This window comes from Athene noctua, unplaced genomic scaffold, assembly GCF_965140245.1.
Source record: "Athene noctua unplaced genomic scaffold, bAthNoc1.hap1.1 HAP1_HAP1_scaffold_45, whole genome shotgun sequence".
Classification (NCBI taxonomy): Eukaryota; Metazoa; Chordata; class Aves; order Strigiformes; family Strigidae; genus Athene; species Athene noctua.
Window position 1 is genome coordinate 783029 of NW_027437541.1, and position 66807 is coordinate 849835.

Genomic DNA, 66807 nt, shown 5'->3' on the forward strand with positions numbered 1-66807 from the left:
TCCCCAAGCCCAGCCTAGAGCCGAGGCGAGCCGAGTCCAGAGCCGAACCCAGAGCGGATCCCCGAGCCCAGCCGAGCCCCGAGCCCAGATCCGAGCCTCGAGACGAGCCCCGAGACAATCCCCAAGCCCAGCCTAGAGCCGAGGCGATCCGAGTCCAGAGCCGAACCGAGATCCGAGCCCCGAGCCCAGCCTAATGCCGAGACGAGTCCAGAGCCGAGCCCAGAGTCGGGCGCGATCTGAGCCTCGAGCCGAGCCAAGATCAGAGCCGATCCCTGAGCCCAGCCCAAAGCCGAGAGCAGACAAGCCCAGAGCCGAGCCTCGAGCCCAGCCTAGAGCCGAGTCCAGAGCCGAGCCCAGAGCCGAGCCTCGAGCCGAGCCCCGAGCCCAGCCTAGAGCCGAGCCGAGCCCGGAGCCCAGCCTAGAGCCGAGCCCTGAGCCGAGCCTCGAGCCGAGCCCCGAGCCCAGCCGAGCCCCGAGCCCAGAGCCGAACCTCGAGACGAGCCCCGAGACAATACCCAAGCCCAGCTTAGAGCCGAGTCGAGCCGAGTCCAGAGCCGAACCCAGATCCGAGCCCCGAGCCCAGCCTAGAGCCGAGCCGAGCCCGGAGCCCAGCCTAGAGCCGAGCCCTGAGCCGAGCCTCGACCCGAGCCCCGAGCCCAGCCGAGCACATATCCCAGTGCCGAGCCTCGAGACGAGCCCCGAGAAAATCCCCAAGCCCAGCTTAGAGCCGAGGCGAGCCGAGTCCAGAGCCGAAGCGAGATCAGAGCCCCGAGCCCAGCCTAGAGCCGAGCCGAGTCCAGAGCCGAGGTACGAGCGCAGCCTAGAGCCGATCCGAGCCCAGAGCTTAGCCTCGAGCCGAGCCCCGAGCCCAGCCGAGCACAGAGACCAGAGCCGAGCCTCGAGACGAGCCCCGAGACAATCCCCAAGCCCAGCCTAGAGCCGAGGCGAGCCGAGTCCAGAGCCGAACCCAGATCCGAGCCCCGAGGCCAGCCTAGAGCCGAGCCGAGTCCAGAGCCGAGCCCAGAGTCGGGCGCGAGCTGAGCCTCGAGCCTAGCCAAGAGCAGAGCCGATCATTTGGGCCAGCCCAAAGCCGAGAGCAGACAATTCCAGAACCGAGCCCCGAGCCCAGCCTAGAGCCTAGACGAGCCCGGAGCCCAGCCAAGAGCCGAGACCTGAGCCGAGCCTCGAGCCGAGCCCCGAGCCCGGCCGAGCACATATCCCAGTGCCGAGCCTCGAGACGAGCCCCGAGAAAATCCCCAAGCCCAGCCTAGAGCCGAGGCGAGCCGAGTCCAGAGCCGAAGCGAGATCAGAGCCCCGAGCCCAGCCTAGAGCCGAGCCGAGTCCAGAGCCGAGGTACGAGCGCAGCCTAGAGCCGATCCGAGCCCAGAGCTTAGCCTCGAGAAGAGCCCCTAGCCCAGCCGAGCACAGAGACCAGAGCCGAGCCTCGAGACGAGCCCCGAGACAATCCCCAAGCCCAGCCTAGAGCCGAGGCGAGCCGAGTCCAGAGCCGAACCCAGATCCGAGCCCCGAGCCCATCCTAGAGCCGAGGCGAGCCGAGTCCAGAGCCGAACCCAGACCCGAGCCCCGAGCCCAGCCTAGATCCGAGCCGAGGCCAGAGCCGAGCCTCGACCCGAGCCCCGAGCCCAGCCGAGCCACGAGCCCAGAGCCGAGCCTTGAGATGAGCCCCGAGACAAGCCCCAAGCCCAGCCTAGAGCCGAGCCGAGCCCAGAGCCCAGCCTAGAGGCGAGCCCAGAGCCGAGTATCGAGCCGAGAATCGAGTCGAGCCCCGAGCACAGATCCGAGCCTCGAGACGAGCCCCGAGACAATCCCCAAGCCCAGCCTAGAGCCGAGGCGAGCCGAGTTAAGAGCCGAACCGAGATCCGAGCCCCGAGCCCAGCCTAGAGCCGAGCCGAGTCCAGAGCCGAGCCCAGAGTCGGGCGCGATCTGAGCCTCGAGCCGAGCCAAGAGCAGAGCCGATCCCTGAGCCCAGCCCAAAGCCGAGAGCAGACAAGCCCAGAGCCGAGCCTCGAGCCCAGCCTAGAGCCGAGTCCAGAGCCGAGTATCGAGCCGAGCCTCGAGCCGAGCCCCGAGCCCAGCCGAGCACAGAGCTCAGAGCCGAGTCTCAAGACGAGCCCCGAGACAATCCCCAAGCCCAGCCTAGAGCCGAGGCGAGCCGAGTCCAGAGCCGAAACCAGATCCGAGCCCCGAGTCCAGCCTAGAGCCGAGCCGAGCCCGGAGCCCAGCCTAGAGCCGAGTATCTAGCCGAGCCTCGAGCTGAGCCCCGAGCACAGCCGAGCACAGAGCCCAGAGCCGAGTCTCAAGACGAGCCCCGAGACAATCCCCAAGCCCAGCCTAGAGCCGAGGCGAGCCGAGTCCAGAGCCGAACCCAGAGCCGAGCCTCGAGCCCAGCCTAGAGCCGAGCCGAGTCCAGAGCCGAGGTACGAGCGCAGCCTAGAGCCGAGTAGAGAGCCGAGCCCAGAGCACAGCCGAACACAGAGCCCAGATCCGAGCCTCGAGACGAGCCCCGAGACAATCCCCAAGCCCAGACTAGAGCCGAGGCGAGCCGAGTCCAGAGCCGAACCCAGATCCGAGCCCCGAGCTTAGCCTAGAGCCGAGCCGAGCCCAGACCATAGCCTAGAGCCGAGCCCAGCGCCAAGCATCGAGCCGAGCCCCGAGCCCAGCCGAGCACAGAGCCCAGAGCCGAGCCTCGAGACGAGCCCCGAGACAATCCCCAAGCTCAGCCTAGAGCCGAGGCGAGCCGAGTCCAGAGCCGAAGCGAGATCAGAGCCCCGAGCCCAGCCTAGAGCCGAGCCGAGTCCAGAGCCGAGGTACGAGCGCAGCCTAGAGCCGAGTAGAGAGCCGAGCCCAGAGCCGAGCCTCGAGCCGAGCCCCGAGCCCAGCCGAGCCCCGAGCCCAGATCCGAGCCTCGAGACGAGCCCCGAGACAATCCCCAAGCCCAGACTAGAGCCGAGGCGAGCCGAGTCCAGAGCCGAAACCAGATCCGAGCCCCGAGCTTAGCCTAGAGCCGAGCCGAGCCCAGACAATAGCCTAGAGCCGAGCCCAGCGCCAAGCATCGAGCCGAGCCCCGAGCCCAGCCGAGCACAGAGCCCAGAGCCGAGCCTCGAGACGAGCCCCGAGACAATCCCCAAGCCCAGATTAGAGCCGAGGCGAGCCGAGTCCAGAGCCGAACCCAGATCCGAGCCCCGAGCACAGCCTAGAGCCGAGCCGAGTCCAGAGCCGAGCCCAGAGTCGGGCGCGAGCTGAGCCTCGAGCCCAGCCAAGAGCAGAGCCGATCATTTGGCCCAGCCCAAAGCCGAGAGCAGACAATTCCAGAGCCGAGCCTCGAGCCCAGCCTAGAGCCGAGCCGAGTCCAGAGCCGAGACCAGATCCGAGCCCCGAGCCCAGCCTAGAGCCGAGCCGAGCCCGGAGCCCAGCCTAGAGCCGAGACCTGAGCCGAGCCTCGAGCCGAGCCCCGAGCCCAGCCGAGCACATATCCCAGTGCCGAGCTTCGAGACGAGCCCCGAGAAAATCCCCAAGCCCAGCCTAGAGCCGAGGCGAGCCGAGTCCAGAGCCGAAGTGAGATCAGAGCCCCGAGCCCAGCCTAGAGCCGAGCCGAGTGCAGAGCCGAGGTACGAGCGCAGCCTAGAGCCGAGTAGAGAGCCCAGCCCAGAGTCGAGCCTCGAGCCGAGCCCCGAGCCCAGCAGAGCACAGAGCCCAGAGCCGAGCCTCGAGACGAGTCCCGAGACAATCCCCAAGCCCAGCCTAGAGCCGAGGCGAGCCGAGTCTAGAGCCGAACCCAGATCCGAGCACCGAGCGCAGCCTAGAGCCGAGCCGATCCCAGAGCATAGCCTAGAGCCGAGGCCAGCGCCGGGCATCGAGCCGAGCCCAGCCGAGCACAGAGCCCAGAGCCGAGCCTCGACGACGAGCCCCGAGACAATCCCCAAGCCCAGCCTAGAGCCGAGGCGAGCCGAGTCCATAGCCGAACCCAGATTCGAGCCCCGAGCCCATCCTAGAGCCGAGGCGAGCCGAGTCCAGAGCCGAACCCAGATCCGAGCCCCGAGCCCAGCCTAGAGCCGAGCCGAGCCCAGAGCCCAGCCTAGAGGCGAGCCCAGAGTCGAGTATCGAGCCGAGCCTCGAACCGAGCCCCGAGCCCATCCTAGAGCCGAGGCGAGCCGAGTCCAGAGCCGAACCCAGATCCGAGCCCCGAGCCCAGCCTAGAGCCGAGCCGAGGCCAGATCCCAGCCTAGAGCCGAGCCCAGAGTCGAGCCTCGACCCGAGCCCCGAGCCCTGCCGAGCCCCGAGCCCAGAGCCGAGCCTCGAGATGAGCCCCGATACAATCCCCAAGCCCAGCCTAGAGCCGAGCCGAGCCCAGAGCCCAGCCTAGAGGCTAGCCCAGAGCCGAGTATCGAGCCGAGAATCGAGTCGAGCCCCGAGCCCAGATTCGAGACTCGAGACGAGCCCCGAGACAATCCCCAAGCCCAGCCTAGAGCCGAGGCGAGCCGAGTCCAGAGCCGAAGCGAGATCCGTGCCCCGAGCCCAGCCTAGAGCCGAGACGAGTCCAGAGCCGAGCCCAGAGTGGGGCGCGATCTGAGCCTCGAGCCGAGCCAAGATCAGAGCCGATCCCTGAGCCCAGCCCAAAGCCGAGAGCAGACAAGCCCAGAGCCGAGCCTCGAGCCCAGCCTAGAGCCGAGTCCAGAGCCGAGCCCAGAGCCGAGCCTCGAGCCGAGACCCGAGACAATCCCCAAGCCCAGCCTAGAGCCGAGGCAAGCCGAGTCCAGAGCCGAACCCAAAGCCGAGCCCCGAGCTTAGCCTAGAGCCGAGCCGAGCCCAGACCATAGCCTAGAGCCGAGCCCAGCGCCAAGCATCTAGCCGAGCCCCGCGCCCAGCCGAGCACAGAGCCCAGAGCCGAGTCTCGAGACGAGCCCCGAGACAATCCCCAAGCCCAGCCTAGAGCCGAGGCGAGCCGAGTCCAGAGCCGAAGCGAGATCAGAGCCCCGAGCCCAGCCTAGAGCCGAGCCGAGTCCAGAGCCGAGGTACGAGCGCAGCTTAGAGCCGAGTAGAGAGCCGAGCCCAGAGCCGAGCCTCGAGCCGAGCCCCGAGCCCAGCCGAGCCCCGAGCCCAGAGCCGAGCCCCGAGACGAGCCCCGAGACAATCCCCAAGCCCAGCTTAGAGCCGAGTCGAGCCGAGTCCAGAGCCGAACCCAGATCCGAGCCCCGAGCCCAGCCTAGAGCCGAGCCGAGCCCGGAGCCCAGCCTAGAGCCGAGCCCTGAGCCGAGCCCCGAGCCGAGCCCCGAGCCCAGCCGAGCACAGAGCCCAGAGCCGAGCCTCGAGACGAGCCCCGAGACAATCCCCAAGCCCAGCCTAGAGCCGAGGCGAGCCGAGTCCAGAGCCGAACCCAGATCCGAGCTGCGAGCCCAGCCTAGAGCCGAGCCGAGCCCAGAGCCCAGCCTAGAGGCGAGCCCAGAGTCGAATATCGAGCCGAGCCTCGAGCCGAACCCCGAGCCCAGCCGAGCCCCGAGCCCAGATCCGAGCCTCGAGACGAGCCCCGAGACAATCCCCAAGCCCAGACTAGAGCCGAGGCGAGCCGAGTCCAGAGCCGAACCCAGATCCGAGCCCCGAGCTTAGCCTAGAGCCGAGCCGAGCCCAGACAATAGCCTAGAGCCGAGCCCAGCGCCAAGCATCGAGCCGAGCCCCGAGCCCAGCCGAGCACAGAGCCCAGAGCCGAGCCTCGAGACGAGCCCCGAGACAATCCCCAAGCCCAGCTTAGAGCCGAGGCGAGCCGAGTCCAGAGCCGAACCCAGATCCAAGCCCCGAGCACAGCCTAGAGACGAGCCGAGTCCAGAGCCGAGCCCAGAGTCGGGCGCGAGCTGAGCCTCGAGCCTAGCCAAGAGCAGAGCCGATCATTTGGCCCAGCCCAAAGCCGAGAGCAGACAATTCCAGAGCCGAGCCTCGAGCCCAGCCTAGAGCCGAGCCGAGTCCAGAGCCGAGCCCAGATCCGAGCCCCGAGCGCAGCCTAGAGCCGAGCCGATCCCAGAGCATAGCCTAGAGCCGAGGCCAGCGCCGGGCATCTAGCCGAGACCCGAGCCCAGCCGAGCACAGAGCCCAGAGCCGAGCCTCGACGACGAGCCCCGAGACAATCCCCAAGCCCAGCCTAGAGCCGAGGCGAGCTGAGTCCAGAGCCGAAGCGAGATCAGAGCCCCGAGCCCAGCCTAGAGCCGAGCCGAGTCCAGAGCCGAGGTACGAGCGCAGCCTAGAGCCGAGTAGAGAGCCGAGCCACGAGCCGAGCCTCGAGCCGAACCCCGAGCACAGCCGAGCACAGAGCCCAGATCCGAGCCTCGAGACGAGCCCCGAGACAATCACCAAGCCCAGCCTAGAGCCGAGGCGAGCCGAGTCCAGAGCCGAACCCAGATCCGAGCCCCGAGCCCAGCCTAGAGCCGAGCCGAGCCCAGAGCCCAGCCTAGAGGCGAGCCCAGAGTCGAGTATCGAGCCGAGCCTCGAGCCGAGCCCCGAGCCCATCCTAGAGCCGAGGCGAGCCGAGTCCAGAGCCGAACCCAGATCCGAGCCCCGAGCCCAGCCTAGAGCCGAGCCGAGGCCAGATCCCAGCCTAGAGCCGAGCCCAGAGTCGAGCCTCGACCCGAGCCCCGAGCCCTGCCGAGCCCCGAGCCCAGAGCCGAGCCTCGAGATGAGCCCCGATACAATCCCCAAGCCCAGCCTAGAGCCGAGCCGATCCCTGAGCCCAGCCCAAAGCCGAGAGCAGACAAGCCCAGAGCCGAGCCTCGAGCCCAGCCTAGAGCCGAGTCCAGAGCCGAGCCCAGAGCCGAGCCTCGAGCCGAGACCCGAGCCCAGCCGAGCACAGAGCCCAGATCCGAGCCTCGAGACGAGCCCCGAGACAATCCCCAAGCCCAGCCTAGAGCCGAGGCAAGCCGAGTCCAGAGCCGAACCCAAAGCCGAGCCCCGAGCTTAGCCTAGAGCCGAGCCGAGCCCAGACCATAGCCTAGAGCCGAGCCCAGCGCCAAGCATCTAGCCGAGCCCCGAGCCCAGCCGAGCACAGAGCCCAGAGCCGAGTCTCGAGACGAGCCCCGAGACAATCCCCAAGCCCAGCCTAGAGCCGAGGCGAGCCGAGTCCAGAGCCGAAGCGAGATCAGAGCCCCGAGCCCAGCCTAGAGCCGAGCCGAGTCCAGAGCCGAGTTACGAGCGCAGCTTAGAGCCGAGTAGAGAGCCGAGCCCAGAGCCGAGCCTCGAGCCGAGCCCCGAGCCCAGCCGAGCCCCGAGCCCAGAGCCGAGCCCCGAGACGAGCCCCGAGACAATCCCCAAGCCCAGCCTAGAGCCGAGGCGAGCCGAGTCCAGAGCCGAACCGAGATCCGAGCCCCGAGCCCAGCCTAGAGCCGAGACGAGTCCAGAGCCGAGCCCAGAGTCGGGCGCGATCTGAGCCTCTAGCCGAGCCATGAGCAGAGCCGATCCCTGAGCCCAGCCAAAAGCCGAGAGCAGACAAGCCCAGAGCCGAGCCTCGAGCCCAGCCTAGAGCCGAGTCCAGAGCCGAGCCCAGAGCCGAGCCTCGAGCCGAGCCCCGAGCCCAGCCTAGAGCCGAGCCGATCCCGGAGCCCAGCCTAGAGCCGAGCCCTGAGCCGAGCCTCGAGCCGAGCCCCGAGCCCAGCCGAGCCCAGAGCCCAGTGCCGAGCCTCGAGACGAGCCCCGAAACAATCCCCAAGCCCAGCCTAGAGCCGAGGCGAGCCGAGTCCAGAGCGGAACCCAGATCCGAGCCTCGAGCCCAGCCTAGAGCCGAGCCGAGTCCAGACCATAGCCTAGAGCCGAGCACGCGCCAAGCATCGAGCCGAGCCCCGAGCCCAGCCGAGCCCCGAGCCCACAGCCGAACCTCGAGACGAGCCCCGAGACAATACCCAAGCCCAGCTTAGAGCCGAGTCGAGCCGAGTCCAGAGCCGAACCCAGATCCGAGCCCCGAGCCCAGCCTAGAGCCGAGCCGAGCCCGGAGCCCAGCCTAGAGCCGAGCCCTGAGCCGGGCCCCGAGCCGAGCCCCGAGCCCAGCCGAGCACAGAGCCCAGAGCCGAGCCTCGAGACGAGCCCCGAGACAATCCCCAAGCCCAGCCTAGAGCCGAGGCGAGCCGAGTCCAGAGCCGAACCCAGATCCGAGCCCCGAGCACAGCCTAGAGCCGAGCCGAGTCCAGAGCCGAGCCCAGAGTCGGGCGCGAGCTGAGCCTCGAGCCTAGCCAAGAGCAGACACGATCATTTGGGCCAGCCCAAAGCCGAGAGCAGACAATTCCAGAACCGAGCCCCGAGCCCAGCCTAGAGCCGAGCCGAGCCCGGAGCCCAGCCAAGAGCCGAGCCCTGAGCCGAGCCTCGAGCCGAGCCCCGAGCCCAGCCGAGCACATATCCCAGTGCCGAGCCTCGAGACGAGCCCCGAGAAAATCCCCAAGCCCAGCTTAGAGCCGAGGCGAGCCGAGTCCAGAGCCGAAGCGAGATCAGAGCCCCGAGCCCAGCCTAGAGCCGAGCCGAGTCCAGAGCCGAGGTACGAGCGCAGCCTAGAGCCGATCCGAGCCCAGAGCTTAGCCTCGAGCCGAGCCCCGAGCCCAGCCGAGCACAGAGACCAGAGCCGAGCCTCGAGACGAGCCCCGAGACAATCCCCAAGCCCAGCCTAGAGCCGAGGCGAGCCGAGTCCAGAGCCGAACCCAGATCCGAGCCCCGAGCCCATCCTAGAGCCGAGGCGAGCTGAGTCCAGAGCCGAACCCAGACCCGAGCCCCGAGCCCAGCCTAGATCCGAGCCGAGGCCAGAGCCCAGCCTAGAGCCGAGCCCAGAGCCGAGCCTCGACCCGAGCCCCGAGCCCAGCCGAGCCACGAGCCCAGAGCCGAGCCTTGAGATGAGCCCCGAAACAATCCCCAAGCCCAGCCTAGAGCCGAGGCGAGCCGAGTCCAGAGCCGAACCCAGATCCGAGCCTCGAGCCCAGCCTAGAGCCGAGCCGAGTCCAGAGCCGAGACCAGATCCGAGCCCCGAGCCCAGCCTAGAGCCGAGCCGAGCCCGGAGCCCAGCCTAGAGCCGAGCCCTGAGCCGAGCCCCGAGCCGAGCCCCGAGCCCAGCCGAGCACATATCCCAGTGCCGAGCCTCGAGACGAGCCCCGAGAAAATCCCCAAGCCCAGCCTAGAGCCGAGGCGAGCCGAGTCCAGAGCCGAAGTGAGATCAGAGCCCCGAGCCCAGCCTAGAGCCGAGCCGAGTGCAGAGCCGAGGTACGAGCGCAGCCTAGAGCCGAGTAGAGAGCCCAGCCCAGAGTCGAGCCTCGAGCCGAGCCCCGAGCCCAGCAGAGCACAGAGCCCAGAGCCGAGCCTCGAGACGAGTCCTGAGACAATCCCCAAGCCCAGCCTAGAGCCGAGGCGAGCCGAGTCTAGAGCCGAACCCAGATCGAGCACCGAGCGCAGCCTAGAGCCGAGCCGATCCCAGAGCATAGCCTAGAGCCGAGGCCAGCGCCGGGCATCGAGCCGAGCCCAGCCGAGCACAGAGCCCAGAGCCGAGCCTCGACGACGAGCCCCGAGACAATCCCCAAGCCCAGCCTAGAGCCGAGGCGAGCCGAGTCCATAGCCGAACCCAGATTCGAGCCCCGAGCCCATCCTAGAGCCGAGGCGAGCCGAGTCCAGAGCCGAACCCAGATCCGAGCCCCGAGCCCAGCCTAGAGCCGAGCCGAGCCCAGAGCCCAGCCTAGAGGCGAGCCCAGAGTCGAGTATCGAGCCGAGCCTCGAGCCGAGCCCCGAGCCCATCCTAGAGCCGAGGCGAGCCGAGTCCAGAGCCGAACCCAGATCCGAGCCCCGAGCCCAGCCTAGAGCCGAGCCGAGGCCAGATCCCAGCCTAGAGCCGAGCCCAGAGTCGAGCCTCGACCCGAGCCCCGAGCCCTGCCGAGCCCCGAGCCCAGAGCCGAGCCTCGAGATGAGCCCCGATACAATCCCCAAGCCCAGCCTAGAGCCGAGCCGAGCCCAGAGCCCAGCCTAGAGGCTAGCCCAGAGCCGAGTATCGAGCCGAGAATCGAGTCGAGCCCCGAGCCCAGATTCGAGACTCGAGACGAGCCCCGAGACAATCCCCAAGCCCAGCCTAGAGCCGAGGCGAGCCGAGTCCAGAGCCGAAGCGAGATCCGAGCCCCGAGCCCAGCCTAGAGCCGAGACGAGTCCAGAGCCGAGCCCAGAGTCGGGCGCGATCTGAGCCTCGAGCCGAGCCAAGATCAGAGCCGATCCCTGAGCCCAGCCCAAAGCCGAGAGCAGACAAGCCCAGAGCCGAGCCTCGAGCCCAGCCTAGAGCCGAGTCCAGAGCCGAGCCCAGAGCCGAGCCTCGAGCCGAGCCCCGAGCCCAGCCGAGCCCCGAGCCCAGAGCCGAGCCTCGAGACGAGACCCGAGACAATCCCCAAGCCCAGCCTAGAGCCGAGGCAAGCCGAGTCCAGTGCCGAACCCAAAGCCGAGCCCCGAGCTTAGCCTAGAGCCGAGCCGAGCCCAGACCATAGCCTAGAGCCGAGCCCAGCGCCAAACATCTAGCCGAGCCCCGCGCCCAGCCGAGCACAGAGCCCAGAGCCGAGTCTCGAGACGAGCCCCGAGACAATCCCCAAGCCCAGCCTAGAGCCGAGGCGAGCCGAGTCCAGAGCCGAAGCGAGATCAGAGCCCCGAGCCCAGCCTAGAGCCGAGCCGAGTCCAGAGCCGAGGTACGAGCGCAGCTTAGAGCCGAGTAGAGAGCCGAGCCCAGAGCCGAGCCTCGAGCCGAGCCCCGAGCCCAGCCGAGCCCCGAGCCCAGAGCCGAGCCCCGAGACGAGCCCCGAGACAATCCCCAAGCCCAGCTTAGAGCCGAGTCGAGCCGAGTCCAGAGCCGAACCCAGATCCGAGCCCCGAGCCCAGCCTAGAGCCGAGCCGAGCCCGGAGCCCAGCCTAGAGCCGAGCACTGAGCCGAGCCCCGAGCCGAGCCCCGAGCCCAGCCGAGCACAGAGCCCAGAGCCGAGCCTCGAGACGAGCCCCGAGACAATCCCCAAGCCCAGCCTAGAGCCGAGGCGAGCCGAGTCCAGAGCCGAAGCGAGATCAGAGCCCCGAGCCCAGCCTAGAGCCGAGCCGATTCCAGAGCCGAGGTACGAGCGCAGCCTAGAGCCGTGTAGAGAGCCGAGCCCAGAGCCGAGCCTCGAGCAGAGCCCCGAGCCCAGCCGAGCCCCGAGCCCAGAGCCGAGCCTCGAGACGAGCCCCGAGACAATCCCCAAGCCCAGCTTAGAGCCGAGGCGAGCCGAGTCCAGAGCCGAACCCAGATCCGAGCCCCGAGCCCAGCCTAGAGCCGAGCCGAGCCCGGAGCCCAGCCTAGAGCCGAGCCCTGAGCCGAGCCTCGAGCCGAGCCCCGAGCCCAGCCGAGCCCAGAGCCCAGAGCCGAGCCTCGAGACGAGCCCCGAAACAATCCCCAAGCCCAGCTTAGAGCCGAGGAGAGCCGAGTCCAGAGCCGAACCCAGATCCGAGCCCCGAGCCCAGCCTAGAGCCGAGCCGAGCCCGGAGCCCAGCCTAGAGCCGAGCCCTGAGCCGAGCCCCGAGCCGAGCCCCGAGCCCAGCCGAGCCCAGAGCCCAGAGCCCAGAGCCGAGCCTCGAGCCGAGCCCCGAGACAATCCCCAAGCCCAGCCTAGAGCCGAGGCGAGCCGAGTCCAGAGCCGAACCCAGATCCGAGCCCCGAGCACAGCCTAGAGCCGAGCCGAGTCCAGAGCCGAGCCCAGAGTCGGGCGCGAGCTGAGCCTCGAGCCTAGCCAAGAGCAGAGCCGATCATTTGGGCCAGCCCAAAGCCGAGAGCAGACAATTCCAGAGCCGAGCCTCGAGCCCAGCCTAGAGCCGAGCCGAGTCCAGAGCCGAGCCCAGAACCGATCCCCGAGTCCAGCCTAGAGCCGAGCCGAGCCCGGAGCCCAGCCTAGAGCCGAGCCCTGAGCCGAGGCTCGAGCCGAGCCCCGAGCCCAGCCGAGCACATATCCCAGTGCCGAGCCTCGAGACGAGCCCCGAGAAAATCCCCAAGCCCAGCCTAGAGCCGAGGCGAGCCGAGTCCAGAGCCGAAACCAGATCCGAGCCCCGAGCACAGCCTAGAGCCGAGCCGAGTCCAGAGCCGAGCCCAGAGTCCGGCGAGATCTGAGCCTCGAGCCGAGCCAAGAGCAGAGCCGATCCCTGAGCTCAGCCCAAAGCCGAGAGAAGACAAGTCCAGAGCCGAGCGTCGATCCCAGCCTAGAGCCGAGTCCAGAGCGGAGCCCAGACCCGAGCCTCGAGACGAGCCCCGAGACAATCCCCAAGCCCAGCCTAGAGCCGAGGCGAGCCGAGTCCAGAGCCGATCCCAGATCCGAGAACCGAGCGCAGCCTAGAGCCGAGCCGATCCCAGAGCATAGCCTAGAGCCGAGGCCAGCGCCGGGCATCGAGCCGAGCCCCGAGCCCAGCCGAGCACAGAGCCCAGAGCCGAGCCTCGAGACGAGCCCCGAGACAATCCCCAAGCCCAGCCTAGAGCCGAGGCGAGCCGAGTCCAGAGCCGAACCCAGATCCGAGCCCCGAGCCCAGCCTAGAGCCGAGCCGAGCCCAGAGCCCAGCCTAGAGGCGAGCCCAGAGCCGAGTATCGAGCCGAGAATCGAGTCGAGAATCGAGTCGAGCCCCGAGCCCAGATCCGAGCCTCGAGAAGAGCCCCGAGACAATCCCCAAGCCCAGCCTAGAGCCGAGGCGAGCCGAGTCCAGAGCCGAACCCAGAGCTGAGCCCCGAGCCCAGCCGAGCCCCGAGCCCAGATCCGAGCCTCGAGACGAGCCCCGAGACAATCCCCAAGCCCAGCCTAGAGCCGAGGCGAGCCGAGTCCAAAGCCGAAGCGAGATCCGAGCCCCAAGCCCAGCCTAGAGCCGAGACGAGTCCAGAGCCGAGCCCAGAGTCGGGCGCGATCTGTGCCTCGAGCCGAGCCATGAGCAGAGCCGATCCCTGAGCCCAGCCCAAAGCCGAGAGCAGACAAGCCCAGAGCCGAGCCTCGAGCCCAGCCTAGAGCCGAGTACAGAGCCGAGCCCAGAGCCGAGCCTCGAGCCGAGCCCCGAGCCCAGCCTAGAGCCGAGCCGAGCCCGGAGCCCAGCCTAGAGCCGAGCCCTGAGCCGAGCCTCGAGCCGAGCCCCGAGCCCAGCCGAGCCCAGAGCCCAGAGCCGAGCCTCGAGACGAGCCCCGAAACAATCCCCAAGCCCAGCCTAGAGCCGAGGCGAGCCGAGTCCAGAGCCGAACACAGATCCGAGCCTCGAGCCCAGCCTAGAGCCGAGCCGAGTCCAGACCATAGCCTAGAGCCGAGCACGCGCCAAGCATCGAGCCGAGCCCCGAGCCCAGCCGAGCCCGGAGCCCAGAGCCGAGCCTCGAGACGAGCCCCGAGACAATCCCCAAGCCCAGCCTAGAGCCGAGGCGAGCCGAGTCCAGAGCCGAAGCGAGATCAGAGCCCCGAGCCCAGCCTAGAGCCGAGCCGAGTCCAGAGCCGAGGTACGAGCGCAGCTTAGAGCCGAGTAGAGAGCCGAGCCCAGAGCCGAGCCTCGAGCCGAGCCCCGAGCCCAGCCGAGCCCCGAGCCCAGAGCCGAGCCCCGAGACGAGCCCCGAGACAATCCCCAAGCCCAGCCTAGAGCCGAGGCGAGCCGAGTCCAGAGCCGAACCGAGATCCGAGCCCCGAGCCCAGCCTAGAGCCGAGACGAGTCCAGAGCCGAGCCCAGAGTCGGGCGCGATCTGAGCCTCTAGCCGAGCCATGAGCAGAGCCGATCCCTGAGCCCAGCCAAAAGCCGAGAGCAGACAAGCCCAGAGCCGAGCCTCGAGCCCAGCCTAGAGCCGAGTCCAGAGCCGAGCCCAGAGCCGAGCCTCGAGCCGAGCCCCGAGCCCAGCCTAGAGCCGAGCCGAGCCCGGAGCCCAGCCTAGAGCCGAGCCCTGAGCCGAGCCTCGAGCCGAGCCCCGAGCCCAGCCGAGCCCAGAGCCCAGTGCCGAGCCTCGAGACGAGCCCCGAAACAATCCCCAAGCCCAGCCTAGAGCCGAGGCGAGCCGAGTCCAGAGCGGAACCCAGATCCGAGCCTCGAGCCCAGCCTAGAGCCGAGCCGAGTCCAGACCATAGCCTAGAGCCGAGCACGCGCCAAGCATCGAGCCGAGCCCCGAGCCCAGCCGAGCCCCGAGCCCAAAGCCGAACCTCGAGACGAGCCCCGAGACAATACCCAAGCCCAGCTTAGAGCCGAGTCGAGCCGAGTCCAGAGCCGAACCCAGATCCGAGCCCCGAGCCCAGCCTAGAGCCGAGCCGAGCCCGGAGCCCAGCCTAGAGCCGAGCCCTGAGCCGGGCCCCGAGCCGAGCCCCGAGCCCAGCCGAGCACAGAGCCCAGAGCCGAGCCTCGAGACGAGCCCCGAGACAATCCCCAAGCCCAGCCTAGAGCCGAGGCGAGCCGAGTCCAGAGCCGAACCCAGATCCGAGCCCCGAGCACAGCCTAGAGCCGAGCCGAGTCCAGAGCCGAGCCCAGAGTCGGGCGCGAGCTGAGCCTCGAGCCTAGCCAAGAGCAGACACGATCATTTGGGCCAGCCCAAAGCCGAGAGCAGACAATTCCAGAACCGAGCCCCGAGCCCAGCCTAGAGCCGAGCCGAGCCCGGAGCCCAGCCAAGAGCCGAGCCCTGAGCCGAGCCTCGAGCCGAGCCCCGAGCCCAGCCGAGCACATATCCCAGTGCCGAGCCTCGAGACGAGCCCCGAGAAAATCCCCAAGCCCAGCTTAGAGCCGAGGCGAGCCGAGTCCAGAGCCGAAGCGAGATCAGAGCCCCGAGCCCAGCCTAGAGCTGAGCCGAGTCCAGAGCCGAGGTACGAGCGCAGCCTAGAGCCGATCCGAGCCCAGAGCTTAGCCTCGAGCCGAGCCCCGAGCCCAGCCGAGCACAGAGACCAGAGCCGAGCCTCGAGACGAGCCCCGAGACAATCCCCAAGCCCAGCCTAGAGCCGAGGCGAGCCGAGTCCAGAGCCGAACCCAGATCCGAGCCCCGAGCCCATCCTAGAGCCGAGGCGAGCTGAGTCCAGAGCCGAACCCAGACCCGAGCCCCGAGCCCAGCCTAGATCCGAGCCGAGGCCAGAGCCCAGCCTAGAGCCGAGCCCAGAGCCGAGCCTCGACCCGAGCCCCGAGCCCAGCCGAGCCACGAGCCCAGAGCCGAGCCTTGAGATGAGCCCCGAAACAATCCCCAAGCCCAGCCTAGAGCCGAGGCGAGCCGAGTCCAGAGCCGAACCCAGATCCGAGCCTCGAGCCCAGCCTAGAGCCGAGCCGAGTCCAGAGCCGAGACCAGATCCGAGCCCCGAGCCCAGCCTAGAGCCGAGCCGAGCCCGGAGCCCAGCCTAGAGCCGAGCCCTGAGCCGAGCCCCGAGCCGAGCCCCGAGCCCAGCCGAGCACATATCCCAGTGCCGAGCCTCGAGACGAGCCCCGAGAAAATCCCCAAGCCCAGCCTAGAGCCGAGGCGAGCCGAGTCTAGAGCCGAACCCAGATCCGAGCACCGAGCGCAGCCTAGAGCCGAGCCGATCCCAGAGCATAGCCTAGAGCCGAGGCCAGCGCCGGGCATCGAGCCGAGCCCAGCCGAGCACAGAGCCCAGAGCCGAGCCTCGACGACGAGCCCCGAGACAATCCCCAAGCCCAGCCTAGAGCCGAGGCGAGCCGAGTCCATAGCCGAACCCAGATTCGAGCCCCGAGCCCATCCTAGAGCCGAGGCGAGCCGAGTCCAGAGCCGAACCCAGATCCGAGCCCCGAGCCCAGCCTAGAGCCGAGCCGAGCCCAGAGCCCAGCCTAGAGGCGAGCCCAGAGTCGAGTATCGAGCCGAGCCTCGAGCCGAGCCCCGAGCCCATCCTAGAGCCGAGGCGAGCCGAGTCCAGAGCCGAACCCAGATCCGAGCCCCGAGCCCAGCCTAGAGCCGAGCCGAGGCCAGATCCCAGCCTAGAGCCGAGCCCAGAGTCGAGCCTCGACCCGAGCCCCGAGCCCTGCCGAGCCCCGAGCCCAGAGCCGAGCCTCGAGATGAGCCCCGATACAATCCCCAAGCCCAGCCTAGAGCCGAGCCGAGCCCAGAGCCCAGCCTAGAGGCTAGCCCAGAGCCGAGTATCGAGCCGAGAATCGAGTCGAGCCCCGAGCCCAGATTCGAGACTCGAGACGAGCCCCGAGACAATCCCCAAGCCCAGCCTAGAGCCGAGGCGAGCCGAGTCCAGAGCCGAAGCGAGATCCGAGCCCCGAGCCCAGCCTAGAGCCGAGACGAGTCCAGAGCCGAGCCCAGAGTCGGGCGCGATCTGAGCCTCGAGCCGAGCCAAGATCAGAGCCGATCCCTGAGCCCAGCCCAAAGCCGAGAGCAGACAAGCCCAGAGCCGAGCCTCGAGCCCAGCCTAGAGCCGAGTCCAGAGCCGAGCCCAGAGCCGAGCCTCGAGCCGAGCCCCGAGCCCAGCCGAGCCCCGAGCCCAGAGCCGAGCCTCGAGACGAGACCCGAGACAATCCCCAAGCCCAGCCTAGAGCCGAGGCAAGCCGAGTCCAGTGCCGAACCCAAAGCCGAGCCCCGAGCTTAGCCTAGAGCCGAGCCGAGCCCAGACCATAGCCTAGAGCCGAGCCCAGCGCCAAACATCTAGCCGAGCCCCGCGCCCAGCCGAGCACAGAGCCCAGAGCCGAGTCTCGAGACGAGCCCCGAGACAATCCCCAAGCCCAGCCTAGAGCCGAGGCGAGCCGAGTCCAGAGCCGAAGCGAGATCAGAGCCCCGAGCCCAGCCTAGAGCCGAGCCGAGTCCAGAGCCGAGGTACGAGCGCAGCTTAGAGCCGAGTAGAGAGCCGAGCCCAGAGCCGAGCCTCGAGCCGAGCCCCGAGCCCAGCCGAGCCCCGAGCCCAGAGCCGAGCCCCGAGACGAGCCCCGAGACAATCCCCAAGCCCAGCTTAGAGCCGAGTCGAGCCGAGTCCAGAGCCGAACCCAGATCCGAGCCCCGAGCCCAGCCTAGAGCCGAGCCGAGCCCGGAGCCCAGCCTAGAGCCGAGCACTGAGCCGAGCCCCGAGCCGAGCCCCGAGCCCAGCCGAGCACAGAGCCCAGAGCCGAGCCTCGAGACGAGCCCCGAGACAATCCCCAAGCCCAGCCTAGAGCCGAGGCGAGCCGAGTCCAGAGCCGAAGCGAGATCAGAGCCCCGAGCCCAGCCTAGAGCCGAGCCGATTCCAGAGCCGAGGTACGAGCGCAGCCTAGAGCCGTGTAGAGAGCCGAGCCCAGAGCCGAGCCTCGAGCAGAGCCCCGAGCCCAGCCGAGCCCCGAGCCCAGAGCCGAGCCTCGAGACGAGCCCCGAGACAATCCCCAAGCCCAGCTTAGAGCCGAGGCGAGCCGAGTCCAGAGCCGAACCCAGATCCGAGCCCCGAGCCCAGCCTAGAGCCGAGCCGAGCCCGGAGCCCAGCCTAGAGCCGAGCCCTGAGCCGAGCCTCGAGCCGAGCCCCGAGCCCAGCCGAGCCCAGAGCCCAGAGCCGAGCCTCGAGACGAGCCCCGAAACAATCCCCAAGCCCAGCTTAGAGCCGAGGAGAGCCGAGTCCAGAGCCGAACCCAGATCCGAGCCCCGAGCCCAGCCTAGAGCCGAGCCGAGCCCGGAGCCCAGCCTAGAGCCGAGCCCTGAGCCGAGCCCCGAGCCGAGCCCCGAGCCCAGCCGAGCCCAGAGCCCAGAGCCGAGCCTCGAGCCGAGCCCCGAGACAATCCCCAAGCCCAGCCTAGAGCCGAGGCGAGCCGAGTCCAGAGCCGAACCCAGATCCGAGCCCCGAGCACAGCCTAGAGCCGAGCCGAGTCCAGAGCCGAGCCCAGAGTCGGGCGCGAGCTGAGCCTCGAGCCTAGCCAAGAGCAGAGCCGATCATTTGGGCCAGCCCAAAGCCGAGAGCAGACAATTCCAGAGCCGAGCCTCGAGCCCAGCCTAGAGCCGAGCCGAGTCCAGAGCCGAGCCCAGAACCGATCCCCGAGTCCAGCCTAGAGCCGAGCCGAGCCCGGAGCCCAGCCTAGAGCCGAGCCCTGAGCCGAGGCTCGAGCCGAGCCCCGAGCCCAGCCGAGCACATATCCCAGTGCCGAGCCTCGAGACGAGCCCCGAGAAAATCCCCAAGCCCAGCCTAGAGCCGAGGCGAGCCGAGTCCAGAGCCGAAACCAGATCCGAGCCCCGAGCACAGCCTAGAGCCGAGCCGAGTCCAGAGCCGAGCCCAGAGTCCGGCGAGATCTGAGCCTCGAGCCGAGCCAAGAGCAGAGCCGATCCCTGAGCTCAGCCCAAAGCCGAGAGAAGACAAGTCCAGAGCCGAGCGTCGATCCCAGCCTAGAGCCGAGTCCAGAGCGGAGCCCAGACCCGAGCCTCGAGACGAGCCCCGAGACAATCCCCAAGCCCAGCCTAGAGCCGAGGCGAGCCGAGTCCAGAGCCGAACCCAGATCCGAGAACCGAGCGCAGCCTAGAGCCGAGCCGATCCCAGAGCATAGCCTAGAGCCGAGGCCAGCGCCGGGCATCGAGCCGAGCCCCGAGCCCAGCCGAGCACAGAGCCCAGAGCCGAGCCTCGAGACGAGCCCCGAGACAATCCCCAAGCCCAGCCTAGAGCCGAGGCGAGCCGAGTCCAGAGCCGAACCCAGATCCGAGCCCCGAGCCCAGCCTAGAGCCGAGCCGAGCCCAGAGCCCAGCCTAGAGGCGAGCCCAGAGCCGAGTATCGAGCCGAGAATCGAGTCGAGAATCGAGTCGAGCCCCGAGCCCAGATCCGAGCCTCGAGAAGAGCCCCGAGACAATCCCCAAGCCCAGCCTAGAGCCGAGGCGAGCCGAGTCCAGAGCCGAACCCAGAGCTGAGCCCCGAGCCCAGCCGAGCCCCGAGCCCAGATCCGAGCCTCGAGACGAGCCCCGAGACAATCCCCAAGCCCAGCCTAGAGCCGAGGCGAGCCGAGTCCAGAGCCGAAGCGAGATCCGAGCCCCAAGCCCAGCCTAGAGCCGAGACGAGTCCAGAGCCGAGCCCAGAGTCGGGCGCGATCTGTGCCTCGAGCCGAGCCATGAGCAGAGCCGATCCCTGAGCCCAGCCCAAAGCCGAGAGCAGACAAGCCCAGAGCCGAGCCTCGAGCCCAGCCTAGAGCCGAGTACAGAGCCGAGCCCAGAGCCGAGCCTCGAGCCGAGCCCCGAGCCCAGCCTAGAGCCGAGCCGAGCCCGGAGCCCAGCCTAGAGCCGAGCCCTGAGCCGAGCCTCGAGCCGAGCCCCGAGCCCAGCCGAGCCCAGAGCCCAGAGCCGAGCCTCGAGACGAGCCCCGAAACAATCCCCAAGCCCAGCCTAGAGCCGAGGCGAGCCGAGTCCAGAGCCGAACACAGATCCGAGCCTCGAGCCCAGCCTAGAGCCGAGCCGAGTCCAGACCATAGCCTAGAGCCGAGCACGCGCCAAGCATCGAGCCGAGCCCCGAGCCCAGCCGAGCCCGGAGCCCAGAGCCGAGCCTCGAGACGAGCCCCGAGACAATCCCCAAGCCCAGCTTAGAGCCGAGTCGAGCCGAGTCCAGAGCCGAACCCAGATCCGAGCCCCGAGCCCAGCCTAGAGCCGAGCCGAGCCCGGAGCCCAGCCTAGAGCCGAGCACTGAGCCGAGCCCCGAGCCGAGCCCCGAGCCCAGCCGAGCACAGAGCCCAGAGCCGAGCCTCGAGACGAGCCCCGAGACAATCCCCAAGCCCAGCCTAGAGCCGAGGCGAGCCGAGTCCAGAGCCGAAGCGAGATCAGAGCCCCGAGCCCAGCCTAGAGCCGAGCCGATTCCAGAGCCGAGGTACGAGCGCAGCCTAGAGCCGTGTAGAGAGCCGAGCCCAGAGCCGAGCCTCGAGCAGAGCCCCGAGCCCAGCCGAGCCCCGAGCCCAGAGCCGAGCCTCGAGACGAGCCCCGAGACAATCCCCAAGCCCAGCTTAGAGCCGAGGCGAGCCGAGTCCAGAGCCGAACCCAGATCCGAGCCCCGAGCCCAGCCTAGAGCCGAGCCGAGCCCGGAGCCCAGCCTAGAGCCGAGCCCTGAGCCGAGCCTCGAGCCGAGCCCCGAGCCCAGCCGAGCCCAGAGCCCAGAGCCGAGCCTCGAGACGAGCCCCGAAACAATCCCCAAGCCCAGCTTAGAGCCGAGGAGAGCCGAGTCCAGAGCCGAACCCAGATCCGAGCCCCGAGCCCAGCCTAGAGCCGAGCCGAGCCCGGAGCCCAGCCTAGAGCCGAGCCCTGAGCCGAGCCCCGAGCCGAGCCCCGAGCCCAGCCGAGCCCAGAGCCCAGAGCCCAGAGCCGAGCCTCGAGCCGAGCCCCGAGACAATCCCCAAGCCCAGCCTAGAGCCGAGGCGAGCCGAGTCCAGAGCCGAACCCAGATCCGAGCCCCGAGCACAGCCTAGAGCCGAGCCGAGTCCAGAGCCGAACCCAGAGCTGAGCCCCGAGCCCAGCCGAGCCCCGAGCCCAGATCCGAGCCTCGAGACGAGCCCCGAGACAATCCCCAAGCCCAGCCTAGAGCCGAGGCGAGCCGAGTCCAAAGCCGAAGCGAGATCCGAGCCCCAAGCCCAGCCTAGAGCCGAGACGAGTCCAGAGCCGAGCCCAGAGTCGGGCGCGATCTGTGCCTCGAGCCGAGCCATGAGCAGAGCCGATCCCTGAGCCCAGCCCAAAGCCGAGAGCAGACAAGCCCAGAGCCGAGCCTCGAGCCCAGCCTAGAGCCGAGTACAGAGCCGAGCCCAGAGCCGAGCCTCGAGCCGAGCCCCGAGCCCAGCCTAGAGCCGAGCCGAGCCCGGAGCCCAGCCTAGAGCCGAGCCCTGAGCCGAGCCTCGAGCCGAGCCCCGAGCCCAGCCGAGCCCAGAGCCCAGAGCCGAGCCTCGAGACGAGCCCCGAAACAATCCCCAAGCCCAGCCTAGAGCCGAGGCGAGCCGAGTCCAGAGCCGAACACAGATCCGAGCCTCGAGCCCAGCCTAGAGCCGAGCCGAGTCCAGACCATAGCCTAGAGCCGAGCACGCGCCAAGCATCGAGCCGAGCCCCGAGCCCAGCCGAGCCCGGAGCCCAGAGCCGAGCCTCGAGACGAGCCCCGAGACAATCCCCAAGCCCAGCCTAGAGCCGAGGCGAGCCGAGTCCAGAGCCGAAGCGAGATCAGAGCCCCGAGCCCAGCCTAGAGCCGAGCCGAGTCCAGAGCCGAGGTACGAGCGCAGCTTAGAGCCGAGTAGAGAGCCGAGCCCAGAGCCGAGCCTCGAGCCGAGCCCCGAGCCCAGCCGAGCCCCGAGCCCAGAGCCGAGCCCCGAGACGAGCCCCGAGACAATCCCCAAGCCCAGCCTAGAGCCGAGGCGAGCCGAGTCCAGAGCCGAACCGAGATCCGAGCCCCGAGCCCAGCCTAGAGCCGAGACGAGTCCAGAGCCGAGCCCAGAGTCGGGCGCGATCTGAGCCTCTAGCCGAGCCATGAGCAGAGCCGATCCCTGAGCCCAGCCAAAAGCCGAGAGCAGACAAGCCCAGAGCCGAGCCTCGAGCCCAGCCTAGAGCCGAGTCCAGAGCCGAGCCCAGAGCCGAGCCTCGAGCCGAGCCCCGAGCCCAGCCTAGAGCCGAGCCGAGCCCGGAGCCCAGCCTAGAGCCGAGCCCTGAGCCGAGCCTCGAGCCGAGCCCCGAGCCCAGCCGAGCCCAGAGCCCAGTGCCGAGCCTCGAGACGAGCCCCGAAACAATCCCCAAGCCCAGCCTAGAGCCGAGGCGAGCCGAGTCCAGAGCGGAACCCAGATCCGAGCCTCGAGCCCAGCCTAGAGCCGAGCCGAGTCCAGACCATAGCCTAGAGCCGAGCACGCGCCAAGCATCGAGCCGAGCCCCGAGCCCAGCCGAGCCCCGAGCCCAAAGCCGAACCTCGAGACGAGCCCCGAGACAATACCCAAGCCCAGCTTAGAGCCGAGTCGAGCCGAGTCCAGAGCCGAACCCAGATCCGAGCCCCGAGCCCAGCCTAGAGCCGAGCCGAGCCCGGAGCCCAGCCTAGAGCCGAGCCCTGAGCCGGGCCCCGAGCCGAGCCCCGAGCCCAGCCGAGCACAGAGCCCAGAGCCGAGCCTCGAGACGAGCCCCGAGACAATCCCCAAGCCCAGCCTAGAGCCGAGGCGAGCCGAGTCCAGAGCCGAACCCAGATCCGAGCCCCGAGCACAGCCTAGAGCCGAGCCGAGTCCAGAGCCGAGCCCAGAGTCGGGCGCGAGCTGAGCCTCGAGCCTAGCCAAGAGCAGACACGATCATTTGGGCCAGCCCAAAGCCGAGAGCAGACAATTCCAGAACCGAGCCCCGAGCCCAGCCTAGAGCCGAGCCGAGCCCGGAGCCCAGCCAAGAGCCGAGCCCTGAGCCGAGCCTCGAGCCGAGCCCCGAGCCCAGCCGAGCACATATCCCAGTGCCGAGCCTCGAGACGAGCCCCGAGAAAATCCCCAAGCCCAGCTTAGAGCCGAGGCGAGCCGAGTCCAGAGCCGAAGCGAGATCAGAGCCCCGAGCCCAGCCTAGAGCTGAGCCGAGTCCAGAGCCGAGGTACGAGCGCAGCCTAGAGCCGATCCGAGCCCAGAGCTTAGCCTCGAGCCGAGCCCCGAGCCCAGCCGAGCACAGAGACCAGAGCCGAGCCTCGAGACGAGCCCCGAGACAATCCCCAAGCCCAGCCTAGAGCCGAGGCGAGCCGAGTCCAGAGCCGAACCCAGATCCGAGCCCCGAGCCCATCCTAGAGCCGAGGCGAGCTGAGTCCAGAGCCGAACCCAGACCCGAGCCCCGAGCCCAGCCTAGATCCGAGCCGAGGCCAGAGCCCAGCCTAGAGCCGAGCCCAGAGCCGAGCCTCGACCCGAGCCCCGAGCCCAGCCGAGCCACGAGCCCAGAGCCGAGCCTTGAGATGAGCCCCGAAACAATCCCCAAGCCCAGCCTAGAGCCGAGGCGAGCCGAGTCCAGAGCCGAACCCAGATCCGAGCCTCGAGCCCAGCCTAGAGCCGAGCCGAGTCCAGAGCCGAGACCAGATCCGAGCCCCGAGCCCAGCCTAGAGCCGAGCCGAGCCCGGAGCCCAGCCTAGAGCCGAGCCCTGAGCCGAGCCCCGAGCCGAGCCCCGAGCCCAGCCGAGCACATATCCCAGTGCCGAGCCTCGAGACGAGCCCCGAGAAAATCCCCAAGCCCAGCCTAGAGCCGAGGCGAGCCGAGTCTAGAGCCGAACCCAGATCCGAGCACCGAGCGCAGCCTAGAGCCGAGCCGATCCCAGAGCATAGCCTAGAGCCGAGGCCAGCGCCGGGCATCGAGCCGAGCCCAGCCGAGCACAGAGCCCAGAGCCGAGCCTCGACGACGAGCCCCGAGACAATCCCCAAGCCCAGCCTAGAGCCGAGGCGAGCCGAGTCCATAGCCGAACCCAGATTCGAGCCCCGAGCCCATCCTAGAGCCGAGGCGAGCCGAGTCCAGAGCCGAACCCAGATCCGAGCCCCGAGCCCAGCCTAGAGCCGAGCCGAGCCCAGAGCCCAGCCTAGAGGCGAGCCCAGAGTCGAGTATCGAGCCGAGCCTCGAGCCGAGCCCCGAGCCCATCCTAGAGCCGAGGCGAGCCGAGTCCAGAGCCGAACCCAGATCCGAGCCCCGAGCCCAGCCTAGAGCCGAGCCGAGGCCAGATCCCAGCCTAGAGCCGAGCCCAGAGTCGAGCCTCGACCCGAGCCCCGAGCCCTGCCGAGCCCCGAGCCCAGAGCCGAGCCTCGAGATGAGCCCCGATACAATCCCCAAGCCCAGCCTAGAGCCGAGCCGAGCCCAGAGCCCAGCCTAGAGGCTAGCCCAGAGCCGAGTATCGAGCCGAGAATCGAGTCGAGCCCCGAGCCCAGATTCGAGACTCGAGACGAGCCCCGAGACAATCCCCAAGCCCAGCCTAGAGCCGAGGCGAGCCGAGTCCAGAGCCGAAGCGAGATCCGAGCCCCGAGCCCAGCCTAGAGCCGAGACGAGTCCAGAGCCGAGCCCAGAGTCGGGCGCGATCTGAGCCTCGAGCCGAGCCAAGATCAGAGCCGATCCCTGAGCCCAGCCCAAAGCCGAGAGCAGACAAGCCCAGAGCCGAGCCTCGAGCCCAGCCTAGAGCCGAGTCCAGAGCCGAGCCCAGAGCCGAGCCTCGAGCCGAGCCCCGAGCCCAGCCGAGCCCCGAGCCCAGAGCCGAGCCTCGAGACGAGACCCGAGACAATCCCCAAGCCCAGCCTAGAGCCGAGGCAAGCCGAGTCCAGTGCCGAACCCAAAGCCGAGCCCCGAGCTTAGCCTAGAGCCGAGCCGAGCCCAGACCATAGCCTAGAGCCGAGCCCAGCGCCAAACATCTAGCCGAGCCCCGCGCCCAGCCGAGCACAGAGCCCAGAGCCGAGTCTCGAGACGAGCCCCGAGACAATCCCCAAGCCCAGCCTAGAGCCGAGGCGAGCCGAGTCCAGAGCCGAAGCGAGATCAGAGCCCCGAGCCCAGCCTAGAGCCGAGCCGAGTCCAGAGCCGAGGTACGAGCGCAGCTTAGAGCCGAGTAGAGAGCCGAGCCCAGAGCCGAGCCTCGAGCCGAGCCCCGAGCCCAGCCGAGCCCCGAGCCCAGAGCCGAGCCCCGAGACGAGCCCCGAGACAATCCCCAAGCCCAGCTTAGAGCCGAGTCGAGCCGAGTCCAGAGCCGAACCCAGATCCGAGCCCCGAGCCCAGCCTAGAGCCGAGCCGAGCCCGGAGCCCAGCCTAGAGCCGAGCACTGAGCCGAGCCCCGAGCCGAGCCCCGAGCCCAGCCGAGCACAGAGCCCAGAGCCGAGCCTCGAGACGAGCCCCGAGACAATCCCCAAGCCCAGCCTAGAGCCGAGGCGAGCCGAGTCCAGAGCCGAAGCGAGATCAGAGCCCCGAGCCCAGCCTAGAGCCGAGCCGATTCCAGAGCCGAGGTACGAGCGCAGCCTAGAGCCGTGTAGAGAGCCGAGCCCAGAGCCGAGCCTCGAGCAGAGCCCCGAGCCCAGCCGAGCCCCGAGCCCAGAGCCGAGCCTCGAGACGAGCCCCGAGACAATCCCCAAGCCCAGCTTAGAGCCGAGGCGAGCCGAGTCCAGAGCCGAACCCAGATCCGAGCCCCGAGCCCAGCCTAGAGCCGAGCCGAGCCCGGAGCCCAGCCTAGAGCCGAGCCCTGAGCCGAGCCTCGAGCCGAGCCCCGAGCCCAGCCGAGCCCAGAGCCCAGAGCCGAGCCTCGAGACGAGCCCCGAAACAATCCCCAAGCCCAGCTTAGAGCCGAGGAGAGCCGAGTCCAGAGCCGAACCCAGATCCGAGCCCCGAGCCCAGCCTAGAGCCGAGCCGAGCCCGGAGCCCAGCCTAGAGCCGAGCCCTGAGCCGAGCCCCGAGCCGAGCCCCGAGCCCAGCCGAGCCCAGAGCCCAGAGCCGAGCCTCGAGCCGAGCCCCGAGACAATCCCCAAGCCCAGCCTAGAGCCGAGGCGAGCCGAGTCCAGAGCCGAACCCAGATCCGAGCCCCGAGCACAGCCTAGAGCCGAGCCGAGTCCAGAGCCGAGCCCAGAGTCGGGCGCGAGCTGAGCCTCGAGCCTAGCCAAGAGCAGAGCCGATCATTTGGGCCAGCCCAAAGCCGAGAGCAGACAATTCCAGAGCCGAGCCTCGAGCCCAGCCTAGAGCCGAGCCGAGTCCAGAGCCGAGCCCAGAACCGATCCCCGAGTCCAGCCTAGAGCCGAGCCGAGCCCGGAGCCCAGCCTAGAGCCGAGCCCTGAGCCGAGGCTCGAGCCGAGCCCCGAGCCCAGCCGAGCACATATCCCAGTGCCGAGCCTCGAGACGAGCCCCGAGAAAATCCCCAAGCCCAGCCTAGAGCCGAGGCGAGCCGAGTCCAGAGCCGAAACCAGATCCGAGCCCCGAGCACAGCCTAGAGCCGAGCCGAGTCCAGAGCCGAGCCCAGAGTCCGGCGAGATCTGAGCCTCGAGCCGAGCCAAGAGCAGAGCCGATCCCTGAGCTCAGCCCAAAGCCGAGAGAAGACAAGTCCAGAGCCGAGCGTCGATCCCAGCCTAGAGCCGAGTCCAGAGCGGAGCCCAGACCCGAGCCTCGAGACGAGCCCCGAGACAATCCCCAAGCCCAGCCTAGAGCCGAGGCGAGCCGAGTCCAGAGCCGAACCCAGATCCGAGAACCGAGCGCAGCCTAGAGCCGAGCCGATCCCAGAGCATAGCCTAGAGCCGAGGCCAGCGCCGGGCATCGAGCCGAGCCCCGAGCCCAGCCGAGCACAGAGCCCAGAGCCGAGCCTCGAGACGAGCCCCGAGACAATCCCCAAGCCCAGCCTAGAGCCGAGGCGAGCCGAGTCCAGAGCCGAACCCAGATCCGAGCCCCGAGCCCAGCCTAGAGCCGAGCCGAGCCCAGAGCCCAGCCTAGAGGCGAGCCCAGAGCCGAGTATCGAGCCGAGAATCGAGTCGAGAATCGAGTCGAGCCCCGAGCCCAGATCCGAGCCTCGAGAAGAGCCCCGAGACAATCCCCAAGCCCAGCCTAGAGCCGAGGCGAGCCGAGTCCAGAGCCGAACCCAGAGCTGAGCCCCGAGCCCAGCCGAGCCCCGAGCCCAGATCCGAGCCTCGAGACGAGCCCCGAGACAATCCCCAAGCCCAGCCTAGAGCCGAGGCGAGCCGAGTCCAGAGCCGAAGCGAGATCCGAGCCCCAAGCCCAGCCTAGAGCCGAGACGAGTCCAGAGCCGAGCCCAGAGTCGGGCGCGATCTGTGCCTCGAGCCGAGCCATGAGCAGAGCCGATCCCTGAGCCCAGCCCAAAGCCGAGAGCAGACAAGCCCAGAGCCGAGCCTCGAGCCCAGCCTAGAGCCGAGTACAGAGCCGAGCCCAGAGCCGAGCCTCGAGCCGAGCCCCGAGCCCAGCCTAGAGCCGAGCCGAGCCCGGAGCCCAGCCTAGAGCCGAGCCCTGAGCCGAGCCTCGAGCCGAGCCCCGAGCCCAGCCGAGCCCAGAGCCCAGAGCCGAGCCTCGAGACGAGCCCCGAAACAATCCCCAAGCCCAGCCTAGAGCCGAGGCGAGCCGAGTCCAGAGCCGAACACAGATCCGAGCCTCGAGCCCAGCCTAGAGCCGAGCCGAGTCCAGACCATAGCCTAGAGCCGAGCACGCGCCAAGCATCGAGCCGAGCCCCGAGCCCAGCCGAGCCCGGAGCCCAGAGCCGAGCCTCGAGACGAGCCCCGAGACAATCCCCAAGCCCAGCCTAGAGCCGAGGCGAGCCGAGTCCAGAGCCGAAGCGAGATCAGAGCCCCGAGCCCAGCCTAGAGCCGAGCCGAGTCCAGAGCCGAGGTACGAGCGCAGCCTAGAGCCGAGTAGAGAGCCGAGCCCAGAGCCGAGCCTCGAGCCGAGCCCCGAGCCCAGCCGAGCCCCGAGCCCAGAGACGAACCTCGAGACGAGCCCCGAGACAATACCCAAGCCCAGCTTAGAGCCGAGGCGAGCCGAGTCCAGAGCCGAACCCAGATCCGAGCCCCGAGCCCAGCCTAGAGCCGAGCCGAGCCCGGAGCCCAGCCTAGAGCCGAGCCCTGAGCCGGGCCCCGAGCCGAGCCCCGAGCCCAGCCGAGCACAGAGCCCAGAGCCGAGCCTCGAGACGAGCCCCGAGACAATCCCCAAGCCCAGCCTAGAGCCGAGGCGAGCCGAGTCCAGAGCCGAACCCAGATCCGAGCCCCGAGCCCAGCCTAGAGCCGAGCCGAGCCCGGAGCCCAGCCTAGAGGCGAGCCCAGAGTCGAATATCGAGCCGAGCCTCGAGCCGAGCCCCGAGCCCAGCCGAGCACAGAGCCCAGAGCCGAGCCTCGAGACGAGCCCCGAGACAATCCCCAAGCCCAGCCTAGAGCCGAGGCGAGCCGAGTCCAGAGCCGAACCCAGAGCCGATCCCCGAGCCCAGCCGAGCCCCGAGCCCAGATCCGAGCCTCGAGACGAGCCCCGAGACAATCCCCAAGCCCAGCCTAGAGCCGAGGCGAGCCGAGTCCAGAGCCGAACCGAGATCCGAGCCCCGAGCCCAGCCTAGAGCCGAGACGAGTCCAGAGCCGAGCCCAGAGTCGGGCGCGATCTGAGCCTCTAGCCGAGCCATGAGCAGAGCCGATCCCTGAGCCCAGCCCAAAGCCGAGAGCAGACAAGCCCAGAGCCGAGCCTCGAGCCCAGCCTAGAGCCGAGTCCAGAGCCGAGCCCAGAGCCGAGCCTCGAGCCGAGCCCCGAGACAATCCCCAAGCCCAGCCTAGAGCCGAGGCGAGCCGAGTCCAGAGCCGAAGCGAGATCAGAGCCCCGAGCCCAGCCTAGAGCCGAGCCGAGTCCAGAGCCGAGCTACGAGCGCAGCCTAGAGCCGAGTAGAGAGCCGAGCCACGAGCCGAGCCTCGAGCCGAACCCCGAGCACAGCCGAGCACAGAGCCCAGATCCGAGCCTCGAGACGAGCCCCGAGACAATCCCCAAGCCCAGCCTAGAGCCGAGGCGAGCCGAGTCCAGAGCCGAACCCAGATCCGAGCCCCGAGCCCAGCCTAGAGCCGAGCCGAGCCCAGAGCCCAGCCTAGAGGCGAGCCCAGAGTCGAGTATCGAGCCGAGCCTCGAGCCGAGCCCCGAGCCCATCCTAGAGCCGAGGCGAGCCGAGTCCAGAGCCGAACCCAGAGCCGAGCCCCGAGCCCAGCCGAGCCCCGAGCCCAGATCCGAGCCTCGAGACGAGCCCCGAGACAATCCCCAAGCCCAGCCTAGAGCCGAGGCGAGCCGAGTCCAGAGCCGAAGCGAGATCCGAGCCCCGAGCCCAGCCTAGAGCCGAGACGAGTCCAGAGCCGAGCCCAGAGTCGGGCGCGATCTGAGCCTCGAGCCGAGCCATGAGCAGAGCCGATCCCTGAGCCCAGCCCAAAGCCGAGAGCAGACAAGCCCAGAGCCGAGCCTCGAGCCCAGCCTAGAGCCGAGTACAGAGCCGAGCCCAGAGCCGAGCCTCGAGCCGAGCCCCGAGCCCAGCCTAGAGCCGAGCCGAGCCCGGAGCCCAGCCTAGAGCCGAGCCCAGAGCCGAGCCTCGAGACGAGCCCCGAAACAATCCCCAAGCCCAGCCTAGAGCCGAGGCGAGCCGAGTCCAGAGCCGAACCCAGATCCGAGCCTCGAGCCCAGCCTAGAGCCGAGCCGAGTCCAGACCATAGCCTAGAGCCGAGCACGCGCCAAGCATCGAGCCGAGCCCCGAGCCCAGCCGAGCCCGGAGCCCAGAGCCGAGCCTCGAGACGAGCCCCGAGACAATCCCCAAGCCCAGCCTAGAGCCGAGGCGAGCCGAGTCCAGAGCCAAACCCAGATCCGAGCCCCGAGCCCAGCCTAGAGCCGAGCATAGCCCGGAGCCCAGCCTAGAGGCGAGCCCAGAGTCGAATATCGAGCCGAGCCTCGAGCCGAGCCCCGAGCCCAGCCGAGCACAGAGCCCAGAGCCGAGCCTCGAGAGGAGCCCCGAGACAATCCCCAAGCCCAGCCTAGAGCCGAGGCGAGCCGAGTCCAGAGCCGAACCCAGATCCGAGCCCCGAGCCCAGCCTAGAGCCGAGCCGAGCCCAGAGCCCAGCCTAGAGGCGAGCCCAGAGTCGAATATCGAGCCGAGCCTCGAGCCGAGCCCCGAGCCCAGCCGAGCACAGAGCCCAGAGCCGAGCCTCGAGACGAGCCCCGAGACAATCCCCAAGCCCAGCCTAGAGCCGAGGCGAGCCGAGTCCAGAGCCGAACCCAGAGCGGATCCCCGAGCCCAGCCGAGCCCCGAGCCCAGATCCGAGCCTCGAGACGAGCCCCGAGACAATCCCCAAGCCCAGCCTAGAGCCGAGGCGAGCCGAGTCCAGAGCCGAAGCGAGATCCGAGCCCCGAGCCCAGCCTAGAGCCGAGACGAGTCCAGAGCCGAGCCCAGAGTCGGGCGCGATCTGAGCCTCGAGCCGAGCCAAGATCAGAGCCGATCCCTGAGCCCAGCCCAAAGCCGAGAGCAGACAAGCCCAGAGCCGAGCCTCGAGCCCAGCCTAGAGCCGAGTCCAGAGCCGAGCCCAGAGCCGAGCCTCGAGCCGAGCCCCGAGCCCAGCCTAGAGCCGAGCCGAGCCCGGAGCCCAGCCTAGAGCCGAGCCCTGAGCCGAGCCTCGAGCCGAGCCCCGAGCCCAGCCGAGCACAGAGCCCAGAGCCGAGCCTCGAGACGAGCCCCGAAACAATCCCCAAGCCCAGCCTAGAGCCGAGGCGAGCCGAGTCCAGAGCCGAACCCAGATCCGAGCCTCGAGCCCAGCCTAGAGCCGAGCCGAGTCCAGACCATAGCCTAGAGCCGAGCACGCGCCAAGCATCGAGCCGAGCCCCGAGCCCAGCCGAGCCCCGAGCCCAGAGCCGAACCTCGAGACGAGCCCCGAGACAATACCCAAGCCCAGCTTAGAGCCGAGTCGAGCCGAGTCCAGAGCCGAACCCAGATCCGAGCCCCGAGCCCAGCCTAGAGCCGAGCCGAGCCCGGAGCCCAGCCTAGAGCCGAGCCCTGAGCCGGGCCCCGAGCCGAGCCCCGAGCCCAGCCGAGCACAGAGCCCAGAGCCGAGCCTCGAGACGAGCCCCGAGACAATCCCCAAGCCCAGCCTAGAGCCGAGGCGAGCCGAGTCCAGAGCCGAACCCAGATCCGAGCCCCGAGCACAGCCTAGAGCCGAGCCGAGTCCAGAGCCGAGCCCAGAGTCGGGCGCGAGCTGAGCCTGGAGCCTAGCCAAGAGCAGACACGATCATTAGGGCCAGCCCAAAGCCGAGAGCAGACAATTCCAGAACCGAGCCCCGAGCCCAGCCTAGAGCCGAGCCGAGCCCGGAGCCCAGCCTAGAGCCGAGCCCTGAGCCGAGCCTCGAGCCGAGCCCCGAGCCCAGCCGAGCACATATCCCAGTGCCGAGCCTCGAGACGAGCCCCGAGAAAATCCCCAAGCCCAGCTTAGAGCCGAGGCGAGCCGAGTCCAGAGCCGAAGCGAGATCAGAGCCCCGAGCCCAGCCTAGAGCCGAGCCGAGTCCAGAGCCGAGGTACGAGCGCAGCCTAGAGCCGATCCGAGCCCAGAGCTTAGCCTCGAGCCGAGCCCCGAGCCCAGCCGAGCACAGAGACCAGAGCCGAGCCTCGAGACGAGCCCCGAGACAATCCCCAAGCCCAGCCTAGAGCCGAGGCGAGCCGAGTCCAGAGCCGAACCCAGATCCGAGCCCCGAGGCCAGCCTAGAGCCGAGCCGAGTCCAGAGCCGAGCCCAGAGTCGGGCGCGAGCTGAGCCTCGAGCCTAGCCAAGAGCAGAGCCGATCATTTGGGCCAGCCCAAAGCCGAGAGCAGACAATTCCAGAACCGAGCCCCGAGCCCAGCCTAGAGCCTAGACGAGCCCGGAGCCCAGCCAAGAGCCGAGACCTGAGCCGAGCCTCGAGCCGAGCCCCGAGCCCGGCCGAGCACATATCCCAGTGCCGAGCCTCGAGACGAGCCCCAAGAAAATCCCCAAGCCCAGCCTAGAGCCGAGGCGAGCCGAGTCCAGAGCCGAAGCGAGATCAGAGCCCCGAGCCCAGCCTAGAGCCGAGCCGAGTCCAGAGCCGAGGTACGAGCGCAGCCTAGAGCCGATCCGAGCCCAGAGCTTAGCCTCGAGAAGAGCCCCTAGCCCAGCCGAGCACAGAGACCAGAGCCGAGCCTCGAGACGAGCCCCGAGACAATCCCCAAGCCCAGCCTAGAGCCGAGGCGAGTCGAGTCCAGAGCCGAACCCAGATCCGAGCCCCGAGCCCATCCTAGAGCCGAGGCGAGCCGAGTCCAGAGCCGAACCCAGACCCGAGCCCCGAGCCCAGCCTAGATCCGAGCCGAGGCCAGAGCCGAGCCTCGACCCGAGCCCCGAGCCCAGCCGAGCCACGAGCCCAGAGCCGAGCCTTGAGATGAGCCCCGAGACAAGCCCCAAGCCCAGCCTAGAGCCGAGCCGAGCCCAGAGCCCAGCCTAGAGGCGAGCCCAGAGCCGAGTATCGAGCCGAGAATCGAGTCGAGCCCCGAGCACAGATCCGAGCCTCGAGACGAGCCCCGAGACAATCCCCAAGCCCAGCCTAGAGCCGAGGCGAGCCGAGTCAAGAGCCGAACCGAGATCCGAGCCCCGAGCCCAGCCTAGAGCCGAGCCGAGTCCAGAGCCGAGCCCAGAGTCGGGCGCGATCTGAGCCTCGAGCCGAGCCAAGAGCAGAGCCGATCCCTGAGCCCAGCCCAAAGCCGAGAGCAGACAAGCCCAGAGCCGAGCCTCGAGCCCAGCCTAGAGCCGAGTCCAGAGCCGAGTATCGAGCCGAGCCTCGAGCCGAGCCCCGAGCCCAGCCGAGCACAGAGCTCAGAGCCGAGTCTCAAGACGAGCCCCGAGACAATCCCCAAGCCCAGCCTAGAGCCGAGGCGAGCCGAGTCCAGAGCCGAAACCAGATCCGAGTCCCGAGCCCAGCCTAGAGCCGAGCCGAGCCCGGAGCCCAGCCTAGAGCCGAGTATCGAGCCGAGCCTCGAGCTGAGCCCCGAGCACAGCCGAGCACAGAGCCCAGAGCCGAGTCTCAAGACGAGCCCCGAGACAATCCCCAAGCCCAGCCTAGAGCCGAGGCGAGCCGAGTCCAGAGCCGAACCCAGAGCCGAGCCTCGAGCCCAGCCTAGAGCCGAGCCGAGTCCAGAGCCGAGGTACGAGCGCAGCCTAGAGCCGAGTAGAGAGCCGAGCCCAGAGCACAGCCGAACACAGAGCCCAGATCCGAGCCTCGAGACGAGCCCCGAGACAATCCCCAAGCCCAGACTAGAGCCGAGGCGAGCCGAGTCCAGAGCCGAACCCAGATCCGAGCCCCGAGCTTAGCCTAGAGCCGAGCCGAGCCCAGACCATAGCCTAGAGCCGAGCCCAGCGCCAAGCATCGAGCCGAGCCCCGAGCCCAGCCGAGCACAGAGCCCAGAGCCGAGCCTCGAGACGAGCCCCGAGACAATCCCCAAGCTCAGCCTAGAGCCGAGGCGAGCCGAGTCCAGAGCCGAAGCGAGATCAGAGCCCCGAGCCCAGCCTAGAGCCGAGCCGAGTCCAGAGCCGAGGTACGAGCGCAGCCTAGAGCCGAGTAGAGAGCCGAGCCCAGAGCCGAGCCTCGAGCCGAGCCCCGAGCCCAGCCGAGCCCCGAGCCCAGATCCGAGCCTCGAGACGAGCCCCGAGACAATCCCCAAGCCCAGACTAGAGCCGAGGCGAGCCGAGTCCAGAGCCGAAACCAGATCCGAGCCCCGAGCTTAGCCTAGAGCCGAGCCGAGCCCAGACAATAGCCTAGAGCCGAGCCCAGCGCCAAGCATCGAGCCGAGCCCCGAGCCCAGCCGAGCACAGAGCCCAGAGCCGAGCCTCGAGACGAGCCCCGAGACAATCCCCAAGCCCAGATTAGAGCCGAGGCGAGCCGAGTCCAGAGCCGAACCCAGATCCGAGCCCCGAGCACAGCCTAGAGCCGAGCCGAGTCCAGAGCCGAGCCCAGAGTCGGGCGCGAGCTGAGCCTCGAGCCCAGCCAAGAGCAGAGCCGATCATTTGGCCCAGCCCAAAGCCGAGAGCAGACAATTCCAGAGCCGAGCCTCGAGCCCAGCCTAGAGCCGAGCCGAGTCCAGAGCCGAGACCAGATCCGAGCCCCGAGCCCAGCCTAGAGCCGAGCCGAGCCCGGAGCCCAGCCTAGAGCCGAGCCCTGAGCCGAGCCTCGAGCCGAGCCCTGAGCCCAGCCGAGCACATATCCCAGTGCCGAGCCTCGAGACGAGCCCCGAGAAAATCCCCAAGCCCAGCCTAGAGCCGAGGCGAGCCGAGTCCAGAGCCGAAGTGAGATCAGAGCCCCGAGCCCAGCCTAGAGCCGAGCCGAGTGCAGAGCCGAGGTACGAGCGCAGCCTAGAGCCGAGTAGAGAGCCCAGCCCAGAGTCGAGCCTCGAGCCGAGCCCCGAGCCCAGCAGAGCACAGAGCCCAGAGCCGAGCCTCGAGACGAGTCCCGAGACAATCCCCAAGCCCAGCCTAGAGCCGAGGCGAGCCGAGTCTAGAGCCGAACCCAGATCCGAGCACCGAGCGCAGCCTAGAGCCGAGCCGATCCCAGAGCATAGCCTAGAGCCGAGGCCAGCGCCGGGCATCGAGCCGAGCCCAGCCGAGCACAGAGCCCAGAGCCGAGCCTCGACGACGAGCCCCGAGACAATCCCCAAGCCCAGCCTAGAGCCGAGGCGAGCCGAGTCCATAGCCGAACCCAGATTCGAGCCCCGAGCCCATCCTAGAGCCGAGGCGAGCCGAGTCCAGAGCCGAACCCAGATCCGAGCCCCGAGCCCAGCCTAGAGCCGAGCCGAGCCCAGAGCCCAGCCTAGAGGCGAGCCCAGAGTCGAGTATCGAGCCGAGCCTCGAGCCGAGCCCCGAGCCCATCCTAGAGCCGAGGCGAGCCGAGTCCAGAGCCGAACCCAGATCCGAGCCCCGAGCCCAGCCTAGAGCCGAGCCGAGGCCAGATCCCAGCCTAGAGCCGAGCCCAGAGTCGAGCCTCGACCCGAGCCCCGAGCCCTGCCGAGCCCCGAGCCCAGAGCCGAGCCTCGAGATGAGCCCCGATACAATCCCCAAGCCCAGCCTAGAGCCGAGCCGAGCCCAGAGCCCAGCCTAGAGGCTAGCCCAGAGCCGAGTATCGAGCCGAGAATCGAGTCGAGCCCCGAGCCCAGATTCGAGACTCGAGACGAGCCCCGAGACAATCCCCAAGCCCAGCCTAGAGCCGAGGCGAGCCGAGTCCAGAGCCGAAGCGAGATCCGAGCCCCGAGCCCAGCCTAGAGCCGAGACGAGTCCAGAGCCGAGCCCAGAGTCGGGCGCGATCTGAGCCTCGAGCCGAGCCAATATCAGAGCCGATCCCTGAGCCCAGCCCAAAGCCGAGAGCAGACAAGCCCAGAGCCGAGCCTCGAGCCCAGCCTAGAGCCGAGTCCAGAGCCGAGCCCAGAGCCGAGCCTCGAGCCGAGACCCGAGACAATCCCCAAGCCCAGCCTAGAGCCGAGGCAACCCGAGTCCAGAGCCGAACCCAAAGCCGAGCCCCGAGCTTAGCCTAGAGCCGAGCCGAGCCCAGACCATAGCCTAGAGCCGAGCCCAGCGCCAAGCATCTAGCCGAGCCCCGCGCCCAGCCGAGCACAGAGCCCAGAGCCGAGTCTCGAGACGAGCCCCGAGACAATCCCCAAGCCCAGCCTAGAGCCGAGGCGAGCCGAGTCCAGAGCCGAAGCGAGATCAGAGCCCCGAGCCCAGCCTAGAGCCGAGCCGAGTCCAGAGCCGAGGTACGAGCGCAGCTTAGAGCCGAGTAGAGAGCCGAGCCCAGAGCCGAGCCTCGAGCCGAGCCCCGAGCCCAGCCGAGCCCCGAGCCCAGATCCGAGCCTCGAGACGAGCCCCGAGACAATCCCCAAGCCCAGCTTAGAGCCGAGTCGAGCCGAGTCCAGAGCCGAACCCAGATCCGAGCCCCGAGCCCAGCCTAGAGCCGAGCCGAGCCCGGAGCCCAGCCTAGAGCCGAGCCCTGAGCCGAGCCCCGAGCCGAGCCCCGAGCCCAGCCGAGCACAGAGCCCAGAGCCGAGCCTCGAGACGAGCCCCGAGACAATCCCCAAGCCCAGCCTAGAGCCGAGGCGAGCCGAGTCCAGAGCCGAACCCAGATCCGAGCTGCGAGCCCAGCCTAGAGCCGAGCCGAGCCCAGAGCCCAGCCTAGAGGCGAGCCCAGAGTCGAATATCGAGCCGAGCCTCGAGCCGAACCCCGAGCCCAGCCGAGCCCCGAGCCCAGATCCGAGCCTCGAGACGAGCCCCGAGACAATCCCCAAGCCCAGACTAGAGCCGAGGCGAGCCGAGTCCAGAGCCGAACCCAGATCCGAGCCCCGAGCTTAGCCTAGAGCCGAGCCGAGCCCAGACAATAGCCTAGAGCCGAGCCCAGCGCCAAGCATCGAGCCGAGCCCCGAGCCCAGCCGAGCCCCGAGCCCAGATCCGAGCCTCGAGACGAGCCCCGAGACAATCCCCAAGCCCAGACTAGAGCCGAGGCGAGCCGAGTCCAGAGCCGAACCCAGATCCAAGCCCCGAGCACAGCCTAGAGACGAGCCGAGTCCAGAGCCGAGCCCAGAGTCGGGCGCGAGCTGAGCCTCGAGCCTAGCCAAGAGCAGAGCCGATCATTTGGCCCAGCCCAAAGCCGAGAGCAGACAATTCCAGAGCCGAGCCTCGAGCCCAGCCTAGAGCCGAGCCGAGTCCAGAGCCGAGCCCAGATCCGAGCCCCGAGCCCAGCCTAGAGCCGAGCCGAGCCCGGAGCCCAGCCTAGAGCCGAGCCCTGAGCCGAGCCTCGAGCCGAGCCCCGAGCCCAGCCGAGCACATATCCCAGTGCCGAGCCTCGAGACGAGCCCCGAGAAAATCCCCAAGCCCAGCCTAGAGCCGAGGCGAGCCGAGTCCAAAGCCGAAGCGAGATCAGAGCCCCGAGCCCAGCCTAGAGCCGAGCCGAGGGCAGAGCCGAGGTACGAGCGCAGCCTAGAGCCGAGTAGAGAGCCCAGCCCAGAGTCGAGCCTCGAGCCGAGCCCCGAGCCCAGCCGAGCACAGAGCCCAGAGCCGAGCCTCGAGACGAGCCCCGAGACAATCCCCAAGCCCAGCCTAGAGCCGAGGCGAGCCGAGTCTAGAGCCGAACCCAGATCCGAGCACCGAGCGCAGCCTAGAGCCGAGCCGATCCCAGAGCATAGCCTAGAGCCGAGGCCAGCGCCGGGCATCGAGCCGAGACCCGAGCCCAGCCGAGCACAGAGCCCAGAGCCGAGCCTCGACGACGAGCCCCGAGACAATCCCCAAGCCCAGCCTAGAGCCGAGGCGAGCCGAGTCCAGAGCCGAAGCGAGATCAGAGCCCCGAGCCCAGCCTAGAGCCGAGCCGAGTCCAGAGCCGAGGTACGAGCGCAGCCTAGAGCCGAGTAGAGAGCCGAGCCACGAGCCGAGCCTCGAGCCGAACCCCGAGCACAGCCGAGCACAGAGCCCAGATCCGAGCCTCGAGACGAGCCCCGAGACAATCCCCAAGCCCAGCCTAGAGCCGAGGCGAGCCGAGTCCAGAGCCGAACCCAGATCCGAGCCCCGAGCCCAGCCTAGAGCCGAGCCGAGCCCAGAGCCCAGCCTAGAGGCGAGCCCAGAGTCGAGTATCGAGCCGAGCCTCGAGCCGAGCCCCGAGCCCATCCTAGAGCCGAGGCGAGCCGAGTCCAGAGCCGAACCCAGATCCGAACCCCGAGCCCAGCCTAGAGCCGAGCCGAGGCCAGATCCCAGCCTAGAGCCGAGCCCAGAGTCGAGCCTCGACCCGAGCCCCGAGCCCTGCCGAGCCCCGAGCCCAGAGCCGAGCCTCGAGATGAGCCCCGATACAATCCCCAAGCCCAGCCTAGAGCCGAGCCGATCCCTGAGCCCAGCCCAAAGCCGAGAGCAGACAAGCCCAGAGCCGAGCCTCGAGCCCAGCCTAGAGCCGAGTCCAGAGCCGAGCCCAGAGCCGAGCCTCGAGCCGAGACCCGAGCCCAGCCGAGCACAGAGCCCAGATCCGAGCCTCGAGACGAGCCCCGAGACAATCCCCAAGCCCAGCCTAGAGCCGAGGCAAGCCGAGTCCAGAGCCGAACCCAAAGCCGAGCCCCGAGCTTAGCCTAGAGCCGAGCCGAGCCCAGACCATAGCCTAGAGCCGAGCCCAGCGCCAAGCATCTAGCCGAGCCCCGAGCCCAGCCGAGCACAGAGCCCAGAGCCGAGTCTCGAGACGAGCCCCGAGACAATCCCCAAGCCCAGCCTAGAGCCGAGGCGAGCCGAGTCCAGAGCCGAAGCGAGATCAGAGCCCCGAGCCCAGCCTAGAGCCGAGCCGAGTCCAGAGCCGAGGTACGAGCGCAGCTTAGAGCCGAGTAGAGAGCCGAGCCCAGAGCCGAGCCTCGAGCCGAGCCCCGAGCCCAGCCGAGCCCCGAGCCCAGAGCCGAGCCCCGAGACGAGCCCCGAGACAATCCCCAAGCCCAGCCTAGAGCCGAGGCGAGCCGAGTCCAGAGCCGAACCGAGATCCGAGCCCCGAGCCCAGCCTAGAGCCGAGACGAGTCCAGAGCCGAGCCCAGAGTCGGGCGCGATCTGAGCCTCTAGCCGAGCCATGAGCAGAGCCGATCCCTGAGCCCAGCCAAAAGCCGAGAGCAGACAAGCCCAGAGCCGAGCCTCGAGCCCAGCCTAGAGCCGAGTCCAGAGCCGAGCCCAGAGCCGAGCCTCGAGCCGAGCCCCGAGCCCAGCCTAGAGCCGAGCCGAGCCCGGAGCCCAGCCTAGAGCCGAGCCCTGAGCCGAGCCTCGAGCCGAGCCCCGAGCCCAGCCGAGCACAGAGCCCAGAGCCGAGCCTCGAGACGAGCCCCGAAACAATCCCCAAGCCCAGCCTAGAGCCGAGGCGAGCCGAGTCCAGAGCCGAACCCAGATCCGAGCCTTGAGCCCAGCCTAGAGCCGAGCCGAGTCCAGACCATAGCCTAGAGCCGAGCACGCGCCAAGCATCGAGCCGAGCCCCGAGCCCAGCCGAGCCCCGAGCCCAAAGCCGAACCTCGAGACGAGCCCCGAGACAATACCCAAGCCCAGCTTAGAGCCGAGTCGAGCCGAGTCCAGAGCCGAACCCAGATCCGAGCCCCGAGCCCAGCCTAGAGCCGAGCCGAGCCCGGAGCCCAGCCAAGAGCCGAGCCCTGAGCCGAGCCTCGAGCCGAGCCCGGAGCCCAGCCGAGCACATATCCCAGTGCCGAGCCTCGAGACGAGCCCCGAGAAAATCCCCAAGCCCAGCCTAGAGCCGAGGCGAGCCGAGTCCAGAGCCGAAGCGAGATCAGAGCCCCGAGCCCAGCCTAGAGCCGAGCCGAGTCCAGAGCCGAGGTACGAGCGCAGCCTAGAGCCGATCCGAGCCCAGAGCTTAGCCTCGAGCCGAGCCCCGAGCCCAGCCGAGCACAGAGACCAGAGCCGAGCCTCGAGACGAGCCCCGAGACAATCCCCAAGCCCAGCCTAGAGCCGAGGCGAGCCGAGTCCAGAGCCGAACCCAGATCCGAGCCCCGAGCCCATCCTAGAGCCGAGGCGAGCTGAGTCCAGAGCCGAACCCAGACCCGAGCCCCGAGCCCAGCCTAGATCCGAGCCGAGCCCCGAGCCCAGCCGAGCACAGAGACCAGAGCCGAGCCTCGAGACGAGCCCCGAGACAATCTCCAAGCCCAGCCTAGAGCCGAGGCGAGCCGAGTCCAGAGCCGAACCCAGATCCGAGCCCCGAGCCCATCCTAGAGCCGAGGCGAGCCGAGTCCAGAGCCGAACCCAGACCCAAGCCCCGAGCCCAGCCTAGATCCGAGGCGAGGCCAGAGCCCAGCCTAGAGCCGAGCCCAGAGCCGAGCCTCGACCCGAGCCCCGAGCCCAGCCGAGCCCCGAGCCCAGAGCCGAGCCTTGAGATGAGCCCCGAGACAAGCCCCAAGCCCAGCCTAGAGCCGAGCCGAGCCCAGAGCCCAGCCTAGAGGCGAGCCCAGAGCCGAGTATCGAGCCGAGAATCGAGTCGAGCCCCGAGCCCAGATCCGAGCCTCGAGACGAGCCCCGAGACAATCCCCAAGCCCAGCCTAGAGCCGAGGCGAGCCGAGTCCAGAGCCGAACCGAGATCCGAGCCCCGAGCCCAGCCTAGAGCCGAGCCTAGTCCAGAGCCGAGGTACGAGCGCAGCCTAGAGCCGAGTAGAGAGCCGAGCCCAGAGCCGAACCCAGATCCGAGCCCCGAGCACAGCCTAGAGCCGAGCCGAGTCCAGAGCCGAGCCCAGAGTCGGGCGCGAGCTGAGCCTCGAGCCTAGCCAAGAGCAGAGCCGATCATTTGGGCCAGCCCAAAGCCGAGAGCAGACAATTCCAGAACCGAGCCCCGAGCCCAGCCTAGAGCCTAGACGAGCCCGGAGTCCAGCGTAGAGCCGAGCCCTGAGCCGAGCCTCGAGCCGAGCCCCGAGCCCAGCCGAGAGCCGAGCCGAGTCCAGATCCGAGCCCAGAACCGAGCCCCGAGCCCAGCCTAGAGCGGAGCCGAGCCCGGATCCCAGCGTAGAGCGTAGAGCCGAGCCCTGAGCCGAGCCTCGAGCCGAGCCTTGAGCCCATCCGAGCACATATCCCAGTGCCGAGCCTCGAGACGAGCCCCGAGAAAATCCCCAAGCCCAGCCTAGAGCCGAGACGAGCCGAGTCTAGAGCCGAACCCAGATCCGAGCACCGAGCGCAGCCTAGAGCCGAACCGAGCCCAGAGTCGAGCCTCGAGCCGAGCCCCGAGCCCAGCCGAGCACAGAGACCAGAGCCGAGCCTCGAGACGAGCCCCGAGACAATCCCCAAGTCCAGCCTAGAGACGAGGCGAGCCGAGTCCAGAGCCGAAGCGAGATCAGAGCCCCGAGCCCAGCCTAGAGCCGAGCCGAGTCCAGAGCCGAGGTACGAGCGCAGCCTAGAGCCGAGTAGAGAGCCGAGCCCAGAGCCGAGCCTCGAGCCGAGCCCCGAGCCCAGCCGAGCCCCGAGCCCAGAGCCGAGCCTCGAGACGAGCCCCGAGACAATCCCCAAGCCCAGCCTAGAGCCGAGGCGAGCCGAGTCCAGAGCCGAACCCAGATCCGAGCCCCGAGCCCAGCCTAGAGACGAGCCGAGCCCGGAGCCCAGCCTAGAGCCGAGCATTGAGCCCGGCCCCGAGCAGAGCCCCGAGCCCAGCCGAGCACAGAGCCCAGAGCCGAGCCTCGAGACGAGCCCCGAGACAATCCCCAAGCCCAGCGTAGAGCCGAGGCGAGCCGAGTCCAGAGCCGAACCCAGATCCGAGCCCCGAGCACAGCCTAGAGCCGAGCCGAGTCCAGAGCCGAGCCCAGAGTCTGGCGCGATCTGAGACTCGAGCCGAGCCAAGAGCAGAGCCGATCCCTGAGCCCAGCCCAAAGCCGAGAGCAGAAAAGCCCAGAGCCGAGCCTCGAGCCCAGCCTAGAGCCGAGTCCAGAGCCGAACCCAGATCCGAGCCCCGAGCCCAGCCTAGAGCCGAGCCGAGCCCGGAGCCCAGCCTAGATCCGAGCCCTGAGCCGAGCCCCGAGCCGAGCCCCGAGCCCAGCCGAGCACAGAGCCCAGAGCCGAGCCTCGAGACGAGCCCCGAGACAATCCCCAAGCCCAGCCTAGAGCCGAGTCGAGCCGAGTCCAGAGCCGAACCCAGATCCGAGACCCGAGCCCAGCCTAGAGCCGAGCCGAGCCAGGAGCCCGGCCTAGAGACGAGCCCTGAGACGGGCCCCGAGCCGAGCCCCGAGCCCAGCCGAGCACAGAGCCCAGAGCCCAGCCTCGAGCCGAGCCCCGAGACAATCCCCAAGCCCAGCCTAGAGCCGAGGCGAGCCGAGTCCAGAGCCGAACCGAGATCCGAGCCCCGAGCCCAGCCTAGAGCCGAGACGAGTCCAGAGCCGAGCCCAGAGTCGGGCGCGATCTGAGCCTCGAGCCGAGCCAAGATCAGAGCTGATCCCTGAGCCCAGCCCAAAGCCGAGAGCAGACAAGCCCAGAGCCGAGCCTCGAGCCCAGCCTAGATCCGAGTCCAGAGCCGAGCCCAGAGCCGAGCCTCGAGCCGAGCCCCGAGCCCAGCCGAGCACAGAGACCAGAGCCGAGTCTCGAGACGAGCCCCGAGACAATCCCCAAGTCCAGCCTAGAGACGAGGCGAGCCGAGTCCAGAGCCGAAGCGAGATCAGAGCCCCGAGCCCAGCCTAGAGCCGAGCCGAGTCCAGAGCCGAGGTACGAGCGCAGCCTAGAGCCGAGTAGAGAGCCGAGCCCAGAGCCGAGCCTCGAGCCGAGCCCCGAGCCCAGCCGAGCCCCGAGCCCAGAGCCGAGCCTCGAGACGAGCCCCGAGACAATCCCCAAGCCCAGCCTAGAGCCGAGGCGAGCCGAGTCCAGAGCCGAACCCAGATCCGAGCCCCGAGCCCAGCCTAGAGACGAGCCGAGCCCGGAGCCCAGCCTAGAGCCGAGCATTGAGCCCGGCCCCGAGCAGAGCCCCGAGCCCAGCCGAGCACAGAGCCCAGAGCCGAGCCTCGAGACGAGCCCCGAGACAATCCCCAAGCCCAGCGTAGAGCCGAGGCGAGCCGAGTCCAGAGCCGAACCCAGATCCGAGCCCCGAGCACAGCCTAGAGCCGAGCCGAGTCCAGAGCCGAGCCCAGAGTCTGGCGCGATCTGAGACTCGAGCCGAGCCAAGAGCAGAGCCGATCCCTGAGCCCAGCCCAAAGCCGAGAGCAGAAAAGCCCAGAGCCGAGCCTCGAGCCCAGCCTAGAGCCGAGTCCAGAGCCGAACCCAGATCCGAGCCCCGAGCCCAGCCTAGAGCCGAGCCGAGCCCGGAGCCCAGCCTAGATCCGAGCCCTGAGCCGAGCCCCGAGCCGAGCCCCGAGCCCAGCCGAGCACAGAGCCCAGAGCCGAGCCTCGAGACGAGCCCCGAGACAATCCCCAAGCCCAGCCTAGAGCCGAGTCGAGCCGAGTCCAGAGCCGAACCCAGATCCGAGACCCGAGCCCAGCCTAGAGCCGAGCCGAGTCAGGAGCCCGGCCTAGAGACGAGCCCTGAGCCGGGCCCCGAGCCGAGCCCCGAGCCCAGCCGAGCACAGAGCCCAGAGCCCAGCCTCGAGCCGAGCCCCGAGACAATCCCCAAGCCCAGCCTAGAGCCGAGGCGAGCCGAGTCCAGAGCCGAACCGAGATCCGAGCCCCGAGCCCAGCCTAGAGCCGAGACGAGTCCAGAGCCGAGCCCAGAGTCGGGCGCGATCTGAGCCTCGAGCCGAGCCAAGATCAGAGCTGATCCCTGAGCCCAGCCCAAAGCCGAGAGCAGACAAGCCCAGAGCCGAGCCTCGAGCCCAGCCTAGATCCGAGTCCAGAGCCGAGCCCAGAGCCGAGCCTCGAGTCGAGCCCCGAGCCCAGCCGAGCACAGAGCTCAGAGCCGAGTCTCAAGACGAGCCCCGAGACAATCCCCAAGCCCAGCCTAGAGCCGAGGCGAGCCGAGTCCAGAGCCGAACACAGAGCCGAGCCCCGAGCACAGCCGAGCACAGAGCCCAGCCCAAAGCCGAGAGCAGACAAGCCCAGAGCCGAGCCTCGAGCCCAGCCTAGAGCCGAGTCCAGAGCCGAGCCCAGAGCCGAGCCTCGAGCCGAGCCCCGAGCCCAGCCGAGCAAAGAGCCCAGATCCGAGCCTCGAGACGAGCCCCGAGACAATCCCCAAGCCCAGACTAGAGCCGAGGCGAGCCGAGTCCAGAGCCGAACCCAGATCCGAGCCCCAAGCGCAGCCTAGAGCCGAGCCGAGCCCAGACCATAGCCTAGAGCCGAGACCAGTGCCAAGCATCGAGCCGAGCCCCGAGCCCAGCCGAGCACATATACCAGTGCCGAGCCTCGAGACGAGCCCCGAGACAATCCCCAAGCCCAGCCTAGAGCCGAGGCGAGCCGAGTCCAGAGCCGAAGCGAGATCAGAGCCCCGAGCCCAGCCTAGAGCCGAGCCGAGTCCAGAGCCGAACCCAGATCCGAGCCCCGAGCCCAGCCTAGAGCCGAGCCGAGCCCGGAGCCCAGCCTACAGCCGAGCCCTGAGCCGAGCCCCGAGCCGAGCCCCGAGCCCAGCCGAGCCCAGAGCCCAGAGCCGAGCCTCGAGACGAGCCCCGAGACAATCCCGAAGCCCAGCCTAGAGCCGAGGCGAGCCGAGTCCAGAGCCGAACCCAGATCCGAGCCCCGAGCTTAGCCTAGAGCCGAGCCGAGCCCAGACAATAGCCTAGAGCCGAGCCCAGCGCCAAGCATCGAGCCGAGCCCCGAGCCCAGCCGAGCACAGAGCCCAGAGCCGAGCCTCGAGACGAGCCCCGAGACAATCCCCAAGCCCAGCCTAGAGCCGAGGCGAGCCGAGTCCAGAGCCGAAGCGAGATCAGAGCCCCGAGCCCAGCCTAGAGCCGAGCCGAGCCCAGAGCCCAGCCTAGAGGCGAGCCCAGAGTCGAGTATCGAGCCGAGCCTCGAGCCGAGCCCCGAGCCCATCCTAGAGCCGAGGCGAGCCGAGTCGAGAGCCGAGCCCAGATGCGTCCCCGAGCCAAGCCTAGAGCCGAGCCGAGCCCGGAGCCCAGCCTAGAGCCGAGCCCTGAGCCGAAGCGAGATCAGAGCCCCGAGCCCAGCCTAGAGCCGAGCCGAGTGCAGAGCCGAGGTACGAGCGCAGCCTAGAGCCGAGTAGAGAGCCCAGCCCAGAGTCGAGCCTCGAGCCGAGCCCCGAGCCCAGCCGAGCACAGAGCCCAGAGCCGAGCCTCGAGACGAGCCCCGAGACAATCCCCAAGCCCAGCCTAGAGCCGAGGCGAGCCCAGAGCCTAGCCTAGAGGCGAGCCCAGAGCCGAGTATCGAGCCGAGAATCGAGTCGAGCCCCGAGCCCAGATTCGAGACTCGAGACGAGCCCCGAGACAATCCCCAAGCCCAGCCTAGAGCCGAGGCGAGCCGAGTCCAGAGCCGAAGCGAGATCCGAGCCTTGAGCCCAGCCTAGAGCCGAGACGAGTCCAGAGCCGAGCCCAGAGTCGGGCGCGATCTGAGCCTCGAGCCGAGCCAAGATCAGAGCCGATCCCTGAGCCCAGCCCAAAGCCGAGAGCAGACAAGCCCAGAGCCGAGCCTCGAGCCCAGCCTAGAGCCGAGTCCAGAGCCGAGCCCAGAGCCGAGCCTCGAGCCGAGACCCGAGACCAGCCGAGCACAGAGCCCAGATCGGAGCCTCGAGACGAGCCCCGAGACAATCCCCAAGCCCAGCCTAGAGCCGAGGCGAGCCGAGTCCAGAGCCGAAGCGAGATCAGAGCCCCGAGCCCAGCCTAGAGCCGAGCCGAGTCCAGAGCCGAGGTACGAGCGCAGCCTAGAGCCGAGTAGAGAGCCGAGCCCAGAGCCGAGCCTCGAGCCGAGCCCCGAGACGAGCCCCGAGACAATCCCCAAGCCCAGCTTAGAGCCGAGGCGAGCCGAGTCCAGAGCCGAACCCAGATCCGAGCCCCGAGCCCAGCCTAGAGCCGAGCCGAGCCCGGAGCCCAGCCTAGAGCCGAGCCCTGAGCCGAGCCCCGAGACATGCCCCGAGCCCAGCCGAGCACAGAGCCCAGAGCCGAGCCTCGAGACGAGCCCCGAGACAATCCCCAAGCCCAGCCTAGAGCCGAGGCGAGCCGAGTCCAGAGCCGAACCCAGATCCCAGCCCCGAGCCCAGCCTAGAGCCGAGCCGAGCCCAGAGCCCAGCCTAGAGGCGAGCCCAGAGTCGAATATCGAGCCGAGCCTCGAGCCGAGCCCCGAGCCCAGCCGATCACAGAGCCCAGAGCCGAGCTTCGAGACGAGCCCAGAGACAATCCCCAAGCCCAGCCTAGAGCCGAGGCGAGCCGTGTCCAGAGCCGAACCCAGAGCCGATCCCCGAGCCCAGCCGAGCCCCGAGCCCAGATCCGAGCCTCGAGACGAGCCCCGAGACAATCCCCAAGCCCAGCCTAGAGCCGAGGCGAGCCGAGTCCAGAGCCGAACCGAGATCCGAGCCCCGAGCCCAGCCTAGAGCCGAGACGAGTCCAGAGCCGAGCCCAGAGTCGGGCGCGATCTGAGCCTCTAGCCGAGCCATGAGCAGAGCCGATCCCTGAGCCCAGCACAAAGCCGAGAGCAGACAAGCCCAGAGCCGAGCCTCGAGCCCAGCCTAGAGCCGAGTGGAGAGCCGAGCCCAGAGCCGAGCCTCGAGCCGAGCCCCGAGCCCAGCCTAGAGCCGAGCCGAGCCCGGAGCCCAGCCTAGAGCCGAGCCCTGAGCCGAGCCCCGAGCCGAGCCCCGAGCCCAGCCGAGCACAGAGCCCAGAGCCGAGCCTCGAGACGAGCCCCGAAACAATCCCCAAGCAAAGCCTAGAGCCGAGGCGAGCCGAGTCCAGAGCCGATCCCAGATCCGAGCCTCGAGCCCAGCCTAGAGCCGAGCCGAGTCCAGACCATAGCCTAGAGCCGAGCACGCGCCAAGCATCGAGCCGAGCCCCGAGCCCAGCCGAGCCCCGAGCCCAGAGCCGAACCTCGAGACGAGCCCCGAGACAATACCCAAGCCGAGCTTAGAGCCGAGTCGAGCCGAGTCCAGAGCCGAACCCAGATCCGAGCCCCGAGCCCAGCCTAGAGCCGAGCCGAGCCCGGAGCCCAGCCTAGAGCCGAGCCCTGAGCCGGGCCCCGAGCCGAGCCCCGAGCCCAGCCGAGCACAGAGCCCAGAGCCGAGCCTCGAGACGAGCCCCGAGACAATCCCCAAGCCCAGCCTAGAGCCGAGGCGAGCCGAGTCCAGAGCCGAACCCAGATCCGAGCCCCGAGCACAGCCTAGAGCCGAGCCGAGTCCAGAGCCGAGCCCAGAGTCGGGCGCGAGCTGAGCCTCGAGCCTAGCCAAGAGCAGACACGATCATTTGGGCCAGCCCAAAGCCGAGAGCAGACAATTCCAGAACCGAGCCCCGAGCCCAGCCTAGAGCCGAGCCGAGCCCGGAGCCCAGCCAAGAGCAGAGCCCTGAGCCGAGCCTCGATCCGAGCCCCGAGCCCAGCCGAGCACATATCCCAGTGCCGAGCCTCGAGACGAGCCCCGAGAAAATCCCCAAGCCCAGCTTAGAGCCGAGGCGAGCCGAGTCCAGAGCCGAAGCGAGATCAGAGCCCCGAGCCCAGCCGAGAGCCGAGCCGAGTCCAGATCCGAGCCCAGAACCGAGCCCCGAGCCCAGCCTAGAGCGGAGCCGAGCCCGGAGCCCAGCGTAGAGCGTAGAGCCGAGCCCTGAGCCGAGCCTCGAGCCGAGGCCCGAGCCCATCCGAGCACCTATCCCAGTGCCGAGCCTCGAGACGAGCCCCGAGAAAATCCCCAAGCCCAGCCTAGAGCCGAGACGAGCCGAGTCTAGAGCCGAACCCAGATCCGAGCACCGAGCGCAGCCTAGAGCCGAGCCGAGCCCAGAGCCGAGCCTCGAGCCGAGCCCCGAGCCCAGCCGAGCACAGAGACCAGAGCCGAGCCTCGAGACGAGCCCCGAGACAATCCCCAAGCCCAGCCTAGAGCCGAGGCGAGCCGAGTCCAGAGCCGAACCCAGATCCGAGCCCCGAGCCCAGCCTAGAGCCGAGCCGAGCCCAGAGCCCAGCCTAGAAGCGAGCCCAGAGTCGAGTATCGAGCCGAGCCTCGAGCCGAGCCCCGAGCCCAGCCGAGCACAGAGCCCAGAGCCGAGCCTCGAGACGAGCCCCGAGACAATCCCCAAGCCCAGCCTAGAGCCGAGGCGAGCCGAGTCCAGAGCCGAACCCAGATCCGAGCCCCGAGCCCATCCTAGAGCCGAGGCGAGCCGAGTCCAGAGGCGAATCCAGATCCGAGCCCCGAGCCCAGCCTAGAGCCGAGCCGAGGCCAGAGCCCAGCCTAGAGCCGAGCCCAGAGCCGAGCCTCGACCCGAGCCCCGAGCCCAGCCGAGCCCCGAGCCCAAAGCCGAGCCTCGAGACGAGCCCCGAGACAATACCCAAGCCCAGCTTAGAGCCGAGTCGAGCCGAGTCCAGAGCCGAACCCAGATCCGAGCCCCGAGCCCAGCCTAGAGCCGAGCCGAGCCCGGAGCCCAGCCTAGATCCGAGCCCTGAGCCGAGCCCCGAGCCAAGCCCCGAGCCCAGCCGAGCACAGAGCCCAGAGCCGAGCCTCGAGACGAGCCCCGAGACAATCCCCAAGCCCAGCCTAGAGCCGAGTCGAGCCGAGTCCAGAGCCGAACCCAGATCCGAGCCCCGAGCCCAGCCTAGAGCCGAGCCGACCCGGAGCCCAGCCTAGAGCCGAGCCCTGAGCCGGGCCCCGAGCCGAGCCCCGAGCGCAGCCGAGCACAGAGCCCAGAGCCCAGCCTCGAGCCGAGCCCCGAGACAATCCCCAAGCCCAGCCTAGAGCCGAGGCGAGGCCAGAGCCCAGCCTAGATGCGAGCCCAGAGACGAGTATCGAGCCGAGAATCGAGTCGAGCCCCGAGCCCAGATCCGAGCCTCGAGACGAGCCCCGAGACAATCCCCAAGCCCAGCCTAGAGCCGAGGCGAGCCGAGTCCAGAGCCGAACCGAGATCCGAACCCCGAGCACAGCCTAGAGCCGAGCCGAGTCCAGAGCCGAGGTACGAGCGCAGCCTAGAGCCGAGTAGAGAGCCGAGCACAGAGTCGAGCCTCGAGCCGAGCCCCGAGCCCAGCCGAGCACAGAGCCCAGAGCCGAGCCTCAAGACGAGCCCCGAGACAATCCCCAAACCCAGCCTAGAGCCGAGGCGAGCCGAGTCCAGAGCCGAAACCAGATCCGAGCCCCGAGCCCATCCTAGAGCCGAGGCGAGCCGAGTCCAGAGCCGAATCCAGATCCGAGCCCCGAGCCCAGCCTAGAGCCGAGCCGAGGCCAGAGCCCAGCCTAGAGCCGAGCCCAGAGACGAGCCTCGACCCGAGCCCCGAGCCCAGCCGAGCCCCGAGCCCAGAGCCGAGCCTCGAGACGAGCCCCGAGACAATCCCCAAGCCCAGCTTAGAGCCGAGTCGAGCCGAGTCCAGAGCCGAACCCAGAGCCGAGCCCCGAGCCCAGCCTAGAGCCGAGCCGAGCCCGGAGCCCAGCCTAGAGCCGAGCCCTGAGCCCGGCCCCGAGCAGAGCCCCGAGCCCAGCCGAGCACAGAGCCCAGAGCCGAGCCTCGAGACGAGCCCCGAGACAATCCCCAAGCCCAGCCTAGAGCCGAGGCGAGCCGAGTCCAGAGCCGAACCCAGATCCGAGCCCCGAGCACAGCCTAGAGCCGAGCCGAGTCCAGAGCCGAGCCCAGAGTCTGGCGCGATCTGAGACTCGAGCCGAGCCAAGAGCAGAGCCGATCCCTGAGCCCAGACCAAAGCCGAGAGCAGACAAGCCCAGAGCCGAGCCTCGAGCCCAGCCTAGAGCCGAGTCCAGAGCCGAAACCAGATCCGAGCCCCGAGCCCAGCCTAGAGCCGAGCCGAGCCCGGAGCCCAGCCTAGATCTGAGCCCTGAGCCGAGCCCCGAGCCGAGCCCCGAGCCCAGCCGAGCACAGAGCCCAGAGCCGAGCCTCGAGACGAGCCCCGAGACAATCCCCAAGCCCAGCCTAGAGCCGAGTCGAGCCGAGTCCAGAGCCGAACCCAGATCCGAGCCCCGAGCCCAGCCTAGAGCCGAGCCGAGCCCGGAGACCAGCCTAGAGCCGAGCCATGAGCCGGGCCCCGAGCCGAGCCCCGAGCCCAGCCGAGCACAGAGCCCAGAGCCCAGCCTCGAGCCGATCCCCGAGACAATCCCCAAGTCCAGCCTAGAGCCGAGGCGAGCCGAGTCCAGAGCGGAAGCGAGATCAGAGCCCCGAGCCCAGCCTAGAGCCGAGCCGAGTCCAGAGCCGAGGTACGAGCGCAGCCTAGAGCCGAGTAGAGAGCCGAGCCCAGAGCCGAGCCTCGAGCCGAGCCCCGAGCCCAGCCGAGCCCCGAGCCCAGAGCCGAGCCTCGAGACGAGCCCCGAGACAATCCCCAAGCCCAGCTTAGAGCCGAGTCGAGCCGAGTCCAGAGCCGAACCCAGATCCGAGCCCCGAGCCCAGCCTAGAGCCGAGCCGAGCCCGGAGCCCAGCCTAGAGCCGAGCCCTGAGCCCGGCCCCGAGCAGAGCCCCGAGCCCAGCCGAGCACAGAGCCCAGAGCCGAGCCTCGAGACGAGCCCCGAGACAATCCCCAAGCCCAGCCTAGAGCCGAGGCGAGCCGAGTCCAGAGCCGAACCCAGATCCGAGCCCCGAGCACAGCCTAGAGCCGAGCCGAGTCCAGAGCCGAGCCCAGAGTCTGGCGCGATCTGAGACTCGAGCCGAGCCAAGAGCAGAGCCGATCCCTGAGCCCAGCCCAAAGCCGAGAGCAGAAAAGCCCAGAGCCGAGCCTCGAGCCCAGCCTAGAGCCGAGTCCAGAGCCAAACCCAGATCCGAGCCCCGAGCCCAGCCTAGAGCCGAGCCGAGCCCGGAGCCCAGCCTAGATCCGAGCCCTGAGCCGAGCCCCGAGCCGAGCCCCGAGCCCAGCCGAGCACAGAGCCCAGAGCCGAGCCTCGAGACGAGACCCGAGACAATCCCCAAGCCCAGCTTAGAGCCGAGTCGAGCCGAGTCCAGAGCCGAACGCAGATCCGAGCCCCGAGCCTAGCCTAGAGCCGAGCCGAGCCCGGAGCCCAGCCTAGAGCCGAGCCCTGAGCCGAGCCCCGAGCCGAGCCCCGAGCCCAGCCGAGCACAGAGCCCAGAGCCGAGCCTCGAGACGAGCCCCGAGACAATCCCCAAGCCCAGCCTAGAGCCGAGGCGAGCCGAGTCCAGAGCCGAACCCAGATCCGAGCCCCGAGCACAGCCTAGAGCCGAGCCGAGTCCAGAGCCGAGCCCAGAGTCGGGCGCGAGCTGAGCCTCGAGCCTAGCCAAGAGCAGAGCCGATCATTTGGGCCAGACCAAAGCCGAGAGCAGACAATTCCAGAACCGAGCCCCGAGCCCAGCCTAGAGCCTAGACGAGCCAGGAGTCCAGCGTAGAGCCGAGCCCTGAGCCGAGCCTCGAGCCGAGCCCCGAGCCCAGCCGAGAGCCGAGCCGAGTCCAGATCAGAGCCCAGAACCGAGCCCCGAGCCCAGCCTAGAGCGGAGCCGAGCCCGGAGCCCAGCGTAGAGCGTAGAGCCGAGCCCTGAGCCGAGCCTCAAGCCGAGCCCCGAGCCCATCCGAGCACATATCCCAGTGCCGAGCCTCGAGACGAGCCCCGAGAAAATCCCCAAGCCCAGCCTAGAGCCGAGGCGAGCCGAGTCTAGAGCCGAACCCAGATCCGAGCACCGAGCGCAGCCTAGAGCCGAGCCGAGCCCAGAGCCGAGCCTCGAGCCGAGCCCCGAGCCCAGCCGAGCACAGAGACCAGAGCCGAGCCTCGAGACGAGCCCCGAGACAATCCCCAAGCCCAGCCTAGAGCCGAGGCGAGCCGAGTCCAGAGCCGAACCCAGATCCGAGCCCCGAGCCCAGCCTAGAGCCGAGCCGAGCCCAGAGCCCAGCCTAGAAGCGAGCCCAGAGTCGAGTATCGAGCCGAGCCTCGAGCCGAGCCCCGAGCCCAGCCGAGCACAGAGCCCAGAGCCGAGCCTCGAGACGAGCCCCGAGACAATCCCCAAGCCCAGCCTAGAGCCGAGGCGAGCCGAGTCCAGAGCCGAACCCAGATCCGAGCCCCGAGCCCATCCTAGAGCCGAGGCGAGCCGAGTCCAGAGGCGAATCCAGATCCGAGCCCCGAGCCCAGCCTAGAGCCGAGCCGAGGCCAGAGCCCAGCCTAGAGCCGAGCCCAGAGCCGAGCCTCGACCCGAGCCCCGAGCCCAGCCGAGCCCCGAGCCCAGAGCCGAGCCTCGAGACGAGCCCCGAGACAATACCCAAGCCCAGCTTAGAGCCGAGTCGAGCCGAGTCCAGAGCCGAACCCAGATCCGAGCCCCGAGCCCAGCCTAGAGCCGAGCCGAGCCCGGAGCCCAGCCTAGATCCGAGCCCTGAGCCGAGCCCCGAGCCGAGCCCCGAGCCCAGCCGAGCACAGAGCCCAGAGCCGAGCCTCGAGACGAGCCCCGAGACAATCCCCAAGCCCAGCCTAGAGCCGAGTCGAGCCGAGTCCAGAGCCGAACCCAGATCCGAGCCCCGAGCCCAGCCTAGAGCCGAGCCGAGCCCGGAGCCCAGCCTAGAGCCGAGCTCTGAGCCGGGCCCCGAGCCGAGCCCCGAGCGCAGCCGAGCACAGAGCCCAGAGCCCAGCCTCGAGCCGAGCCCCGAGACAATCCCCAAGCCCAGCCTAGAGCCGAGGCGAGGCCAGAGCCCAGCCTAGATGCGAGCCCAGAGACGAGTATCGAGCCGAGAATCGAGTCGAGCCCCGAGCCCTGATCCGAGCCTCGAGACGAGCCCCGAGACAATCCCCAAGCCCAGCCTAGAGCCGAGGCGAGCCGAGTCCAGAGCCGAACCGAGATCCGAACCCCGAGCACAGCCTAGAGCCGAGCCGAGTCCAGAGCCGAGGTACGAGCGCAGCCTAGAGCCGAGTAGAGAGCCGAGCACAGAGTCGAGCCTCGAGCCGAGCCCCGAGCCCAGCCGAGCACAGAGCCCAGAGCCGAGCCTCGAGACGAGCCCCGAGACAATCCCCAAGCCCAGCCTAGAGCTGAGGCGAGCCGAGTCTAGAGCCGAACCCAGATCCGAGCACCGAGCGCAGCCTAGAGCCGAGCCGATCCCAGAGCATAGCCTAGAGCCGAGGCCAGCGCCGGGCATCGAGCCGAGCCCCGAGCCCAGCCGAGCACAGAGCACAGAGCCGAGCCTCGACGACGAGCCCCGAGACAATCCCCAAGCCCAGCCTAGAGCCGAGCCGAGTCCAGAGACGAGGTACGAGCGCAGCCTAGAGCCGAGTAGAGAGCCGAGCCTAGAGCCGAGCCTCGAGCCGAGCCCCGAGCACAGCCGAGCACAGAGCCCAGATCCGAGCCCCGGGACGAGCCCCGAGACAAATCCCAAACCCAGCCTAGAGCCGAGGCGAGCCGAGTCCAGAGCCGAACCCAGATCCGAGCCCCGAGCCCATCCTAGAGCCGAGGCGAGCCGAGTCCAGAGCCGAATCCAGATCCGAGCCCCGAGCCCAGCCTAGAGCCGAGCCGAGGCCAGAGCCCAGCCTAGAGCCGAGCCCAGAGCCGAGCCTCGACCCGAGCCCCGAGCCCAGCCGAGCCCCGAGCCCAGAGCCGAGCCTCGAGATGAGCCCCGAGACAATCCCCAAGCCCAGCCTAGAGCCGAGGCGAGCCGAGTCCAGAGCCGAAACCAGATCCGAGCCTCGAGCCCAGCCTAGAGCCGAGCCGAGTCCAGACCATAGCCTAGAGCCGAGCACAGCGCCAAGCATCGAGCCGAGCCCCGAGCCCAGCCGAGCCCCGAGCCCAGAGCCGAGCCTCGAGACGAGCCCCGAGACAATCCCCAAGCCCAGCCTAGAGCCGAGGCGAGCCGAGTCCAGAGCCGAAGCGAGATCAGAGCCCCGAGACCAGCCTAGAGCCGAGCCGAGTCCAGAGCCGAGGTACGAGCGCAGCCTAGAGCCGAGTAGAGAGCCTAGCCCAGAGCCGAGCCTCGAGCCGAGCCCCGAGCCCAGCCGAGCACAGAGCCCAGAGCCGAGCCTCGAGACGAGCCCCGAGACAATCCCCAAGCCCAGCCTAGAGCCGAGGCGAGCCGAGTCCAGAGCCGAAACCAGATCCGAGCCCCGAGCACAGCCTAGAGCCGAGCCGAGTCCAGAGCCGAGCCCAGAGTCTGGCGCGGTCTGAGACTCGAGCCGAGCCAAGAGCAGAGCCGATCCCTGAGCCCAGACCAAAGCCGAGAGCAGACAAGCCCAGAGCCGAGCCTCGAGCCCAGCCTAGAGCCGAGTCCAGAGCCGAACCCAGATCCGAGCCCCGAGCCCAGCCTAGAGCCGAGCCGAGCCCGGAGCCCAGCCTAGATCTGAGCCCTGAGCCGAGCCCCGAGCCGAGCCCCGAGCCCAGCCGAGCACAGAGCCCAGAGCCGAGCCTCGAGACGAGCCCCGAGACAATCCCCAAGCCCAGCCTAGAGCCGAGTCGAGCCGAGTCCAGAGCCGAACCCAGATCCGAGCCCCGAGCCCAGCCTAGAGCCGAGCCGAGCCCGGAGACCAGCCTAGAGCCGAGCCATGAGCCGGGCCCCGAGCCGAGCCCCGAGCCCAGCCGAGCACAGAGCCCAGAGCCCAGCCTCGAGCCGATCCCCGAGACAATCCCCAAGTCCAGCCTAGAGCCGAGGCGAGGCCAGAGCCCAGCCTAGATGCGAGCCCAGAGACGAGTATCGAGCCGAGAATCGAGTCGAGCCCCGAGCCCAGATCCGAGCCTCGAGACGAGCCCCGAGACAATCCCCAAGCCCAGCCTAGAGCCGAGGCGAGCCGAGTCCAGAGCCGAACCGAGATCCGAACCCCGAGCACAGCCTAGAGCCGAGCCGAGTCCAGAGCCGAGGTACGAGCGCAGCCTAGAGCCGAGTAGAGAGCCGAGCACAGAGTCGAGCCTCGAGCCGAGCCCCGAGACCAGCCGAGCACAGAGCCCAGAGCCGAGCCTCGAGACGAGCCCCGAGACAATCCCCAAACCCAGCCTAGAGCCGAGGCGAGCCGAGTCCAGAGCCGAAACCAGATCCGAGCCCCGAGCCCATCCTAGAGCCGAGGCGAGCCGAGTCCAGAGCCGAATCCAGATCCGAGCCCCGAGCCCAGCCTAGAGCCGAGCCGAGGCCAGAGCCCAGCCTAGAGCCGAGCCCAGAGACGAGCCTCGACCCGAGCCCCGAGCCCAGCCGAGCCCCGAGCCCAGAGCCGAGCCTCGAGACGAGCCCCGAGACAATCCCCAAGCCCAGCTTAGAGCCGAGTCGAGCCGAGTCCAGAGCCGAACCCAGATCCGAGCCCCGAGCCCAGCCTAGAGCCGAGCCGAGCCCGGAGCCCAGCCTAGAGCCGAGCCCTGAGCCCGGCCCCGAGCAGAGCCCCGAGCCCAGCCGAGCACAGAGCCCAGAGCCGAGCCTCGAGACGAGCCCCGAGACAATCCCCAAGCCCAGCCTAGAGCCGAGGCGAGCCGAGTCCAGAGCCGAACCCAGATCCGAGCCCCGAGCACAGCCTAGAGCCGAGCCGAGTCCAGAGCCGAGCCCAGAGTCTGGCGCGATCTGAGACTCGAGCCGAGCCAAGAGCAGAGCCGATCCCTGAGCCCAGACCAAAGCCGAGAGCAGACAAGCCCAGAGCCGAGCCTCGAGCCCAGCCTAGAGCCGAGTCCAGAGCCGAAACCAGATCCGAGCCCCGAGCCCAGCCTAGAGCCGAGCCGAGCCCGGAGCCCAGCCTAGATCTGAGCCCTGAGCCGAGCCCCGAGCCGAGCCCCGAGCCCAGCCTAGAGCCGAGCCGAGCCCAGAGCCCAGCCTAGAAGCGAGCCCAGATTCGAGTATCGAGCCGAGCCTCGAGCCGAGCCCCGAGCCCAGCCGAGCACAGAGCCCAGAGCCGAGTCTCGAGACGAGCCCCGAGACAATCCCCAAGCCCAGCCTAGAGCCGAGGCGAGCCGAGTCCAGAGCCGAAGCGAGATCAGAGCCCCGAGCCCAGCCTAGAGCCGAGCCGAATCCAGAGCCGAGGTACGAGCGCAGCCTAGAGCCGAGTAGAGAGCCGAGCCACGAGCCGAGCCTCGAGCCGAACCCCGAGCACAGCCGAGCACAGAGCCCAGATCCGAGCCTCGAGACGAGCCCCGAGACAATCCCCAAGCCCAGCCTAGAGCCGAGGCGATCCGAGTCCAGAGCCAAACCCAGATCCGAGCCCCGAGCCCAGCCCAGAGCCGAGCCGAGCCCAGAGCCCAGTCTAGAGGCGAGCCCAGAGTCGAGTATCGAGCCGAGCCTCGAGCCGAGCCCCGAGCCCATCCTAGAGCCGAGGCGAACCGAGTCCAGAGCCGAACCCAGATCCGAGCCCCGAGCCCAGCCTAGAGCCGAGCCGAGGCCAGCGCCCAGCCTAGAGCCGAGCCCAGAGTCGAGCCTCGACCCGAGCCCCGAGCCCTGTCGAGCCCCGATCCCAGAGCCGAGCCTCGAGATGAGCCCCGATACAATCCCCAAGCCCAGCCTAGAGCCGAGCCGAGCCCAGAGCCCAGCCTAGAGGCGAGCCCAGAGCCGAGTATCGAGCCGAGAATCGAGTCGAGCCCCGAGCCCAGATCCGAGCCTCGAGAAGAGCCCCGAGACAATCCCCAAGCCCAGCCTAGAGCCGAGCCGAGCCCAGACCATAGCCTAGAGCCGAGACCAGCGCCAAGCATCGAGCCGAGCCCCGAGCCCAGCAGAGCACAGAGCCCAGAGCCGAGTCTCGAGACGAGCCCCGAGACAATCCCCAAGCCCAGCCTAGAGCCGAGGCGAGCCGAGTCCAGAGTCGAAGCGAGATCAGAGCCCCGAGCCCAGTCTAGAGCCGAGCCGAGTCCTGAGCCGAGGTACGAGCGCAGCCTAGAGCCGAGTAGAGAGCCGAGCCCAGAGCCGAGCCTCGAGCCGAGTCCCGAGCCCAGCCGAGCCCCGAGCCCAGAGCCGAGCCCCGAGACGAGCCCCGAGACAATCCCCAAGCCCAGCTTAGAGCCGAGGCGAGCCGAGTCCAGAGCCGAACCCAGATCCGAGCCCCGAGCCCAGCTTAGAGCCGAGCCGAGCCCGGAGCCCAGCCTAGAGCCGAGCCCTGAGCTGAGCCCCGAGCCGAGCCCCGAGCCCAGCCGAGCACAGAGCCCAGAGCCGAGCCTCGAGACGAGCCCCGAGACAATCCCCAAGCCCAGCCTAGAGCCGAGGCGAGCCGAGTCCAGAGCCGAACCCAGAGCCGAGCCCCGAGCCCAGCCGAGCCCCGAGCCCAGATCCGAGCCTCGAGACGAGCCCCGAGACAATCCCCAAGCCCAGCCTAGAGCCGAGGCGAGCCGATTCCAGAGCCTAAGCGAGATCCGAGCCCCGAGCCCAGCCTAGAGCCGAGCCGAGTCCAGAGCCGAGCACAGAGTCGGGCGCGATCTGAGCCTCGAGCCGAGCCATGAGCAGAGCCGATCCCTGAGCCCAGCCCAAAGCCGAGAGCAGACAAGCCCAGAGCCGAGCCTCGAGCCCAGCCTAGAGCCGAGTACAGAGCCGATCCCAGAGCCGAGCCTCGAGCCGAGCCTCGAGCACAGCCTAGAGCCGAGCCTAGCCCGGAGCCCAGCCTAGAGCCGAGCCCTGAGCCGAGCCTCGAGCCGAGCCCCGAGCCCAGCCGAGCCCAGAGCCCAGAGCCGAGCCTCGAGACGAGCCCCGAAAAAATCCCCAAGCCCAGCCTAGAGCCGAGGCGAGCCGAGTCCAGAGCCGAACCCAGATCCGAGCCTCGAGCCCAGCCTAGAGCCGAGCCGAGTCCAGACCATAGCCTAGAGCCGAGCACGCGCCAAGCATCGAGCCGAGCCCCGAGCCCAGCCGAGCCCGGAGCCCAGAGCCGAGCCTAGAGACGAGCCCCGAGACAATCCCCAAGCCCAGCCTAGAGCCGAGGCGAGCCGAGTCCAGAGCCGAAGCGAGATCAGAGCCCCGAGCCCAGCCTAGAGCCGAGCCGAGTCCAGAGCCGAGCTACGAGCGCAGCCTAGAGCCGAGTAGAGAGCCGAGCCCAGAGCCGAGCCTCGAGCCGAGCCCCGAGCCCAGCCGAGCCCCGAGCCCAGAGACGAACCTCGAGACGAGCCCCGAGACAATACCCAAGCCCAGCTTAGAGCCGAGTCGAGCCGAGTCCAGAGCCGAACCCAGATCCGAGCCCCGAGCCCAGCCTAGAGCCGAGCCGAGCCCGGAGCCCAGCCTGGAGCCGAGCCCTGAGCCGAGCCTCGAGCCGAGCCCCGAGCACAGCCGAGCCCCGAGCCCAGAGCCGAGCCTCGAGATGAGCCCCGAGACAAGCCCCAAGCCCAGCCTAGAGCCGAGCCGAGCCCAGAGCCCAGCCTAGAGGCGAGCCCAGAGCCGAGTATCGAGCCGAGAATCGAGCCGAGCCCCGAGCCCAGCCGAGCACAGAGCCCAGAGCTGAGCCTCGAGACGAGCCCCGAGACAATCCCCAAGCCCAGCCTAGAGCCGAGGCGAGCCGAGTCCAGAGCCGAACCCAGATCCGAGCCCCGAGCCCATCCTAGAGCCGAGGCGAGCCGAGTCCAGAGCCGAACCCAGAGCCGAGCCTCGAGCCCAGCCTAGAGCCGAGCCGAGTCTAGAGCCGAGGTACGAGCGCAGCCTAGAGCCGAGTAGAGAGCCGAGCCCAGAGCACAGCCGAACACAGAGCCCAGATCCGAGCTTCGAGACGAGCCCCGAGACAATCCCCAAGCCCAGACTAGAGCCGAGGCGAGCCGAGTCCAGAGCCGAACCCAGATCCGAGCCCGGAGCTTAGCCTAGAGCCGAGCCGAGCCCAGACCATAGCCTAGAGCCGAGCCCAGCGCCAAGCATCGAGCCGAGCCCCGAGCCCAGCCGAGCACAGAGCCCAGAGCCGAGCCTCGAGACGAGCCCCGAGACAATCCCCAAGCCCAGCCTAGAGCCGAGGCGAGCCGAGTCCAGAGCCGAAGCGAGATCAGAGCCCCGAGCCCAGCCTAGAGCCGAGCCGAGTCCAGAGCCGAGGTACGAGCGCAGCCTAGAGCCGAGTAGAGAGCCGAGCCCAGAGCCGAGCCTCGAGCCGAGCCCCGAGCCCAGCCGAGCCCCGAGCCCAGATCCGAGCCTCGAGACGAGCCCCGAGACAATCCCCAAGCCCAGACTAGAGCCGAGGCGAGCCGAGTCCAGAGCCGAAACCAGATCCGAGCCCCGAGCTTAGCCTAGAGCCGAGCCGAGCCCAGACAATAGCCTAGAGCCGAGCTCAGCGCCAAGCATCGAGCCGAGACCCGAGCCCAGCCGAGCACAGAGCCCAGAGCCGAGCCTCGAGACGAGCCCCGAGACAATCCCCAAGCCCAGCTTAGAGCCGAGGCGAGCCGAGTCCAGAGCCGAACCCAGATCCGAGCCCCGAGCACAGCCTAGAGCCGAGCCGAGTCCAGATCCGAGCCCAGAGTCGGGCGCGAGCTGAGCCTCGAGCCTAGCCAAGAGCAGAGCCGACCATTTGGCCCAGCCCAAAGCCGAGAGCAGACAATTCCAGAGCCGAGCCTCGAGCCCAGCCTAGAGCCGAGCCGAGTCCAGAGCCGAGCCCAGAACCGAGCCCCGAGCCCAGCCTAGAGCCGAGCCGAGACCGGAGCCCAGCCTAGAGCCGAGCCCTGAGCCGAGCCTCGAGCCGAGCCCCGAGCCCAGCCGAGCACATATCCCAGTGCCGAGCCTCGAGACGAGCCCCGAGACAATCCCCAAGCCCAGCCTAGAGCCGAGGCGAGCCGAGTCCAGAGCCGAACCCAGATCCGAGCCCCGAGCCCAGCCTAGAGCCGAGCCGAGCCCAGAGCCCAGCCTAGAGGCGAGCCCAGAGTCGAGTATCGAGCCGAGCCTCGAGCCGAGCCCCGAGCCCATACTAGAGCCGAGGCGAGCCGAGTCCAGAGCCGAACCCAGATCCGAGCCCCGAGCCCAGCCTAGAGCCGAGCCGAGGCCAGATCCCAGCCTAGAGCCGAGCCCAGAGTCGAGCCTCGACCCGAGCCCCGAGCCCTGCCGAGCCCCGAGCCCAGAGCCGAGCCTCGAGATGAGCCCCGATACAATCCCCAAGCCCAGCCTAGAGCCGAGCCTAGCCCAGAGCCCAGCCTAGAGGCGAGCCCAGAGCCGAGTATCGAGCCGAGAATCGAGTCGAGCCCCGAGCCCAGATCCGAGACTCGAGACGAGCCCCGAGACAATCCCCAAGCCCAGCCTAGAGCCGAGGCGAGCCGAGTCCAGAGCCGAAGCGAGATCCGAGCCCCGAGCCCAGCCTAGAGCCGAGACGAGTCCAGAGCCGAGCCCAGAGTCGGGCGCGATCTGAGCCTCGAGCCGAGCCAAGATCAGAGCCGATCCCTGAGCCCAGCCCAAAGCCGAGAGCAGACAAGCCCAGAGCCGAGCCTCGAGCCCAGCCTAGAGCCGAGTCCAGAGCCGAGCCCAGAGCCGAGCCTCGAGCCGAGACCCGAGCGCAGCCGAGCACAGAGCCCAGATCGGAGCCTCGAGACGAGCCCCGAGACAATCCCCAAGCCCAGCCTAGAGCCGAGGCAAGCCGAGTCCAGAGCCGAACCCAAAGCCGAGCCCCGAGCTTAGCCTAGAGCCGAGCCGAGCCCAGACCATAGCCTAGAGCCGAGCCCAGCGCCAAGCATCTAGCCGAGCCCCGAGCCCAGCCGAGCACAGAGCCCAGAGCCGAGTCTCGAGACGAGCCCCGAGACAATCCCCAAGCCCAGCCTAGAGCCGAGGCGAGCCGAGTCCAGAGCCGAACCCAGATCCGAGCCCCGAGCCCAGCCTAGAGCCGAGCCGAGTCCAGAGCCGAGGTACGAGCGCAGCCTAGAGCCGAGTAGAGAGCCGAGCCCAGAGCCGAGCCTCGAGCCGAGCCCCGAGCCCAGCCGAGCCCCGAGCCCAGAGCCGAGCCCCGAGACGAGCCCCGAGACAGTCCCCAAGCCCAGCTTAGAGCCGAGGCGAGCCGAGTCCAGAGCCGAACCCAGATCCGAGCCCCGAGCCCAGCCTAGAGCCGAGCCGAGCCCGGAGCCCAGCCTAGAGCCGAGACCTGAGCCGAGCCCCGAGCCGAGCCCCGAGCCCAGCCGAGCACAGAGCCCAGAGCCGAGCCTCGAGAGGAGCCCCGAGACAATCCCCAAGCCCAGCCTAGAGCCGAGGCGAGCCCAGAGCCCAGCCTAGAGGCGAGCCCAGAGTCGAAGATCGAGCCGAGCCTCGAGCCGAGCCCCGAGCCCAGCCGAGCACAGAGCCCAGAGCCGAGCCTCGAGACGAGCCCCGAGACAATCCCCAAGCCCAGCCTAGAGCCGAGGCGAGCCGAGTCCAGAGCCGAACCCAGAGCGGATCCCCGAGCCCAGCCGAGCCCCGAGCCCAGATCCGAGCCTCGAGACGAGCCCCGAAACAATCCCCAAGCCCAGCCTAGAGCCGAGGCGAGCCGAGTCCAGAGCCGAACCGAGATCCGAGCCCCGAGCCCAGCCTAGAGCCGAGACGAGTCCAGAGCCGAGCCCAGAGTCGGGCGCGATCTGAGCCTCGAGCCGAGCCATGAGCAGAGCCGATCCCTGAGCCCAGCCCAAAACCGAGAGCAGACAAGCCCAGAGCCGAGCCTCGAGCCCAGCCTAGAGCCGAGTCCAGAGCCGAGCCCAGAGCCGAGCCTCGAGCCGAGCCCCGAGCCCAGCCTAGAGCCGAGCCGTGCCCGGAGCCCAGCCTAGAGCCGAGCCCTGAGCCGAGCCTCGAGCCGAGCCCCGAGCCCAGCCGAGCCCCGAGCCCAGAGCCGAACCTCGAGACGAGCCCCGAGACAATACCCAAGCCCAGCTTAGAGCCGAGTCGAGCCGAGTCCAGAGCCGAACCCAGATCCGAGCCCCGAGCCCAGCCTAGAGCCGAGCCGAGCCCGGAGCCCAGCCTAGAGCCGAGCCCTGAGCCGGGCCCCGAGCCGAGCCCCGAGCCCAGCCGAGCACAGAGCCCAGAGCCGAGCCTCGAGACGAGCCCCGAGACAATCCCCAAGCCCAGCCTAGAGCCGAGGCGAGCCGAGTCCAGAGCCGAACCCAGATCCGAGCCTTGAGCCCAGCCTAGAGCCGAGCCGAGTCCAGAGCCGAGGTACGAGCGCAGCCTAGAGCCGAGTAGAGAGCCGAGCCCTGAGCCGAGCCCCGAGCCGAGCCCCGAGCCCAGCCGAGCACAGAGCCCAGAGCCGAGCCTCGAGACGAGCCCCGAGACAATCCCCAAGCCCAGCTTAGAGCCGAGGCGAGCCGAGTCCAGAGCCGAACCCAGATCCGAGCCCCGAGCACAGCCTAGAGCCGAGCCGAGTCCAGAGCCGAGCCCAGAGTCGGGCGCGAGCTGAGCCTCGAGCCTAGCCAAGAGCAGAGCCGATCATTTGGCCCAGCCCAAAGCCGAGAGCAGACAATTCCAGAGCCGAGCCTCGAGCCCAGCCTAGAGCCGAGCCGAGTCCAGAGCCGAGCCCAGAACCGAGCCCCGAGCCCAGCCTAGAGCCGAGCCGAGACCGGAGCCCAGCCTAGAGCCGAGCCCTGAGCCGAGCCTCGAGCCGAGCCCCGAGCCCAGCCGAGCACATATCCCAGTGCCGAGCCTCGAGACGAGCCCCGAGACAATCCCCAAGCCCAGCCTAGAGCCGAGGCGAGCCGAGTCCAGAGCCGAACCCAGATCCGAGCCCCGAGCCCAGCCTAGAGCCGAGCCGAGCCCAGAGCCCAGCCTAGAGGCGAGCCCAGAGTCGAGTATCGAGCCGAGCCTCGAGCCGAGCCCCGAGCCCATCCTAGAGCCGAGGCGAGCCGAGTCCAGAGCCGAACCCAGATCCGAGCCCCGAGCCCAGCCTAGAGCCGAGCCGAGGCCAGATCCCAGCCTAGAGCCGAGCCCAGAGTCGAGCCTCGACCCGAGCCCCGAGCCCTGCCGAGCCCCGAGCCCAGAGCCGAGCCTCGAGATGAGCCCCGATACAATCCCCAAGCCCAGCCTAGAGCCGAGCCTAGCCCAGAGCCCAGCCTAGAGGCGAGCCCAGAGCCGAGTATCGAGCCGAGAATCGAGTCGAGCCCCGAGCCCAGATCCGAGACTCGAGACGAGCCCCGAGACAATCCCCAAGCCCAGCCTAGAGCCGAGGCGAGCCGAGTCCAGAGCCGAAGCGAGATCCGAGCCCCGAGCCCAGCCTAGAGCCGAGACGAGTCCAGAGCCGAGCCCAGAGTCGGGCGCGATCTGAGCCTCGAGCCGAGCCAAGATCAGAGCCGATCCCTGAGCCCAGCCCAAAGCCGAGAGCAGACAAGCCCAGAGCCGAGCCTCGAGCCCAGCCTAGAGCCGAGTCCAGAGCCGAGCCCAGAGCCGAGCCTCGAGCCGAGACCCGAGCGCAGCCGAGCACAGAGCCCAGATCGGAGCCTCGAGACGAGCCCCGAGACAATCCCCAAGCCCAGCCTAGAGCCGAGGCAAGCCGAGTCCAGAGCCGAACCCAAAGCCGAGCCCCGAGCTTAGCCTAGAGCCGAGCCGAGCCCAGACCATAGCCTAGAGCCGAGCCCAGCGCCAAGCATCTAGCCGAGCCCCGAGCCCAGCCGAGCACAGAGCCCAGAGCCGAGTCTCGAGACGAGCCCCGAGACAATCCCCAAGCCCAGCCTAGAGCCGAGGCGAGCCGAGTCCAGAGCCGAACCCAGATCCGAGCCCCGAGCCCAGCCTAGAGCCGAGCCGAGTCCAGAGCCGAGGTACGAGCGCAGCCTAGAGCCGAGTAGAGAGCCGAGCCCAGAGCCGAGCCTCGAGCCGAGCCCCGAGCCCAGCCGAGCCCCGAGCCCAGAGCCGAGCCCCGAGACGAGCCCCGAGACAGTCCCCAAGCCCAGCTTAGAGCCGAGGCGAGCCGAGTCCAGAGCCGAACCCAGATCCGAGCCCCGAGCCCAGCCTAGAGCCGAGCCGAGCCCGGAGCCCAGCCTAGAGCCGAGACCTGAGCCGAGCCCCGAGCCGAGCCCCGAGCCCAGCCGAGCACAGAGCCCAGAGCCGAGCCTCGAGAGGAGCCCCGAGACAATCCCCAAGCCCAGCCTAGAGCCGAGGCGAGCCGAGTCCAGAGCCGAACCCAGATCCGATCCCCGAGCCCAGCCTAGAGCCGAGCCGAGCCCAGAGCCCAGTCTAGAGGCGAGCCCAGAGTCGAAGATCGAGCCGAGCCTCGAGCCGAGCCCCGAGCCCAGCCGAGCACAGAGCCCAGAGCCGAGCCTCGAGACGAGCCCCGAGACAATCCCCAAGCCCAGCCTAGAGCCGAGGCGAGCCGAGTCCAGAGCCGAACCCAGAGCGGATCCCCGAGCCCAGCCGAGCCCCGAGCCCAGATCCGAGCCTCGAGACGAGCCCCGAAACAATCCCCAAGCCCAGCCTAGAGCCGAGGCGAGCCGAGTCCAGAGCCGAACCGAGATCCGAGCCCCGAGCCCAGCCTAGAGCCGAGACGAGTCCAGAGCCGAGCCCAGAGTCGGGCGCGATCTGAGCCTCGAGCCGAGCCATGAGCAGAGCCGATCCCTGAGCCCAGCCCAAAACCGAGAGCAGACAAGCCCAGAGCCGAGCCTCGAGCCCAGCCTAGAGCCGAGTCCAGAGCCGAGCCCAGAGCCGAGCCTCGAGCCGAGCCCCGAGCCCAGCCTAGAGCCGAGCCGTGCCCGGAGCCCAGCCTAGAGCCGAGCCCTGAGCCGAGCCTCGAGCCGAGCCCCGAGCCCAGCCGAGCCCCGAGCCCAGAGCCGAACCTCGACACGAGCCCCGAGACAATACCCAAGCCCAGCTTAGAGCCGAGTCGAGCCGAGTCCAGAGCCGAACCCAGATCCGAGCCCCGAGCCCAGCCTAGAGCCGAGCCGAGCCCGGAGCCCAGCCTAGAGCCGAGCCCTGAGCCGGGCCCCGAGCCGAGCCCCGAGCCCAGCCGAGCACAGAGCCCAGAGCCGAGCCTCGAGACGAGCCCCGAGACAATCCCCAAGCCCAGCCTAGAGCCGAGGCGAGCCGAGTCCAGAGCCGAACCCAGATCCGAGCCTGGAGCCCAGCCTAGAGCCGAGCCGAGTCCAGAGCCGAGGTACGAGCGCAGCCTAGAGCCGAGTAGAGAGCCGAGCCCTGAGCCGAGCCCCGAGCCGAGCCCCGAGCCCAGCCGAGCACAGAGCCCAGAGCCGAGCCTCGAGACGAGCCCCGAGACAATCCCCAAGCCCAGCCTAGAGCCGAGGCGAGCCGAGTCCAGAGCCGAACCGAGATCCGAGCCCCAAGCCCAGCCTAGAGCCGAGACGAGTCCAGAGCCGAGCCCAGAGTCGGGCGCGAGCTGAGCCTCGAGCCTAGCCAAGAGCAGAGACGATCATTTGGGCCAGCCCAAAGCCGAGAGCAGACAATTCCAGAACCGAGCCCCGAGCCCAGCCTAGAGCCGAGCCGAGCCCGGAGCCCAGCCAAGAGCCGAGCCCTGAGCCGAGCCTCGAGCCGAGCCCCGAGCCCAGCCGAGCACATATCCCAGTGCCGAGCATCGAGACGAGCCCCGAGAAAATCCCCAAGCCCAGCCTAGAGCCGAGGCGAGCCGAGTCCAGAGCCGAAGCGAGATCAGAGCCCCGAGCCCAGCCTAGAGCCGAGCCGAGTCCAGAGCCGAGGTACGAGCACAGCCTAGAGCCGAGCCGAGCCCAGAGCTTAGCCTCGAGCCGAGCCCCGAGTCCAGCCGAGCACAGAGACCAGAGCCGAGCCTCGAGACGAGCCCCGAGACAATCCCCAAGCCCAGCCTAGAGCCGACGCGAGCCGAGCCCAGAGCCGAGCCTCGAGCCGAGCCCCGAGCACAGCCGAGCACAGAGCCCAGATCCGAGCCTCGAGACGAGCCCCGAGACAATCCCCAAGCCCAGCCTAGAGCCGAGGCGAGCCGAGTCCAGAGCCGAACCCAGATCCGAGCCCCGAGCCCAGCCTAGAGCCGAGCCGAGCCCAGAGCCCAGCCTAGAAGCGAGCCCAGAGTCGAGTATCGAGCCGAGCCTCGAGCCGAGCCCCGAGCCCAGCCGAGCACAGAGCCCAGAGCCAAGCCTCGAGACGAGCCCCGAGACAATCCCCAAGCCAGCCTAGAGCCGAGCCTAGCCCAGAGCCCAGCCTAGAGGCGAGCCCAGAGCCGAGTATCGAGCCGAGAATCGAGTCGAGCCCCGAGCCCAGATCCGAGACTCGAGACGAGCCCCGAGACAATCCCCAAGCCCAGCCTAGAGCCGAGGCGAGCCGAGTCCAGAGCCGAAGCGAGATCCGAGCCCCGAGCCCAGCCTAGAGCCGAGACGAGTCCAGAGCCGAGCCCAGAGTCGGGCGCGATCTGAGCCTCGAGCCGAGCCAAGATCAGAGCCGATCCCTGAGCCCAGCCCAAAGCCGAGAGCAGACAAGCCCAGAGCCGAGCCTCGAGCCCAGCCTAGAGCCGAGTCCAGAGCCGAGCCCAGAGCCGAGCCTCGAGCCGAGACCCGAGCACAGCCGAGCACAGAGCCCAGATCCGAGCCTCGAGACGAGCCCCGAGACAATCCCCAAGCCCAGCCTAGAGCCGAGGCGAGCCGAGTCCAGAGCCGAACCCAGATCCGAGCCCCGAGCCCAGCCTAGAGCCGAGCCGAGCCCAGAGCCCAGCCTAGAGGGGAGCCCAGAGTCGAGTATCGAGCCGAGCCTCGAGCCGAGCCCCGAGCCCAGCCGAGCACAGAGCCCAGAGCCGAGCCTCGAGACGAGCCCCGAGACAATCCCCAAGCCCAGCCTAGAGCCGAGGCGAGCCGAGTCCAGAGCCGAACCCAGATCCGAGCCCCGAGCCCAGCCGAGCCCCGAGCCCAGATCCGAGCCTCGAGACGAGCCCCGAGACAATCCCCAAGCCCAGCCTAGAGCCGAGGCGAGCCGAGTCCAGAGCCGAATCCAGATCCGAGCCCCGAGCCCAGCCTAGAGCCGAGCCGAGCCCGGAGCCCAGCCTAGAGCCGAGTATCGAGCCGAGCCTCGAGCCGAGCCCCGAGCACAGCCGAGCACAGAGCCCAGAGCCGAGTCTCAAGACGAGCCCCGAGACAATCCCCAAGCCCAGCCTAGAGCCGAGGCGAGCCGAGTCCAGAGCCGAACCCAGATCCGAGCCCCGAGCCCAGCCTAGAGCCGAGACGAGTCCAGAGCCGAGCCCAGAGTCGGGCGCGATCTGAGCCTCGAGCCGAGCCATGAGCAGAGCCGATCCCTGAGCCCAGCCCAAAGCCGAGAGCAGACAAGCCCAGAGCCGAGCCTCGAGACCAGCCTAGAGCCGAGTCCAGAGCCGAGCCCAGAGCCGAGCCTCGAGCCGAGCCCCGAGCCCAGCCGAGCACAGAGCACAGAGCCGAGTCTCAAGACGAGCCCCGAGACAATCCCCAAGCCCAGCGTAGAGCCGAGGCGAGCCGAGTCCAGAGCCGAACCCAGATCCGAGCCCCGAGCCCAGCCTAGAGCCGAGCCGAGCCCGGAGACCAGCCTAGAGCAGAGCCCTGAGCCGAGCCTCGAGCCGAGCCCCGAGCCCAGCCGCGCCCAGAGCCCAGAGCCGAGCCGCGAGACGAGCCCCGCGACAATCCCGAAGCCCAGACTAGAGCCGAGGCGAGCCGAGTCCAGAGCCGAAGCGAGATCCGAGCCCCGAGCCCAGCCTAGAGCCGAGACGAGTCCAGAGCCGAGCCCAGAGTCGGGCGCGATCTGAGTCTCGAGCCGAGCCATGAGCAGAGCCGATCCCTGAGCCCAGCCCAAAGCCGAGAGCAGACAAGCCCAGAGCCGAGCCTCGAGCCCAGCCTAGAGCCGAGTACAGAGCCGAGCCCAGAGCCGAGCCTCGAGCCGAGACCCGAGCCCAGACTAGAACCGAGCCGAGCCCGGAGCCCAGCCCAGAGCCGAGCCCTGAGCCGAGCCTCGAGCCCAGCCCCGAGCCCAGCCGAGCCCAGAGCCCAGAGCCGAGCCTCGAGACGAGCCCCGAGACAATCCCCAAGCCCAGCCTAGAGCCGAGGCGAGCCGAGTCCAGAGCCGAACCCATATCCGAGCCTGGAGCCCAGCCTAGAGCCGAGCCGAGTCCAGACCATAGCCTAGAGCCGAGCACGCGCCAAGCATCGAGCCGAGCCCCGAGCCCAGCCGAGCCCCGAGCCCAGAGCCGAGCCTCGAGACGAGCCCCGAGACAATCCCCAAGCCCAGCCTAGAGCCGAGGCGAGCCGAGTCCAGAGCCGAAGCGA